A 72,089-nucleotide genomic window follows, 5' to 3' on the forward strand; every position below is an offset into this window, starting at 1 on the left:
TAGGTTGATTTGAACCAGTGTAACATATATTAAAATCATGTTAGTAAACTTAAAAGCAAAACTGTAACAGCGTTGAGCTCTGCTGGTAACAATTACATAGGCTGCCTTCAAATTCATCTGTGGAGCAGGCCTCAAAAGGTCCTCTAGGAACTATATGTATTGGTCTTCAATGCTGTTTTCTGTTATGAATATCAGTATCTTGGCTTATATTCTTAAGTTAACATGATCCAGAATGTAAAATAAATGAATAATATACTCCAGTTTTAACTGTTACCTGTCATTAGACTCTAGCTTTAGACTCGAGTCCAATCCGTGAAGCATGCCATACTTAAATTTAATTGCACAAGAATGTGGCCTTGTCACAATCAACCTTCCAAACTATCTAAAAATGTGATACATTATTGAAAACAAATTTAAAAAATCCCCTTTGTTGGCCACTTCTGTTTTTCTTTTTCCCAAAATTGTCACTGTGCAATTCCTCCTATGGGAGGAAGGGGTGGGGATTCAGCATTCATCACGCTAGAATGATTCATGGGAGAGAAAAAGGAATGAACACAGGCAACTCTGACAGATCAGTTTGCACTAATCATCATGATTCAAGGACTTTCTGAATGGCTAGTTTCCAGAATAGAAGTAAGCAAAGAAATGCATATAAAAATTCTAATCAAAGTGATAAGTAAAGTACACATCAAAACAAGAGGCCAGATTAAAAAAAAGAGATAGTAATAAGATCACAACCTCAGTTTGCTGATTTTTCATTTGCTACCAGAAAGTTTTAAGTGAACTTGCATCTCACTGTACTCCTACAGATACTGGTCTCCTAAGTAAATAGTAGCAAAATTCAACATGCTTAATAAAACTTTGAGTAAAACAGCATTTGCTTTTTAAGGGGTTCAGGTCTTCCTCACTCCTCCAAAGATTTAGCTGCATTTTTTTTAAAAGCGGCGTTGTTGTTTCAAAAACATCACAAAGCACTTTCATCAGCCAGTGAGTATAAACAAGACCACTTCAAAAGAAGACAGGCAGAATCATAACTCCAGAAAGGTCAGTCAGTTTTCTGCATCAGTTCAGAGAATCAAATAACCCTCAGTACTTCTGGCAGCTACAATATTTGGAGCTGGTAAGTAGGTAGTTTTCTGAACAACTCAAGTGTGTGTGCACATGGGTGGGTGGGGCAATGCGTGGAAATCAATGTATTAGTATGATGTAATATAACTGCAGATTTTCATACCATGCAGTGCTCCTCTACCCTGCTGAGACCTCCCCTGGAAGTTCCACATCGGATGTGAGGCTAAGATAAAGCATTTCCTTTCTCATGATTTGCGCTATCTTCCTTCCTTGTGCTCCTCTTATCTTCATCTCTCTAAACCACAGATACTTGGTTTATCTCAAGTCTTTTCTTGCCCTTCCATTTTCATTGCATATTTCTTTTAGTTTTCATACAAATAACCTGCTAGAAGGATTCTGCCTAAGCTGCCTTGCATATTATTCTGAGACACTCTTTCTTAATGACAGATTTTCTTAATGACAGAAAACAGATTTGGATTATTTCATATCCCGTTCCTATGTTAGTCACTTCCTCACAGATCTGGGGGGGGGGGGGGGGGGGGGGGGGGGGAGAAAAAAAGAAAAAAGAAAAAAAAGAGTAGTGTTTTAGCAGTGAAGTCAAGTTATTTTACTTAGTAGCAAGCTCACTCCCATTCAGCTAAGGATGACAAGAATTACAAAAAACGAAGAATCCACTTAGCAGATAACAAGTACCATTTTGAACAACCTGAAACTTCAGCTCCTTACACGTTTTAATATTGAACTTTTTTCTTTTTAAGAGAATCATTTCACTGTACATATAATTTTAGTGGATGTTGACTGTTCACTTAAATGCACAGGATATACTAGCCAGCAGCTCATCTCCACTAGAATTTGAAAGAAACTGACATATTTGGGGCATGAACTCCAGACACGCCAAAACACAAACTTCCATATGAGGCCTTCAGAGGGAAATAACACAGGGGAGGTAAAAGAAGGAATAATTGATAGGGAAGCAGAATATTCCATTTTAAAAGGCACAGTGACTAAAGAATCAGAGACATATTGTAGACTGAATGCCAGTTTAAGAAAAAGGTAATAATGTCTTCAATTTGACCCACATTACTTCATATATTTTTAATTCAAAAAGCAGCATGGACACGATGGATACAAGAATAAGGATGATATAAAATTGTAAACATCTACAGAGTTTATTTTAACCTAAAAAGTAAACTAGACTTCAGTAGCACCTTGCCTTTTATACAGCATTCCAAATGTAGTTCACCGTTTCGCAAACATTCATTTTGTTCATGCTAGTGATTCTTCAGTGGTACGGTGGCTTCGAGTTTCAGAGAAACACCACTTGAATTTAGTACAAAATCCTGTAGTGAGCTCCACAGAGAAAATAGTTCAGGAACACCTTCAATTCACTTGGTTTGAGAAACATCTGCTAATACAGATGTTAATTGTACAAGGAAAGATGATAAGCAAACCTGCCATCTTCATAATGTAGGGTAATATATGCAAAATAAATTAGCAGAATCTTGAAACAACAGGAGTTTTTTATGCTAGCCAAATGTGACAGCCGATTTGGGTCTTTTGCTCTAATTAACATCGTGATTCAAAAAAACCTACAAATCTTTTGTAGTAGCAACCCTCTGTGATCCTGAACTCCAGAAATGCTGTTATCCTTTTGTTCTCCAACAGGCTTCTGGTTTTAAGAAAAAACCCTACTCAACTCATTCTCGTTTTCAGTTGTCTAGTATAGACAAAGTCACACTAATCCCTGCTAGAAGACTAATGTGAAAGCTATTTCTCATTCTCTCATCACAGAGAGAAGTAGTCTGATCCATAATTCAACTGAATTCTAATCCTGATAGAAGGAAAAAAAAAAAATCAAGAGCTGAGAATGTTGGATAAAACACTTAAAGAAAAGTGTTTGAGCTCTGCATGTTCAAATTGAGCCTTTTATTCTGCAAATACCCACTTTCACTCTTACTGGAACAAATCTGAAGTTTAATGTTGAGCTGTTGGTGGATTTTCATTAGCACAGAGCAAGCCAAAGTCAAGTATTATCATAACACTTAGTAGTATGTTATGCCTAGATCAATTTCTTCAACATAAACCTGTTGAATACTTGAGCTTTTCAAAAAGCAGTTATAAGCTAAATGACTTAAAACCCACTGATGCACAAAGTATTACAAGCTCAAGGTTTTAGTGTTTCACCATTTAAAAAGATGCTTGATAAAGACTTGATAAATGTTGGGGGTTTTTTTTAAATAAGTTTCTGTACTCATTTCCTTGAAACTTCCTAGAAATGCTGAGTCAACAGAACTCTGTATAGAAACAATAAGAGACAGTAATCTGGAAAATTTACACTAATTTAGCTGCATAAATCAGTATATGATCTTCCAGCTGAATTTAGGTTTCCATTCCGTTCAGGAATAGTGTTGGGTGCTTCTTTATGCTTGACCACAAACAATACAAATTCATGGGCTTATCCTGCAGTCTTAGGATTAGCTGAAAGCAATAGCTTCTCTTGTATTTTATATGATTAACATTTGTCTAAAATTTATTAATATTAATACCTGCCATTAATATTAATACATGCCATTGACAAGGTCAGTATGTCATTAAAATGACAAAGCAGCATGTCCTATGTTAATATTGTGTATTTCAGAAAAACGTTTAGCTGCTCTGATTTTTTACAGAAGATGTAACTGGTCCCTGTAAATGTACTTTCTGCTCAAGAAAATCCAAGTAGAATGCTAGCCCTTACAACTGGCTTGCACACCTCAAATTACCTACTCTGCTTCCTCCCCAGTTACCAGAATTATTGCAAGATTTTTTTTCTTTTTGTATCCTGAGACCACTGAAGGCAATTGATGAAATTTATCAGTCCAGTAGGACGTCAGTGTTTTACCACATAGGTGATCTTAATCTTTCAGAAGCTTTGTAAAACACTTGGAAGAGATTTCGATTTGTGCCTGTCTGTTGCCCAGGCGTCAGCCTTTTGACCCTATGAGTATTAACACATTATAGTTTACCAAGGCAGTGACAACTTCAGGTGAAAAAAAAATAGCTGTAACAAAGAGATTCAGAATTAAAAACCAGAATAGTTTACCACAAATACTTTTAATACCATTTCCAGCATTCTTTACTAAACGTTGTTTCTGCCTTTGATATAATCTCAATTTGTTCTAAACACTACTTCTAAGAACATCAGCAAACATCTACGGACACAAAACCAGAGTGCTTAATGTTTCACAAGGTACATCCCTTTATTATTGTAATCACAAAACCATGATTTTGTACAGGAATGTTTAAGTGAACATTAATCGATGCAATTAAATTTGTTTCATAAAGATTAGGTAAACGTACTACAGAACATTGTATTGTAAAGAACAAAAATATCAGCTTTCTGGCCTTGCAGTGCACATTGTAGTGCAAGTATTAAGACACAATAGTGTTCAATTCAGCAATGTATTGCAGAACATCATGCCACAGTCCACTTCAAAGAGGGGCAGGACATGCAGCTTGTTAATAAAATGCTGTAGTATATAAAAAAAGCCACATGTTAATTCATAAAATATATAGTGGTTTATTTGGATGATTTAGAGTGATTTCATTGTGGAATTTAGTTTTATCCAGGAAAAACATCCATAGTGTCTTGTCATTTGGAATATTCTTCTTTTAGGCGATGGCTTTGGCTTCAGGTAGGAATGCCTCCCAGTATTTTATCAGCTTGAAGAGAAGGGAAAAAACACTCACTGTTAAGTACTAAATGCTGGAAAAGAAAACACATATAGCTTCCTCCCGTTGTGGTAAACTTGTCTCCACTGGACAAAGTAAGAACATAGGTGCTTCATATTACCCATTCACATTATTATATAATGCAAGAAAAAATACAAGTAATATATACACAAATCTGCTCATAGCAGCAAGTTGTTATGAGCACACTGTGTTACCACATATTGAACACAATGCTATAGGATACAGTTATACAGCATTTGTTTGCAAGCTCAGTTTGCTATTCTTATCTCTAAAGGTACCACTTTTTTGTTTTTGGTTTTTTTTTTAAATTAAATAAAGCCAGAGAATTATAGTCCCAGAATGAACAAAGGAAAGACTCCAGACACTCTTTTGAGAACAATGTCTACTTTTGAGTCACTGGAAACAGTTTTACTGCTTTACAATATTCAGTAATATTTTGTGCTTTTTAAAAAGACCAATAATAAGTATTCATGTGTCTTCAGTGAGTCTAAGTAGATATTCATTACAATTTGCTCCTTTTTATAAGTGAAAGTATTACTTCAGTTTCAGAAGGAGAATACAAGACCCTGCACTTGCCCATATCTCTAAGGGAGGGCTTCTCTCTTGCTTCCCTCAGTTAGAGCTCCGCAAGGGAGCATAGCAATAGCTAGGAAACTGTTATGCTCCAATACAGAACAGACTAGAAGTAGTCCTTCATGTTTTAGAAACTGCTATACTTAAAGCCTGTCTTTTTTAACTAACCTAATACAGAATGTATTAAATATTAACTTGTACAAAACTTAAAATTTATCTTACCTGCTGTTGTGTTTGCACTAACGACTCTAAGTACTTGATAATAACAGTTTTAAAGTCTTTCACTCGTTCCTTCTGTTAATAAATAAATTATGGCATATTAACCTCTTAACCAATTTTACTTGGAATGTCAGTATTATCTAAAGTAAAACTGTCATTTACTTGGACAAAATTATACGTGCCTCAAATCTTCCCACTTCCTTGCGAATGGTTTTGGAGATCTGTTCAAAATCTTTTTCCCCTTGCTGAACTTTTGACTCCCACTGGCAAAGGAAAGACATGCAGAGATAAGGCTTTATGTTGTCCATTCAGTCTATCAGTATCTGAACTTTTTTTACTATATTAGTGACAGTCACTCAAGAGCTGAAAAGGACCTATTTCTGACCTATTTCGTTTTTTTGGCATGCTTAAGAGAAAGTCTAATAATTTCAAAATAACAACTTCTATAATAGGATGTCATCGGATCAGTTAAAACAATGGTATTTCTTAGGTAATGCTATCTGAGGATGAAGTGTAAGAATATCTTAGTATTGCTACTAAGGAACACTTAATAACATTTTTTTAAGATTATTTAGAAAAAGGATCTCTAAGCTTTAGATGGTATTCTGTTTACAAACACTGCTATAAAAGGAATCTAAACCTGTAAGCTTTCTGTGACTATCTGTCCAATCAAGTGTGGAAGAGTCTCAAAAGTTAGTTCCCTGTACTTTCCTAATCCCAGAAGAGATGATTAAATCTTCATCTTGACCTATGGTCAAGTATATTGATTATCTCCATCATATTTCTGTTGCACATGACAGGCTATTGAGGACGTTTATTGGATTTCCAGTCAGAACACATGTTGCTTAGGCAAGCCGTAGCACATGCTTTCTTGTTCACTGGGAACTGTTTTCATAGTAAGCAGGAGTAGAAAAGTTACGCAGGTAAGAGCATGAAAGGAACATTCAGAGGAAGTGGTGGTGTTTCTGGGGTTTTGCCATATTGGGAGTGTGGCACTCATGTAACAATACATGACACTATGTTATGTTTCTCCTTAGTTTATGGGAAAGACACCCAGGTACACAAGAAGAGATGATCATCATCTACATTACCTTATAACTGCTTTTACACACTTCTTATGTTGTTAAATTTAAGCTAGCTTTTTTCCACGGTGTATCTACACAGCTATCAGCCTTGCACTTCAGACACATGCAGGCTAACAGATATTTAAAATGCAACTATCTGTTCATCTCAACATATATACACATAACTAAGTCACGGGAGCCAATATATCCAGTAACACTTGTCTTCCTCAGAAAAAGGCAGCAGGGAAGCAACCTACCTCAATATAGCATATTCCTGTTAGCACTCCAGTGGTGCTATTTAGTCACAAAAGCATTTTGTGGTGCAACGTCAAGTTACTATCATCTATGTTCCAATAAATATCTACATATTTATATTTTTATTTATATTTATCCAGAGTCCCCTTATTGCCTTTTCAGATACACATTATGAAGCTATGCAATAAGTCATAACATGATGCTCTTCACAGAAGAACAGCCTGAAGAGTTATCTAATAACTGAAACAATACAAAACTCAGCCAAGGGAGAAGTAGATGAAGACTGCCTGTGTCTTCCTACCACAGCACCTAGTGGTGCCTGAGACTTCAGTGAAAGCCTCTACAGGCCTAATGGATCCCACATCCCAGTTTCATCATGCCCAAGTCCCAGGTTCTATACAAATTATCACTGGATAATAGAATCTTAGAGTTTCTGACAAGAAGAAGTTTCTCCTTATTCACTAAGGTATTTCTAGGACTGTTCTTTGGCCTTTTATCTGCAAAAAGCAACTGAGTCATGGATGAAGCTGAAGCTGCGTAGGCTTCCACTTTGCAATTTCTCTGCCAGAAGGACTACTACTACTACAGAATTCAGCAACTCTGAACATATTCCAATGGCAGCAATAACTTTCGATCAGCACATTCAAATTGTGAGTTTACTAACAACCTTCTCTAATCACCGAATAAAGTAGGAAAAATAAATCGTTCAGGAACAACCTAACTAATTCTTTTAATAGTAGGACTGAGTAAGGATAACTGAGTATTTCCTACTACTTTCAATACTCAGGACGTATTTTTGACAAGAAGTTCCAGCTCACTTGTACTGTGGATGGATGGGTGACTTGAATCAAGAGAGGCAACCAGCAAGAATGTGGTCACAAAAGAGTGACACTAAGTTTTCCCAGTAAACATAGGCCTTTTTTTAAGAAAAAGAAAGCCAAGTAAATGAGTAACTTCAACACCATATGCAAAATATATTGAAGGGCAGAAAGAACAAAGCAGCATGTGGTTAGTGACCAATGAGGAAGCCAAACAAAGTAACTGCGTAAGAGAGCTTGAAATCTGCAATGATGTTCTCCCATTATTTAATAGGAGAATACTGGTGCATAATTAGAATGCATTAATGTTAAATAATTAAGTTGTCCTACCTCTTCAATTTCCTTAGTGAAGCATGATAGAAAAAGTGTATAAATTATGACACTTCAACATGTTAGATTTATTTTTACTGAAATTACACCATATATACATACTTTTATATATATATGGGTAGATATGCTGCATAATTAAGCAAAACATGGGAACAGTTCTCGATTAGTTGCCTTAGCTGAATTTTAGCTTTAGAAGCCAAGAGATGCTCCTGTGCCTACTCAAGTGATCTGTTAACAGTTAAAAGCATTATTTAACTTGTCCATGTTCCCCTCCTCCCATCTCCCAGACTCTGTAGAGACAGCATCAACTGCCTTACAGATCTTACAACACGTAACAATTGTGCACATTTAATATTTTATATAAATTCCTTTTAACAATTTCAGTAAATATGAAAAACAGCAAATGAGTAAGTGATTTGTAAATCAAAATGGTATAAAGTAGTGCATTAATGCAGAATGAATGAGTTAATGCAGAAAGTCTGACCTCCAAAACAATGTTTGATAACATTACCTCTTTTATCTCATCTTTAGCTTGCTGCAATTTATCAGGTTTGTTGGCAAGTTGGAGCTTTGCTTCAGCTTCACGTTTTTTTTGTAAAGTGACCTGAGCATCTTGCCACTTCTGCCAGCATTTCATTCGATGATCAAACACACCCTGTAAGGAAAGACAAATTTATTAAACAACTGGAATTGCTAGAGCTATCTAAATTCCTAATAGGAAAAGGTGATTCTGGATAAAACTGGAACAAGTATACTCAAAGAAACTTCACTGCCTCTACCACACGTCTTCTTGCATTTAATCTGACAGCATGCTTGCAAGCCCAATACCTTCCACAAATAACAGGGTATTCAAGAAGCGTTTTCAGAGCAGACACCTTAGTACCTGAAACCATTTTATTTTCCTCATTCCATCAAAACACAACTGAAACAACTGCTACAAAGTGTTTTATTAGGAAAATACTTATTTAAAAAGAGATTCTAGTGAACTTTCCATGCATATGGATTACATGTATATTCAGCTATACATTTTTGTTAGCAACGGACTAAGGTAACAGAATTAAAGTATAGATATTAATAAAAATTCTCATCAAAAACAAAACACCAAAACCATATACTCCCAACAACCTGTCTAGTTCAAAGACTTTTCCTGGCTAAAATTTGTAGACACGCTTCCCAAGTCAAAACTTAATTATGCTGTGCAGCATGACTGACACCAAAATTTAATATTTTCTTTAATGAGATGTAGGTCAACAAATTGTACTTGCTTCTTATTTACAGAAACTATTTGGTATCTACCAAATATGGCCAAATTATGTTCTCAAAAATTTATGAGCATACTGTAAAAATAAGTAACCTGAAAGAAACAAGTACAGTATGCTTAGACACAGTAGCATATGGTGTCCCCAAATACTGTGCAGAATTAGTACTGCTCAAAGTAGATGATGTTCACCATTTACATTTTGTCTGGATCTTATTAATCCACTCCCATTTTTGATCACAACCATTTTTATCATTGGAATAACTGATCATGGATGCATTCACTTTACCCAGCTAGAACTTCAGGCAAAAACTTAGTCATAACTGTGTTATGACATGTGCAAATGCACACATTCATTTACCCTAAATCTACAAGTTGAGGAATGTGACTTTACACACCAATATCAGTATTTTTCCCAGTAGTACTCACTTTTACTGCAGCAATGAGACGAATGTAATCACCAAGCAGTTCTGAGAACACGTAGAAATCAGCGAAAGCTTGTTCTTGATGCAATTGATCTATCTTCTCCTCAACCTCTGCAAGCTGAGACAAAGCTCTAGAAAGAGCAGTGTGGTCCTCAGAGTTACCTAACATGGCAGCACTTTTAGCAAAGGCAGCTGTGTTGGCTGAAAGCTCTGAAATACAGGAGTAATGTTCAGTACAACGTAGTTAATTGGTTATATTACTCTGCGGCATAGATCAGTGGAGCAAAGAACTCTGCCCTCTTTCAACCCTGACTTCGCCAACTGAAAATATTTAAGTTGTATTTCCTAAAGCTCATAATAAAATACACAAGGAGAAACACTCCTGCATAAAACACTCTCCATCAGTAAATGTTTTGCTGAGCCTGCTAATGTCATGCCTACTCTGTCTAGCAAAAGACATGGAAAAAAACTGTCACTTTGGTATTATCCAACTGCCTAGTTCACAGAAAATGCAAGCCCACAAAACAAAAGCCAAATCACCTACAGGGTAAATTCAAAACAATTTTAAGAGGTCTATAGCACAGTTGTTCCATGCAGTTCAGAGTGGGAAAAATGCCAACTATTGCACAAAACCACCACCCCCATGAGTGGAATTTATTTCTCTTGGACTATTTTATTGGCTACAGTACCTTTGACTGAGCATACTGCAGTGTATTACCTTAAAAGAGCATGCTTTAAAAGAAAAAAAAAACCCCACACCAACAAACATACCCCCAAACCACATACCAGCATGGCTGGCATCTATGAAGATAAAGTTTTGAGCTTATTCATTAACAAATACTGGGGCAATTATCTCATCAAATCCCATGTAAGTCATCCTGTACAAAGTTAAGTCCTGTGAAGGACCTTTGAACAAATGTTTAATCCAAATTACTTCAGGATTAAAAGTGCAGGTTTGTTTGCAACTGTGCTGCTTCTGCAGAATCATCAGAACACTAGAAATGTTTGTACAAGCAAAATGTCTTCAGATATTTAAAAACCTTACAATTTAAACGCAACTCTTTAAAAAAACCCCAACAAATCTTCAAATCTATGAGCAGGTGTCAAATCAACAGTAAACAACCACTTTGATTTTCCATTACTTAAAGTACTCTTTAGTCTTGAGAACATCTGGCCAAATATTTTTTTACTACAGAGAGTAATTCCTGAGAGAGTTATGAGAAAGCAACTTATGACATTTTCACGTACTTTTGAAAGCGTAGAGCTGAAATGCGACCCTGTATTTTAACCTAATACCGTAGTGTCAGAAGGCACATTTATGGTCTTCCTTGAAGTACAAATCAAAGTTTTGGTGCTTTGGCTTTTTAAAAACCATCTGATGGAATGCAATCTTTGACAAAACAGCAGCACATGTGATTAAAACATAAACTTACAGGCTTTGCTTCTCTAAAATAAGTTTACCAAAAGCTGATATTCTGAGACTACTTATCTTTCCAGAAGAGTTTACCGTAACTGTAGCTTGATGATGTATCATTATGTGGACCAAATTAAGAATAGTAAATTCCTGTTTAAGAGCTTAAACTCAGTTAACAGAGCAATACTGAATCAAAAGATGTTTAAATGGATTATGCAGCCACTTTTTGTTCAGAAGGAAATGACTCTTGCCATAAGACCTAGAGATACATTTATGGATGCCTACTGTAGTAGAATCACTTGCTAGGTATGGTATTGAACCTCTGCAAGAAAAAAATTTATGGTAAATCAATATAGTAATTTTAGGAATGACAGATATTCTGGTTAAAATTAAGATTAGAAACAGGTATAAAAAACGCTACAGCACTTTAAAAGGTACAATTAGAAGATTTTTGCATTAAAATATACTGTATAACTCTACTAATTAGTTAAGAGCTCTGACATACTAAGCTCTGGTTTCATCACAATTTCCTAACATTCTAAGCACTTCAGCTCATGCAGCCACATAAAAGTAAAGTTACCTTTTCTGTGGCAGACTAATGCTTCGACACTGGCATGAAGTTTCCTAAGTTGCTGATCCAGATTCTCAAATTGCTGCTGTTTTTCTTCAAACCACTGACAAAAGATGAAAGAGTCAGGCATTACAAATTAGATTACCAACAACATTTCTGGTTTTAAAGAAGCAAATTATCCACGTACTGCCAGGGTGGTCAACTGATACAGCTAAAAATTCAAGCCAATAAGCAAATTAATAACCCATTTTCTACTTCTACAGCTTTAAAATGCAATTGTTGAGGCTCATTAATTTGTCTCATTATTCAAGCCGAAAAATCAGCTCTTACTGCATCCGATTCATTCATCTTGATTGTCATTTTGTTGACAGCGTCGGCAGCCTTGTTCACCATCCTCAATATTCCTGCTCCGCTCAGAGCCTGGGTGTTAACCGCTCTCGGCAGCTGGAATTGAATGACAAATAAGGGCAAACAGACTGGTTAAAAGGATGGAGGTTTAACTGGGCACAAGGGGGAAAGAAAAGGATATAGTGTTTTCTTTATTCCTATGTGTTTCAATATAGTGGAATCTAATTTCTCAGATTTACTACTTTTACGTTCTCAAGAGGAAAACTTAAAAATATAGACTATTTACTTTTCTTCTACATCTTTACATTTAAATGGAACAAACAACTCACTTGTCCACAGTTATTATGAACTAGCCAAAGGTCCTAACTAGCCACCTATACACTACAGAGAACAAACTGTCACTACAGGAACAGAAAAGCTTAGATTTACAACAAATTAGATAAAAGAAATTCTGTAAAATATTAATTGTAATGCAAGATTTGCACTGGCTGCTGATTATAAAAGGTTGATGTCTTCTTGCTTTTCAGTATAGGCCAGATGTCAAAACCTACCTCATGCATATCAAGAGAACTGTGTATTTGCTTAGGTACTTACTCAGGGGTAAGTTAACTTCAAATTTAATTGATAATATTATTCAGGCTGGTCTGAATATGCCATACAAGGTGGCCTCTATGTCAGACCATTTACCCTTCATGTGATGTTTTGTCTGTCAGTAGCATTGACAAATCCACTAAGTTATCTATCAATGAAGCTTTTGTCAGTAGTGAGGTCTCTGTGACTTATTAGTATAACTAAGAAATTGACATTGGCCAAAAGACAGTTCAGTGTTAACAGTGAATCCACTATGAACACTTATAAATAGATATTATGTATCTTTAACAATATATTTAATAATTAATAATTATTTAATTGATTGCATGGGTGACTGAAGTCCTCTGTTCACAAAACATCTAGCCTGGGCAGCAGCATTGCTACTGCTTTCACATTATCTTACCAATACACCTCAAGCTGGACTCCCAGAGGCAAGAGAGCTGCTCCCAAGCCAGTTTAATTCTTGATCTTACTTAACAATCAGTAACATCAATTACGGATTTTCACCACGTATGAAAAGCTTCACTCAGAACTAGACAGACTAACTTGCTTGAGAAGTCACTGAACAGCAAATAGCTTTTGGTCACTACTACTCTTAAGTTCTACCAGAGGCAGAGACATACCATTACCTAAGTAGCTTCTGCGCTTCTGTCCCATGAAGGGTACAATCCAATTTAATTTGATACGAATTTAGGGGATCAGGTCTCAATACTAAGAGACTATTTTGCTTTTTACGTTACGGTATCTAGAAACAAATAGGAGAACTTAAAAGAACTTAAATACCTCAGAACTTTCCAAGAACTGTCTTAAATCTGGATCCTGTAACAAGGTTGGGTGTTTTACTGTTCGCTGTAGATACCTATGATTTTAAAAATTAAAATATTAGATAATAAAACAGATTTAAAGTGCCTGACAGCATTGGAAAGTGTCCTTCATCTAAAGAAGAGGTACAATGCAGCACACAACCTCCCTCATTATCTAATCGGGCTTGAAAACTCTTAAAAAGTCACCTTTAAAGGGTCAGATGACAGTTCAGTCTCCACGCCCTTTGAATCCTTTGCCTCTCTGCTTACTCTTCAAACTGTATTTATGCTTTCTGTCACCTTCCTCCAACAAACACTAAGACTAAGCCCTACACAGAGTTACAAGCTAGGACCACTAAGCTGTTGAAACTTTTACTGAAGTCTTACTCCAGTAAGGCTGTCGCAAAACCTGGAACTTCTGACTGAAAGTAATGCAGCCCCATGCACTTCGTACCACAACACAACACACCAAAGGTGTGGGCAGTGGTTTCTAACATAGTTTGTTTACACCAGAAACTCCTTAAGGAGTTACCATAACTGTATGTTGCACAGTGGTAAAGTATTATACTTCATATTGTCAGCAGCTGAGTGAAGTCCTCCTTCTCTAATAACAGCTAATTTATGCCAGAAAAAATAGATGAGTTTGTTTAAACATTCTTGTACAGTGCAGCGGTCAGGCTTTTTGATACAGATACTTATGGCTGACTTATTTTAGAATTAAAGGAAATCCTGGAGAACTGAGCTGATTACGTTCTAGGTACGAACTACTGATTTGCTGGCTAGGCTAAAGTCTGCAACCCATATTAGTTCTAAAAGACTCATCCACCCCAAAAAATAAAAAAAAAAAAAAAAAAAAATCAATGCAACGCCTTCCCTTTGCATTTTTTTGCATTTCTGCTTAGATCTAAAAACTGTTGACTGAACAAATACGGGTTGAAGAGAGAATGTTCAACAGTATCCTTCCCCTAAAAACTGCTGGAAGTTTGACTTCCACTCAAGACTGCTGCCAAGTTTGTCGTAACTGATTTTAACATTACATATTAATAGAAAGTGTCTGATGTTTACATGAATGCTTTATAGAAATCTAGTACCTCAAAGATCACGGGAATATAAGAAAGTATGTATTATTGCCAATTAAGATGCAGTGACATAATACTATCAACAGTACACTATTTTTTGCAAAGCTTTAGTTTTGCGCAAGCCTCACCTGTGAAGTACAAGACCAGCCCTGTTACATTCACAGATTGCTTAGAAACTGTCCTAGAAAGTGATGTGGGCTGGGATTTTTAACTGAAAGCCTGAGTGTATTGATATTGTAAATGTATTTTTTGCCATACTCCATTAGGCATGGCCACCAGATCCTTATTTTTCTTCCTAAAGAATCTAAGGATTCCAATGAAACTATTTTATACATTAGACTGTTCAACTTTTCTATGCTTGTTCTATACTCAGTAGCAAGTACAAGTTAAAGTTAACATGGCAGGCACTCAAAGAGATTTTTCTTTAGAAATATGCTCCTGGAAAATAGCCTTTATTCTGAGGGAGACTTCTAACATTTTCACTAGAGACAACCAGCAACATGCTTGAGGACATCTGTCAGGCAGACTTGTACTGTGTAAGTTCACTATTCTAGGGCATAAATTTTAGTGAACTCAACTAACAAGGTACATTACTTTCCTGCCCACTTTCTCCATAGTTCTTGGTTCAAAAAGAGCAAATTGAAGCAGATTTCTTTGGTCTGACTTTCTGGGGAACATTACTATGTTCTTCTCAGGTTTAGGCAACAGCAATAGAACCCTGCCTCTAAGTATCATTGGTAGGTAGGTAATTTTTTGATTCTGAAAGGAAGAGACAGCTAAAGTTGGCACGATGAAGAAGTTGCTCCTTGCTAGATAAGATATTCATAGTCTTTCTGAAAACAAACAAACAAACGGAATATACTGTGAAGCCTTCCCAACATTGTCAAAAGTCCTGAGGAGTCCATTCCCCAGCATGGGAGGAGCGCCCAGCATCCACTAGAAGTGGTACACTAGTGTAACTCCTTTTAACAAATAAATGAAAAAGCATCATGAACACAAGCTTGTCAGTTACACTTTATCTAGTACTAGTTCTGTTGTTCAAGTAAGCCACCAAGGGGGAAAACAGTAATCTCTATTACAGAGACCTAAAGTTGGGCTTAGATAACTGAGAAGATACTTTCACACAATTACTCTAATCCCAGCTGTTATTCCAAGTTTTCATATCTCACAGCACCACTCCTTTAGCAATAAACTTGTTGCATAACCAGAACATGTTTCACAGTTCTGCTCCAAAGGACAGAATAACTTCAGTAACTTCTGGGTGCAAATGTTAAGCTCTATGCCAATCTTCAGTAACAGGTAACTAAGACGGAACAACCTATCAGTATTTTGAGGTTCAGCATCATTTCAGATGTTCTTCTGTTACTTAGGAAATGGAAAGATATTAGCAAATGAAGAGATACTTTTTGTTTAAGATTGGCTCAGGAACTCCAGAAGTTCAAGAGCTTCATGCATCATATGTTAGATAGGTCTTCCAACATACTATCTAAAACCTTTGAGTTTTGTTAATTTTCTAGTTTAACTGAAACTGTTATATGGTGTATTGCTCTCATATGATGCAACTGAATCACAGCAATGAACATAATATAAAATCATATCAAAATTAAGGTTGTATACTTGTGTAAGTTGTACCAGTTACTTTCTAAAGTCTTCCTTAGCCATGTCAGTAGGGGAAAATCATGCAGTATGTAAGTGACAGTACCCTTCCATGGCAAAGATACTTGAACAATATTAGTTATATACCAGTGTGGAGTGACAGAGATCCAATACCTCTTATGCTAAAATTCAGCTAGTCGCATCAATGTACTACAAGTCTTCAGGAGGCCATTTTACTTTCAAGCGGCTGAAGGTCTGCCTGCCCAACAGCTGATTTTCTATGGAACAGATATACTGCTGAAGTACCTGAATTCCTTCAACCTAAAATGCTTAAGTAAGCTGCCAAAGAAAGTTTTACTTACTGCAATTTCAAGTACCAACCAGTTTGAAAAGAGTTAGCTATCATCCTCTCTATGAATAAGGCCCCATTATTTATGGGAATTATTCAATTTCTACACAAAAATTTGGCAGCTGCATAAAGCCTCCAAAATCCATCTAACTACAGATAGCCCAGACCCCAATTACAGAGCCCATGCAGTATATTACAAGTCATTCTGAGACTAAACAAGTTTTAGTTAGATACATTACCTTTCTAGAGCTGCTCTCCTTTTCTCTACAAATTCAGTAGATGAAGAATCTTCTTTGCCTACTTTAACCTTGGTCATGCCTTTGAAGAAAATGGCATTATATTGATTCTATTTTATCATAAAGAAATCATTAATATAATTGAAGCTATTACAAGATAAAGCTCACCTAAGCTTACGTATTTAAGTCAAATTACAATGAAAAACACTACACGGGAACAGAAAAAACATCAACGCTGCATGCTGCATGGTTTTGTTGAAGCAGCTCTGAAATACACAATTTCCTGACTAAAAGTTATACAAAACTAGTTTAATTTGCATTTACGAAGACAATCCAAATGAAGATCAGAGTCTTACTGGTCATTCATGCTCAGAAGAAGAAAACAGTTACCCAAATAGAAATAGGAAAACAGGATAATAATCATTGCGTTATTTTTTTAAGTTCTAAAACTAAGAGTTTTTTAGTCAACTAAGGTAAACTAACCAGCTCTGAAAATTCTGAAGCATACGAAAAAGTACAATCTGAATGGAGAATAAAATTAGCAGAATAAAATGCATGCAGCTTTACATTGCTTCCTCCGCCTAAGTCAGGAGTGGCCAAAAAAACTATGATAGGGGAGCTATTGATGTATCATGGTCTGAGAAATACGTTCAACATCAGCAACAGAAGAACGCTAAAACTGTCAGACTGAGGTCAATATTTTTCATTCTAAAGACCCAAGTGCAGACAGTTTAGGAACCTGAGTCCTATCAAAACCACCATGAAACACTGAACATCCATAATCATTCTTACTTCCTAAAACACAGGAGAGGTACGTTATGATACAGTCTAAACATCTTCTACCTATAGTGTACTCCTGCTCTGTTAGTTCTGTGCTTCACCAGCTACAAGTTCTAAGTCTGGGATTCTGAACAGGTACTCTGTGACCTGCCAGGTCAACAGTTCCCAAGGTTGTTCCTCACCCGATCTCCCTTCTGGCTTTAGAAGTTTCACACAGTAACCCACGGAGGGGACAAACAGCATCCTTACAGGAACAAGGACAAACCCTTAACCTCTCAGTGAAGCCTTAGTGTTTTCCCTTCTCTGTAACATGATGAAAACAAATCCGATCGGCATTTTCTTTCAGAGGTATACTACACAGTGTAGTGTAACTGTAAATCCACAAATTTATCTGTAAAATCAAATATGTCTAAGTACAAGGATTAAAGTATTCAAAGGTGAGGTAATTCACATGCTTCATCTTTTTTGCATTAACAGTATTACTATTCATAGTATACACAAAGCATGAAATGCTGCAGTTTAATACAAAAGGTCCTTCACATTTGATAGCAACAGAAGTTCATAGGGAAAAACCTGAATGTGTAATCAAATGACCAATATGAGGAACTCCTAACTTGTGATACTGACAGTTATTTCTAGATACCATGTCAGGTTTCTTTCTCTGGTAATATAAGCATATTTAAATACAAGTGAAAAAGCAGTTTCTGTAGCCCAAGAACTCTAATCCTTCACAGGAAAGGATCCATGACTTAATAGATTATTTTCTTAAAACCAGAAAATGTGATTTTCCAACACACATATGTAATTAGTGAGGCAGTTTGGATGAATGTTCACCACTAGTTCACCACTGACTCAGTTTTATCCTGTTGTTATACAGTCAGCAATTGACCACCTGAATTTGTAGCTAAGGTCTGAAATGCCAGCCTCTCCCACCCATCACCAAAATACAGTTGGAGCTTACACCTCCAGGCATTACCAACAGTGTAACAGAATGAACAGACTAAGGACTTTAGTACAACACACACTGCATAACACTGAATGTATCTTTTGTATTGAGACTTTAAAAATAAACACGTGCAATATAAACACAGTATGTCATCTTACTTTCAGCTGTTTCGCCAGCTCTGCGCTTCAAGATGCCTCATTTTAAATCAATCCAGAATCTCTTCTTTTCTCCAGAATTAGAAATGTACAGACTACATAGTTTTGGATAGAACTAAATACCACCTGTGCACTAAAGTTTAAGTTTAAAGTGGGAATTTCGTGTTCTTTGGAACATGTCCTACAGAGTCTGAGAGTTTTCCCAACTTATCTGTAGCTTAACAAAGTCTCTATACAAGGATCTGAAGGGACAGCCAGTGCTTGCTTACACTGCAATAAGTCCCACCATTTCACACACTTCCAGGTGTATCAGTATTTATGCTGGTTTTGTTCAAGTGGTACCTCAAATACAGTTCAAGCTTCGTCTTACAGATGAATTTGACTGTGATGCAAGTACTACATTTCCATGTAATTGTACACTGTCATAAATGCCTTAAATGTTGTATCACCCAACGGACATGACTGGAAGCCTCATTTTATCTTTATAAATCCTGTTAGCCTTTCTTATCAAACTTATTTTTGTAACATGAAAAACTGGTTATTACAGAATCATACAAAATTCTGCCAAAAATTCAAATCAAATTTTCAGTCGTACAGACTGAAAAATGCAGTGCTTTTCCATAGAATTAAAAGCATGATTTTCACTAGCTTTTTCCTGCCTATCTCTACTCAGTCTGCCTATTTCTACTTATATGAAAAGCTGGTGCTTTCATATTGATTAGCTTTACAGACTAAAGCTTTACTTTAACTACTAAAAAAAAAAAAAATTCCTGTCATTTCCTACATATCAAACAGCATTCTAGAGTCCAATCACTTATTTATATGGGTAAGCTGAAATATTTCAACAGGTTTTACTGTTTCAAATGTCCAGTTATTTTGAAAGAACCTCTACTACTTTGAGCTCATAAAACTGAAGTTGCTTCAATGCATCAGGCATGCTTTTTAGTTCATGGAGAAAGGATCTGATCCTTCAAGACATTCATGAAGACTAGCATCACTCAAAAATGTTTTCTGAATTAGAACTTAGAAGAATTAACTAGAGATTTTAGCGTTCAACAAGACCAAAAGAAGCAGACTGAAGTATTAGAGAACTGGAGTATGTATGAAGCTCTGTATATTGCAGGCAACTGATAACAGCACAAGTTAAAAATAAACTTTCATTTAACATCTTTGTTTTGATAGACCAATCAGCTCTTGAAGGGTAACAGTGAAGAAAGAATGATAGATAAGAAACAGAAGGCCATGTATTAAAACAAACGTTCTTGTTATCAATGCTGGTCTGAGTTAGGAAGAGGACAGCACATGTCTTTACAATTTAACCTGAACTTTTTAAAAATACAGAACAGGGAGAATATTTAATAGTTTGGACCACCTGATAAGCAGTAAGTTATATTTGTGCAGAAAAGTGTTTATCTGAGAAGGCCAACAGTTATTAAAATATTTAATTTGTATTATGCTACTTAAATGACATGCTTAAATTTAAACTTACACTTACCTACAATACTTTTTTCTGGAGCTGGAGGCACAATGTAACCAATATGCATGTACTTTGTTGCTAATTTGCTGTGCAAGCCAAGAAAATCACTGAATCTTCTTTTAACAGAGAATTCATTTTTGTGGAACATGGAAAGTGATGTCTTAAAAACAAAATTGTTATGAATTACTGATCCATCTACGCAGTTATGATACGAAGTTATCCACAAACATTTGTTGCACTAGTTACCTTTGTTGTTACTCTGTATGCCATATAAGCATTCATGCCATCTCCTGTAAGAAAATTAAGATACTTATCCTAGGGCAAGTTATTTTAATCCCTCCACACGCTTTTTGTTCCAAAATATACATTGGATAACTTTCCGTTTAGATACTAAAAACTGTTAAGAGATAAATGAGTAAGAAATCATGCTAAAATCTCAGAATAGTCTTCAAGGGATAAGATGGACTTGCTAGCTTCAAGCAACTTACCAACTTTCTCTGGGTCTGATACATTGATTTCTATATCAAACAAATCTCCATTTGCTTCCTCTTCAATCTAGGAAAAAGATATACCATATTTAACAAGGTAATGTGAATTCATATTATGTACAGTTACAAGGATAACAGTATAGAGGAAGGAGGAGGAAAAGTCAGTATGTTTATATAATAATAAAACCCTTCCAGTTCCACAATCCAACGTTGAGTGAATACAGTTTCTAACACTGATTATCACTGCAACAAAGTTCATGTGGTGGACTTGGCAGTGTTAGGTTTACAGTTACACTTGATGATCATAAAGGTCTTTTCTAACCTAAATGATTCTATGATTCTAGGATTTTAGTTTTAAGCCTTCCTGCAAAAGCTTTCAGTATGACAGCCTTTTCTCAGGACATGTTGGTCTCAAAATTTTTAGTAAATATTTATCTTAGGGGTATGGTCATTGTATCCTCCTCTAATGCCAGCAGATACTGTGGTTCAAAACCTACCCTCATTTGAGATGTTTCTATACGCCTCTAACTAACAGACAGATATTCCTTTTTATTAATAGTATCTGCAGCAGGAGAGCTTGGGAAGGGAAAAGTAACAGATAGAGAATTTTCTGACACTTGCCTGAGCAATAATCATGTAGAATTTTGTAATCTTTCATGTAATATACATAAGTTTGATAAAAACCAGAGATCTTAAGAAACACCATGGCAGAATGGACAGTGTACCAAGGTGGAAGGCGGAGCAGGGGGGGAAATTAGAGAAAAATACCATCTTGTGGTATCTGGGGAAGCAGCCATCATCGATGCATAGCAGAGGCACTGCCTAATAAGAAAACACTCCAGAACGAATGGACTTTTGCAATGCCCAGGCTTTGAATGGAACACCAAATCTAAATGACAGTGTTAAAACTACCACTAGCCTCAGCTCTTTGTTAGCAGGCAGGATAATGCTAACAACTGCCTCCTCCATTTCCCCACTAACAACAGCTTAATAAATCCAAGCTGAAACCTGTAACATGCTAGTAAGAGGAGTTATACATCATTACCGTTTCTTCTCTATCAAGCTCATGGCTTTCTCCTACATACACTTTTACAATATCTATTCTGAAGTAATAGAGCCTCTTACTCCTCACACTACAGATCTCCAATATAATCACCTAAGTAATGTATTGTTACAGTATTTTCTTGAGTCAAATTCATACTAAACTTTATGTGCAAAATAAACAGAATAGGTTTTCTTTTACATACTTCCCCTTAGCAAAGGATGATCCCGAGTCAACATTTAGGAACTGTCATTTTAAAAAAAGAAAAAACTTCAAAAAACTAACAAGACATTTCCATAATTTACCAAATTGCGTACCTCTTCTCTGGATCTATCAAAAATCACAGGGGTTGTTACACTTTTTGATTCCATTCTGGGAGCTACTAATGTAGTAGGTGTTACAGGAGTGATTGCAGGAGTAGGTTCTGGCGAAAGTATCGGATCCCTCTCTGGACTGTCCAGTGAAACTTCTTCTGTTGCTTCTAGGTAAACATTTTAAGTTAGCAAAGAAATCTTTGTGCAACAGAGATGGATGTGCATCACAGAGATAAACATGCACACTGAAAAATGATGATACAGAAGTTTAATAAGATCATCTGTAAATAGCATCCATTTGTACCAGATAATTTCTATCAATACATAGCTAAAACTACATGTGACATTTGAGCTTCTAGAGTATAACGGGTTAAGATAAGATTAATACTGCATTTTTTTAATATACTGTTAGGTAAAGAGTCTTTTAAAGTAGTTACAAGTGATATGTCCTTTATTTCTGCATGACATACTGTGTAATGATTTTTTTTTTTTTAATACATAAACAGCCCTTTTTTCAGCACCTGTACCAATTTCAGTTTTTGCACTCTGAACAACAGCTGATTTAGTCATATAGGCTGATAAGTGAGCAGTCCAAGCCATGTGTTAAATGAAGTTACAATACCATAATACACCCCTGCCCCTGCCAAAAGCCCACAATGTGTAATACAGAAATATTAGCAGGTGAGACATTCTGACTAGTAAGACTAACTAGCTTTAGTCTCTATCTATCTTCAGTCTCTTTGGGGCTTAAAACAGTTCACCAGAAACTGAATACTTTCCTCAGACTGTAGACAGTTTATCTATTTTTAAAGAGGATGTAAATCTCTGCTCTACAAATCCTGCATGCTTTCCTCCGCTAACTGTTTTTGACCACAGGCAAACTACACACTTCCTGAGTATAGAGACGTTCCTGTTCTACTTTAAATAACTAATGCTGTGGTTCTTGCTAAATGTGCAATTTCAAGAATTCTAGTTCCTTAAAAGATAATATTGACCACAGAACAGTCATCTGATACCAAAATTGACTTCCCAACCCATCTCAAGTCTTGTTACAAACTAGACTTCCTGTGCCAAGTACTTTACAAAGCAGGTAAAAAGGCATTAAAACAGAGCCACTCCAAATTATACAAAGTTACAAAAAAGGTTTACTATGTAATTTGGAAGAGAGCTGTGCTTGCAACGTCTGTCTGTACGAACCACTCAATTTTAAAGCCTGGTGCATATAGTAAGTATAACTAGTCCTTACCCAATGGTTAAGAAAAGAGGAGTTTTAAAGATCAGATCTACTTTAAAATTTCTCAAATAGTTATATTACATGTAAAAAACATCTCATTTCTGTCCTGTGTAGGATTGTTTGCTTCTCCAGAGCAGCCTGTAATCTACTAGCAATGTAAAAATAGAACTGGAAATAGCATACAATGAACCATATAATTTACTATTGCTAAAAGTAATATTATGATCTTTCACAATCAATATATCAAAACCACTCAGCTTTATCCCTGCTGCCACTTAGAGATGTTCTGTTAGTAAATTCTTTTTCCCATTCTTCTGTAACACTTTTTTTGCCAATGAACAGAACCACACTTCTCTATTTCAGGGATAAAAATGACGGTGTGCTTAAATTTTTTTTGATACTGAAGCTCAAAATAAATTGAAAAAAACAAACCTCAAGGTCACTATGCCTTAACCTGGTTTGGAGCAGATGCTCACACTGGCTTGAGGCTGACAAAATTTGCTGTCATCACTTTGTTTTGGAGTATATCACAGAATTGCTGAGCTTGGAAATGACCTCTGCAGATCATCTAGTCTAACCTCTCTCCTCAAGCAGGGTCAGCTACAGCAGGCTGCTCTGGGCCACATCCAGATGGGTTTTGATCATCTCTAACGATGGAGAATCCACCTCCTCCTTGGACTACCTGTGCCAATGCCTGGCCACGCTCACCATTTAAAAAACCAAAACCACCAACCAAAAAACCCCCCACACCCCAACATTTTTTTTGTTACGTATTATCTGTATTTCAATTTGTGCCCACTGCCTCTTGTCCTGTCAGTAAGCACCACTGAGAAGCCTGGCTCCCTCTTCTCCATTCCGTCTCATTAGGCATTTATAAACATTGCAGGATTCCCCCCGAGACTGCTCTTTTCCAGGCTGAACAGCCCCAGCTCTCCCAGTCTCTACTCCTACATTGTATGCTTCTCGCCTTAATCGTCTTCACGGCCCTGCACTGGACTCACTCCAGTCTGTCCGTGTCTCTCTTGTATTGAGTAGCTCTGACCTGGACTCAGCACTCCAGGTATGGCCTCACCAGGGCTGAGCAGAGGGCAATGATCACGTCCTTCAAACTGCTGGCTGTTCCTAATTTCAAATTACAGATTTCCATAGTATTTTCAAACTAAATTTAAAAGCAAGCACCTTTTTATATTCTCCATTTTTAATATGAACAAAGATTATTTAAACAATTTCTTTGAAAACATTTATTTTCCTACCATTGCTTTATTCTCACTGCTAAGTCTTTCTGAAAAATCCTGCTGATGCTTCCCGCCCTAAAATGCCACAGGAAGGATACTGCATCTTAAACCAATAAAGAACTTTAATTCAAAACCTCAGATCAGGTGGGAAGTCATGCTTTTGCAACTGAAGCAGTTGAAAAAAAAACCTCAAAAACCTTTTAGATTGGTAGAACAACAACATTTAAACATAGAAAAGAGGTAGGTCTCTCCTTTGGTGGCAAACAGCATTCAACATGTAAGTTATATGTTACACAAATGACTGTTTCACAGAAACATTTCTCAGAAAAAAATATATATACATATGTAACATGTTATATACATAATATGAAATAATATAAAATATAAAAATTTTCTAAAATAAAGCCATTCCACTTCAATTCTTCCTTTGCCTATCAACAGCTATATTCCAGCATGTGTGTTTGGGAAACAAACCATTAATTGTCACTAGGTACTCCTCTGTACCTTCCAATTTTGGACAGGCTTATAAAACAAGTCATAAAACAATTCAAAGCACACAGATTTCTCACTTTCATCAGCTGCGCAAACATACCTGTTTACTGTAAAAGTATGACTTAATGAAAAAGTGTGAATTCAATGTAATGAAGCAGCACTGCTATCAGATGAAACAGAAGCGCTCCTTCCCAGCACTCGTTTTTCAGACTTGTATCCACGCACCCATTTGTATCATGAACTGATCTAGGTTGTGTATCCCATGAAGTCCAACCAGGATTTGCCCCCGCTACTGTTCCGCAGATAGCTGAAGCTGGTGCTAAGCTGGTGCATTATTTCTGCAAAGCAGCAGGAACAAGCAGTGCAAAGACAAGGAGGTTTCCTTTCAGCAAGACCAGTAACATTAGACTTTGTTCACACCAGTATTTCTAAAGCTGTGCAACCCCAGATTAGTTGAGAATGAGCAAAATTTTAAAGCTGTTGCCTACTAGCCCTTCTTTTCTATTTTCCTGGAGGAACTTACCAAGAGAAAATAGTATCTGTTTGTTTGACAGCAGCAGGTCAGTTCCTTTAGGAAGAAGAAAGGAGAATTTATGCCATCCTCCCTCCTGTTACCTCTCACCCTGAAGTCTGCATGCATCCCAGACATTACATGAATCTAGAAGAGTGAAATGGAAAAGATAGTGGAAGAGGGTGACAGGGACAGAGTAGAAAAGGGAAGCAGGACAGAGACAAGGATGTTGCACTTTTTGTTTAAAACACAAGTATTAAAATATTCGGAAGGGAAAAAGAAGTATTAGCTCTACATAACAAGAGCAGACTCTTACTTTTCTAACTATTTTTCCCCTTCAGAAAGGGAGTCTTTGAGTAGTACATAAGCTGAAGGTCTGCTTCCTAAGAAACAGATTTATTCTGATAAACTCTGCTTCTTTTTCATGCTTCTTATATACATTCTTCCACTCTGAGAAATCTGATCAAATCTAGATTAAAAAGTTTTATTGACAATTCTGTTTGTTTTGTGGTAGTTTGGGGGGTGGGGTGGTGTTTGTGGCTTGTTTTGGTTTTTTCCCCCATGGAAAGATGAATTTGGTAGGTTTCAGAGTAGAAGCTATGGCACTTACAGAAACATCTGCTTGATTTATTAATTTTAGATTTTCCCCTGGAAACTTAGGTATTAAGTTGTGGTTTTGTGCTGGGTTTTTTGGTTTGTTTGTTTGGGTTCTTTTTAATATTCTGTATTAGTATTCTTATGAAAAATGAAATCTAGATGTTTTGCTTTCCTGGGAAGTTCTCAAAAGTGTAAGCTCTTCTGTCATGAAGAGAGGAAACTGCTCTGCCAAACTTTCAGGTGGAAAACATTGAGATCCAACACTCACATCAGCGATGGCAGTTATCAGTACATATTAAGCACTCCCACCAACCTAATGCTGTAAGACTTCTTGCACATGAATACCTACTTTACAATCTATAAACAGTCTTTGTTACGGATCACTGTCAAGATGCTTAGCTCCAAAGAACATGAAAACACCTCATCTTGCTGCAGAAGACAACTATTTATGCTTAATTAACATTCTACAGCCAACTACCCCAAGTTTCTTAAGCACTTAAGCATGGGACTCAATCTCAACATTGGACAGCTCTTGTTTCTTTACTTTTCACCACCAGTATTTGTCAAACATCATCTTGGAAAGTGCAAGTTTGCAGTTCCTCACTAGCAGCTCACTTCAGCTGAGTAAGTTATTTTTACTGGTCACACTTCTAAATTCTGACATGGCTCAAGTGTTTAAACTGGCTTATTATCTTTAAAAGTTTACTCAGGTGATCATATAAGCATGGAAGGAAACTGAAGTAGAAAGCGTTGTCCAGAACAGAGGACAAGTTATTAAAAAAGGCTTCTCCAGGTGTAGCAATATTTCAGAGACAGAAAACCTAACAGAACTGACTGTAAGAACTACTACACTTAAGTCATAGCCTATGACCCTTACTGTTTTACCAAGAGTACTAAGAATAATCTTAAAGAGAACAGAAATAGTTTTAACAGAACAGTCAGCCACTAATAAGGCCTTCTTCTGACTTGAAAACTGTAGGTTCACATGCTTTTGTGCATTCCTATTTTGCAGAAGAGACCTAGAACTGAACCACCAGCTTCTAAAAAGCAGTAAGGGATCTGCACTGAACTCTTCTGATCAGACACATCACATGGCAACAGTCTGGCAGACACCATCGGCTAGAAGCTTTTACTGTTCAGCTAGGCTTAAAGTACATGCCTTGTCAGGTCCACAGAATTAGCATCTCCTTTTCTTTATCAGGTCCCAGGGAAAAAGCCTAAGACAAATCTATCACGACTGAAAGAAAAACAAAACAAAAACCCAACAAAACCAAACATCACCCACTCCAACGCATTGACTTTCCCCTAGGACACAATAGCTAGATATGTGCATAAGATAAACACCTTTCAGAGCTGAAAAAAACAGAACATCAAAAGTTATCTAGACTTGCAGAGAGGAAAAATTGTAGTTTTCCATTTTCCGAATAAGTGACAGAGCACTGATGTAACTTCACAGCCCTGCCTTATAAGCAGTAGAGGCAGAAGGCACAGTCAACTATGTCCTGCACAAGCAGTCCATGGCACGCTTCTGCAGCTATATACAGAACTTTAGGCTGATATTTTGGCAGACTAATTCAGTATCTAGGTCTTCACTCTACAGCAGAAGCTTATGGACAGCCAGGTTTTAACACACACCCCAAAGCCCCTCAAGATACATACACTTAATACTACCTGATTTGGAGCACTGACCATTATGGTCTCCATATGTAAGAGCTATACAGGTAAGATAAAGTAATTCTTTCTTGGCCAAGTAATCAATACACTGACTTTTATTCTAAGGGTGGAAGTGCTTAAGTGGGTTTAGCAAGACAGTTTGTCTTTTTACAGAACCAAGAACCACAATACTAATGAACGCAGCTGCAAAATTTACCGGTCTCCAATGACAGATGGAAAACTCATTTTCTTCCACCTTTGAAACCCAGTTTTAATAGTTCAGCCAAAGCACTTATGAGTCACAAGAGACAAGGTAATGAATATCTAAAACATTTTATTGCATATACTATCCTGTTGCTGCCGCAGAAACACAATAGCAAAGAGGTTTTAAGCAGAATAGAAAAAGCCGAAGACACCCCCCCCCCCTCAGATTCTGAACTGCATTAGAACAGTACAGGAAATCATGTACTTTTTTCTCCCTCACATCTTTTTCTATTAGGTTGCATTATTAGATGGAATAATGAAAAATATTTATCAAGCCTACAATAGCTAGAGGGGCATACCATCATAATTTTTACAAGTAAGTCTGCAAAACTAGAATTGTTTATGCCCCCAAAGAGTCAGACTCTCTCCTTTCAGGAGCCATCCATAGGATTTCCTTGACCTGGATTTTATAGTGTTTAACAATTCAATATGAAATAACAACATAAGTTAGAAAGCTGTGGAACCTTATTCTCTTCCTCTCCAGCTAAGTGTTCCCATAAGCTGTGCAAAGATAGGTTTCTTTGGAATTTCAACACATTGGAAAAAAAACCCCAGTCACACTCACTTGTAAATTAAGTCCTGCTCTCACAAAAGCTAGGCTTATGCAATCATGCTGGACGCAAGAAAAAGACATCTCATGCTGCCTTCTTACATTGTTTCTATTCATTGTACATCGGTATCAGAAAGTTAATCAGATGGATTAACATCATTGTCTAGGAAAACAGCTCTAAGAAAGAAAAAATAGTTATACTTGTGAGTGCATAGCACTGGAACACAAATTAGACGTCATTTTTGAGAACACCTACGCTAACAGCGAAACAAAGACAGAAGTTCATCACTAGGGTAAAACTGTATTATGCAAACTTCCTGCTTAGAACAGGATACTGTGAAAGATGTCATATTCTGCCTTAGGCTCCATAAATCACTCTTGTTTCCCCCCCCCGCCCCCGTTGGAGAGTTTGTACTAGCCTCAGTCTGTATATAAATTCACCTTTTAAAGACCAGTCTTAGTTGTGTTAGACATGCAGTACGTATAGATGCTTGCAGTTCACCACTGCATGCATTTAACAGAATGTCCTCCATAGCAAAACTCAAACTCATTAAATCAGTTCTGTGTGTTTTCCTCACAGCATTCATTTCAGCTGAAACAATCTGGCTGCTAACATTTGTTCCTTCTGTCTCATTCCCCTCAATATTTACTCCAGCCACCTTTTTTCTTAATACTATCCAAAGGAGAACTGGCTTTCCTAAAATATCCATGCCAGATGGCTCTGTGGTTATAAAAAGCCAGCTTTATATACTGAAGCTAAATAATCAAATTACTATTACTAGAAAGCTTCGTTGCTACAGCGCTGCTGGTCTTTATAAGTCATGACATCAGGTAATATAAATACTAAAGTGTGTTGGGTTTGCGTGGCAAGGTTTTGGTAGCAGGGGGGCTACAGGGGTGGCTTCTGTGAGAAGCTGCTAGAAGCTCCCCCTGTGTCTGATAGAGCCAATGCCAGCCAGCTCTAAGACGGGCCTGCCGCTGGCCAAGGCCAAGCCAATCAGCGCCTCTGTGATAACATATTTAAGAAGAAGAAAAACACTTAGAGGGAGAGCTTTTGCAGCCAGAGAGAGGAGTGAGAAGATGTAAGAAACTCTGCAGACACCAAGCTCAGTGAGGAAGGAGGGGGAGGAGGTGCTCCAGGCACTGGAGCAGAGATCCCCCTGCAGCCCCTGGAGAAGACCATGGTGAGGCAGGCTGTCCCCCTGCAGCCCATGGAGGAAGGATGAGGGGGTGTAGAGATTCCACCTGCAGCCCGTGGAGGACCCCACGCTGGAGCAGGTGGAGGCACCTGAAGGAGGCTGCGGCCCATGGGAAGCCCACGCTGGAGCAAGTCCGGGCCAGACCGGTGGACCCGTGAAGAGGGGAGCCCACGCCAGGGCAGGTTTGCTGGCAGGACTTGTGACCCCGTGGGGGATCCCACGCTGGAGCAGTTTGCTCCTGAAGGTCTGCACCCCGTGAAAGGGACTCCATGCTGGAGCAGGGGAACGATGAGAGGAGTCCTCCCCCTGAGGATGAAGAGGCGGCAGAAACACCGTGAGATGAACCGACTGTAACCCCCATTCCTCATCCCCCTGTGCCACTGAGTGGGGAGGAGTTTGAAGCTGGGAGTGAAGTTGAGCCCGGGAAGATGGGAGGGGTGGGGGGAGGTGTTGTAAGAGTTGATTTCATTTCTCATTCCTCTACTCTGTTTTGCCTAGTAATAAATCAGATGAATTCCCTCTCTAAGTTCGGTCTGTTTTGCTCGTGACAACAATTAGTGAGTGATCTCTCCCTGTCCTTATCTCGACCTACAAGCATTTCGTTATGCCTTTTCTCCCGTTTGGTGAATGAGAGGAGTGAGAGAGCGGCTCTGGTGGGCACCTGGCCTCCAGCCAGGGTCAACCCACCACAGAAAGAAGTAGGATTACCCTCTATTCTTTTTTCTCTCTCTTAGAACACTTCCAGAGAGTCAGTCAATGCATTCCAATAGTGTCATGAGCAAAGTTCAAATATATGCAAATACAAATTTAGTAAGTTCAGAACAAAGGTAATGGGCATGTATATGCACCTATCTACATAAAATAGCCCAGAACTAAAGGCTATAAAGTTTCTTTCCAAATTATTACATCAGGGAATCAATGAAGATGAGATGAGGACTGTATTCAAAGCACACTGCCAGTTGACTCACTCAATACGTAGTAACAGGAAAAGTGTTAGTATTGAGAAGCAACATTCAGAACCACCATTTGATGTACATAAGATACTACAAATATTACACCTCCTTTTGTAAACAGTTAATGTTCCTACACCTGTAACTGACAGCACCCATAACCCACATTAGGATAGTTGAAAACCAACACCAAAGTACTGACTGATTAATGAAGCATTAGAAATGTGTTGTCTATTGACTGATTATTTACCAAAACTTTCACACATCTTTCTCCAAAATATGCAGTACTGTCAAGTAACAGAGACAGAAACATGCACTAGTGAAATGCTAGGACTAGTCCTAAATGCAGTTTGTTACCTTTTCATAGTAACAAAATAGTCATTAAAAAGCAAATAACCTCCAGCTTGCAATATGATCTGAATTATATTTCTTTCTAATTGGAAAAAACACTGGGACAGCTTATGTATGGTTATTAAGTAGAAATCTAGGATGTAATTTGTCATGTTTTTACACACAGATTTGAGTATTGTTAATTATATAAATACTCTTATCACTGTCAGCGTAACACATTACTAACCAGCTAACACTGCCACACTATGCACTGACAGTACACACAACTGAGAAACCTGTATTTAGTAAACAAACTTAACTAATGCTACAAAGTCCCACAAGAAAAAAATCCATACATCGTCAAACTATTTAAGAAATTTAAATTAAACTTTTCTATTAAGTAAGTTTCTCAAAGTGCCACTAATATATGAGACAGCAATAGTTACGCTACAAAAACATATAACCAAAAAAATTTAACAAAACTCATCTGGTCCTGAAAAGAAGTCACATACCACTTTGTTTTCACTACTAAGCAAGATTAAGTTTTCTACTTTGAGTTTCAAACTACACTTCAGTTTTACAACAATATACAATCAATAGCGAGATATGATAACAATGGTAAAACAACTTTGGGCAAAGAATAATCTCAGCTATTTTTCCTTTTTAGTATGTTACTTCTCCTACAAGTTCATAAATCTGACAAGCTACTGCAGATCATAGGACTTCAATTAAATACACAACTGTTGAACTCAGGAAAGAATGAGTAATGACGGTTAGAGGCACTAATTCATTACCTAGTGAATTTTCCAGAAAACATACCTTCAACAGGTTAAGCAACAGTTAAAATTTGCTACAATACTAAATTGCATAAAATTAAAACTGAAGTTTCCATTGCTAGGTTACAGTTTCATACGCCCTTACAAGCCAAGAAAATGACCTTTTACAGCATAAAAAGTTTTTAAGCCTCCTTCCCAGAAAAGCACATTCCTTTCAGTCCAAGAGCAAAAGAGTTTATGCAGACATATTAGAAGAAAAGAGCAATTACCAGCAAAGAGGTCTTCTCTGTCATCTTCTAGCATGATTTCTGCTGGCTTTGGACCATTGGAGTTTGTGCTGAGATCTTCTGCAGGAAGACTTGCTGGCTCTGGAGAGGAAGGACTTGACTGTTTAAAAAAAAAAAAGTGAAATACTTAGCAGAGAACCAGTTGCCATGTGTCAGTATATGAGAATTACTGCAACAAACATTCTTTCATTGCAAAGAAACAAGGCAAGATGTACAAAAAGGAAACCCTATCAGCTATTTCCATTTCCTACTCCTAGCATGGTAACAATGAACAAAGGATATGAGCTAGTCAACGGCTCTTTTCATTTGTCAGAGAGAAAAAAAAGTCACTCGTTTCCTTAAGTTTAATTAACATGAAACAAAAGCTGCTACAGAAATATCTAGAATAAGTTTATTAGTACTGCAGAATGTAATTTGATTTTTAAGTTCCTTTTGGAAAGGCTTGTATTTAGATTTGGATTTGTACATTAAAAAAAAAAAAAAAAAAGAAATCTCCAAAGGCTCTATACCAGTTTTTCAGAGATTAAGAGTGTGTTAATGCCATTCAAACAATTCAAGGCTGCTTGCAGCCGCAAGAAATTTTGAATTTGGGGATTATTTGCACAGAGGGTCACATTGTACTGACATGGAAGCGAGGCTTGCCACCAATACAGTTCTTTTCATATCTGAAGACTAGAACTTGCCCTGTGAAAAACAGAAATACTTGAAGACACTCAGGAAAATTAATGCAATACTGAAGCTGGGCTACCAAATGTATAGATTACTCAGAAAATAAATATACACCTAACTGAAGATCAGTGCTTCAGTTAGAAAATCCTTGTTGAATAAGTATCAACTATGGTTATTTCACTAGTTCTAGAACATTCACAAGACTCACTGCTCACAACTTCATCCAAGACAGCTAGCTAAGGAGTTTTCAACATCATCATATTTACTCATGAATGCATGCACTTTAAAAAAGGATATAAAAATTGTGTCACTACTTGCTTCCTAATTTTTGAAGAATTGTCATAATTTAAGTTCAGAAACAGAATTGAAAAGAGATAGTAAACATTTCAGGCTACACTTCAACAAACGCCACAGGCTACAAAAGATTTTTTAAAAGCCTGAAAAATACTGAAAAGCCACTGAAAAAATCTGTCCCGACTGTATTTTCACATTTATAAACGCAGCTGAGGCACCCTAAGGAAGAGATCTTCCTTATAGCTGCCTCTCCAAGAAGAGTGTATGTCCTGACATGGAGTATGGCACCGGTGCTTTACTTGAAGCAGCACAGTGCAAGATCCTGGCCCCCACATCTATCCAGACCTCAGTCACCTGAAATTCTGGTACAGAGGAAGTAAGCAAGAAACAGTAAAAATCCTGCCAGACAAATTCAGACACAGTACAAAATAGTATTTCAGAAGACATATAAAATCAAGACTCCCTTGACCTGGAAAGTGTTAGCCCAAAGTTTTCCCTGCAGAAGACAGAAGGAAGGTAAACACAAATACAAGAATACAAAAAAAAATTATATTCGTCTAAACCAGATCATGGTTGCATCAAGGAACTGCTCCATTCAAATGACAGAAGAGATTATATCCTCTTCCCTCTACCAAAGGCTGCCACTCTCTGAAAAGCCCACATATAATGTGGGGAAACCAATAAACAAACCAAAATGATAAGCAACGAAAGGAGCAGCCTCTCACACTGCTCATTGGACTTTGCCCTAGAGCCTGCAAAGAAAAGTCAAAGCAGAAACACATGGGAACTGTATGTAGGTAGTAGAGTTTATAACCTTACAACCAACCAATCCACCAGTCACATGTACACTTCTCATACTAAACCAATGCCAAAACGATCCCACAGCAAATAGAGTGCTCTGAGGTAATAAAGGTGTATTTGTTCCTTCTGTGAACCATGATCCTTCAATTGTGTCACAAGACTTGCAACTAATTCAGACGAAATGAACTAGGAAATTTAAGAAAACCTCATCACTTGACAGGCTTCATTATTCTACAAATGGTAGTATAGATAGCATGAGTCACATGTAACAGTCAACAGTTCTAAGTGATTTGAGAACTCAGACGTAGTATATTCCAGAAGAAATGGTTTGTTTCTCTAGGCAGTGCTGTGTAGAGCTGACAGTTCACGATCTCGTACTTCAGCTAGAACAGCAGAGCACAGAAATTCTTGATTTCCCTGCAAGGTTCAAGCAGTTTAAAAGTTTTATCAGCAAAAGCAATTCTTCACAAAAACTTTATAGATACTTATTCCAAACCACTTTTGCTGCTACTCAACTTTGAACAGCAAATCCACTTACATTTTGACAGATCTCAGGTTTGGGACATAGTGGTGACCCCACACTACCACAGATGCAGAACGACATGTAGTTCGTGCTTGCCAATTCACTGCCATGAAAAACAGCTGTAACACGGCCAGGCACAGGGAACAAAAGCCTTCCTGATCACTTGTTCCACACAGCAGATGGCTTTCAGCTTTATCCCTTAATTGTGCTCTTGATTAATCAGTGGTGGAAAAGAGCCCTCAGAGAATACTCACACCTTCAAGCTCTTCCCCCAGCCTACCTTCTCAATTTTATCCACAGTAGCTAATTTGGTTACTGATGATTACTTTTTGACCATACATGGTTTCTAATCACAAAAAACCCCTACCAGACAAAAGATTTGCCTTGAACACTTAAACCTGATCAATGTATGGCATAATATGAAAACTCCATTACTTATGTGCCTAAAGGAACAAGTTAACCAGAGGCAAATACAAAACCATTCTCGCTTTGAAGAAGTAACAGAGTCTTCCTAGAAATAGCCATAAGTACATGGAAAAATACCAAGGCCTGGTAGGGCTACGGATTTCTTTCTGTTACTGAGCAGGGAAAGATCCTACCCTTGGCACTATTCAAGAAAGCCAAGAATTCTGCACTGGATACCAGGCTTCACAGCTGTACTGAGTGTATCAGTTACAGAGGGCTTTCTCCAAATGCCACATACCTTGGTTTCCAGGAACCGCAGCTGAAGAATACTCACAAAAGGAGAGAACTCAAACAAACAGACCATGGGGGAACCTCAGAAAGTGCAAGATACAAAGCTTATTCGTGCCGCTTGTACTATCTGTATACAAGACACAAAGTCTAGAAGTGACTCCTACAGGGAGATTTCCACGGAAAAACAAGTTCTGCCTATGTGTTAGAATTATAGAATGGTTTGGGTTGGAAGGGACCTCAAAGAACACATAGTTCCAACTATATGTTATATATGCCATGGGCAAGGACACCCTCCACTAGAACAGGTTGCCCAAAGCCCCATCCAGCCAGGCCTTGAACACTTCCAGGGATGAGGCATCGACAATCTCTCTGGGTAACCTCTTCCAGTGCCTCATCATCCTCACAGTAAAGAATTTTTTTCTTATACCTAATCTAAGTCTACCCTCCTTCAGTTTAAAACCTTTGTCCTATCACTACACACCCTTGTAAACAGTCCCTCTCCAGCTTTCTGATAGGCCCCTTCAGGTACAGGAAGGCTGCTATAAGGTCTCCCTGAAGCTTTCTCTTCTCCAGGCTGAACAACCCCAACTCTCTCTGCCTGGCTTCATAAGAGAGTTGCTCCAGCCCTCTGATCATCATTTTGGCCCTCCTCTGGACCCATTCCAACAGCTCCATGTCCTTCTTGTACTGGGGCCCCCAGAGCTGGATGCAGTACTCCAGGTGGGATGTCACCTGAGCAGAGTAGAGGGGCAGGATCACCTCCCTTGACCTGCTGGTCACACCTCTTTTGATGCAGCCCAGGACACAGTTGGCTTTCTGGGCTGTGAGTGCACACTGCTGGGTAATGTTGAGCTTCTCATCCACCAGTACCCTCAAGTCCTCCACGGGCTGCTCTTTATTTTATAAATGGCTGTTATTTATTTTATAAATATACAATAAATTTTTATATTTGTTATAAATCTCAAGTTCTATTTTTAATAATAGTAGATATTAAAGTTTAGTTCAGTGAATGATTTACAGATAAAATGTCTTTCCTTCAAAATACCCTTTCAGCTGTGTACTGGTTTTGGCTGGGAAAGAGTTACTTTCCTTTGTAACAGCTTGTATAGTTCCATGGCTTGGATTTGTGACCAAAACAGTGTTGATCACATAGGGATATTTTAATTATTGCTCAACAGTGCTTACACAGCATGAAGGCCTTTTCTCTTTCTCACTGCTCTGCCAGTGAGGAGACTGGGGGTGCACAAGAAGTTGGGAGGTAACACAGCCAGGACGGCTGACCACGACTGACCGAAAGGACTTTCCCTACCACATGATGTCACGCTCAGCATTTAAAACTGGGGAAAGTAGAAGGAAGGGGAGGATGTTTGGAGTGATGGCGTTTGTCTTCCCAAGTAACCATTACACATTCTGGAGATGGCTGAACACCTGCCTGCCCATGGGAAGCGGGGAATGAATTCCTTGTTTTGATTTGATTGTGTGCATAGCATTTGCTTTAGTTATTAAATTGTCTTTATCTCAACCCACATGTTTTCTCACTTCTACCCTTCTAATTTTCTCCCCCATTCTGCTGGCAAGAATGAGCAAGTGGCTGTGTGGGGCGCAGCTGTGGGCTGGGGTTAAACCACAACAAGCTGACAGCTGAATAAGGTATTTCCTGGCCTATTAATCTTTCAGTGGCTCTTTGGTATTTTTAAACAGCTGTCATTCTCAGACAAGATAAATTAAGGATGGGGTTAAATATCTTCACAAACAGCTGGGACTTTACATGAAGAAGACAATGTGTAGAAACTTCTTAAAAATGATTCATGGTCTGAACACTTACTGTAACTTTGGACAAGGCATTAGCTTGTTTTTAAAAGTTTTCCAACAAAGTTTAGTGTGTTATCTACAAAAGTTATCTTCAAAACAGACATAGTTCTTAGGGAACTATGAAAACCCAGAAAGCCACAATCCTGAATGTATCAGAAATTGGAATCAATAATTCCTAATAATCTGATTATTTTACACAGTCAGTGGGTCACAGAGTGTTATTGAGCCTCTCAAAAAAAGCACCCATGCACTCAAACAACTCTTAACATATAAAGCTATTACAGTTGCACCCTACCACAGGTGCAAGCTAAAAGACAGAACCCCAACTTTGCTCTTTTATCTCTATGTACAGCTAAATGGCTGTTAGATGAGTTAGTAGTCAGTGCATTGAAAATCTGAGTATCAGACAAGAAACGGAAGATGAGACTAATGAGAAACCCCATGGCCTAGATACACAGACAGCATGGCTGTCTAGAAATTTTAAACTTATTTGATGCCAATGATTCACAAAATGTCACAAACATGTCAGTTTCCTGAAAAGTTCATGCCTGTGAAATTGATACCCAATGGCCAGGACATTCAGGATCCTGCTTGTTTTCTAGAAAACAAGTGTATGGTGAGAGGCTTACAGGCCCATTCCAATTTGCAATGGCAATAACAAGCTCAATATTCCCCTCTTTTATTGAGCATTATATTTGGTGGTAATAACTAAGTATTTTATAGCTTTGACTTATGAAAAAACAGGAATGAGTTCTCACATTTGCTGTTGGCCAAAATTACAGCCCTAGGTGTTTGGACATCCTCCCTTCTCTTAACAGTCATGTTCCCCCCAAACCAGTTCAACTACTTGTCTGAACCCCTCCTAGGCTCCTTCAGTCACAACACAGTAAGCTGACAAAAGTTGACCATCATACTATTCTAGTTGCTCAAGTTAACCAGGCTCATTGTCTGAAACAGGGTTACAGAAGCTCACAAATCACAGCATGGGCAGAGAGAATACTCAACAGTAGGAGAGTAACATTTTCAGCAGAAAGTAAGAGGACACAAGCAGTAACACGAGAACAAACGCCTACATACTTCCATTACAGCCTGGATTTAACACCAAGGAACAAGACAAACATTTCCAGTAGAATTACACCAATTAATCGTGGATACAGACTTAGTTTTCTGCAAAGGTATAGTACAGTGTTGAAGGACTCAATATTTTCCTCTCAGATATTCCAGTGGGGTCTTTACTGCTTCCTCTGTAATTGCCACTGCTAAATTCAATGGATATCATTGAAGACATCTGGACTTCTGTGCCTATCTAATGTTTTGCCTTCTGTGCAAAAGAAACCCAAAGGCACATTGCAGATCTTTGACTGATACACTGGCAATGAGATTATATACACACCCTGCCCTAAATGACAGTCCTTAATGGATTACCACATCTACTGCTTACTCATTGTTTTCAAGTGCCTCCATGTATTCTTACATTACAAAAAAACCCAACAAACCAGAATATAAATACCGTTTGAAATGAGTAGGTGGTAGCTTAGCTATATGTTCACATGGCATGTGCTTCACAAAAGACAGAGACAGCCAATACAGAAATGAGTGAGAAGATTAGGGAAAATGAAGTAAGAAGTAGCACAACAGATAAACAAGGAAGGTGGCAGAGAAACAGACTAAGGCAAGGAAGAAGGAGGAAATGATGAAATGAGAGTAATGCTAAACATACCATTTTTCAGAAAGTCTAACACACTTTTTTCATATATGTCATCAAAAGTGACTTTCATACAGTTATTTGCAGTCTCACCTAATAGTGACAGAGGTCACAGACAGCAAATTAGCAATTTGCTGATTGCAGACTTGTAACAGGGGATTAATCATCTCATAACACACAGATAACTTCCAGAACATCCTGTGCGTATCATGGACACATTTTTAAAACAAAACAAAAAATCACGTACTTGAAAATTTAGCAAGTAGATAAGTCCATGGAAGATTATTGATATTGTAATGTGAGCTAGGGCTCAGGAAGTCCTTGAGCTACAAAAAGGTGGTAGCTGGGAGAGCACTGCAGGTGACTACCTGCACATACATACAATCATCAGCAATGTTCTTTACACAGCATCCACCATTGAGTATCGCTGTAAACACAGTCTTGGCTTAGACCATTTGTCTGATTCAGTCTGGCTGTTCCCAATGATGAAAGCAACTCTGGCAGCTAGAGACCACTCACTGACCATGAATTTAACGGAAGCACTCCTCGAGACATTGCAATATGGTTGGCACAATGAAAATCAAATAATCATTCCACTATTCTTAGGCATTGTGGATATCTGACAAGGAAACAAGTACCCCACCAGCTAAGACAAGCCACTGCTCAGCCCACTGCCCAGAGTGCCCCATGTTCACAGAAAGGGAAGCATCTCATACCCTGCCACCCACCAAGTTTTCAAGTACGAGAACGTGCTCCTGCTGCACCGCAGAAATGCCAGATATTACAGCTCAGTGTGATCTTTTAACATTTTATATTTTAGAAATTGAGAGGGTTTAATTCAAGACATTAATTTTAGTATGTGGACAAAGTTATAGCTCCAGTTTTCTTTTTCTTCACACCTGAGAATTCAACTTGAAATAAACAATATTCTCCACTTGATTATACAGATAAGCCACTGAAGTCAGTAAGCCTTCCTGTATTTAAAATTTCATATTTACTGTTCATAATATACATTAAATTTATATTTTGTCAGAAGAAACTTAGACGAGTTAGCACGTGTTTTCCAAATGGAGACTTTGTTAACATGGAAGCTATCTGGAAGACCTACTAGAAATCTTACAGCTTCTCCACTGCAAAACCAAATCGTAGGTAAGAAAGGAACAGTATGCCTTTTGTAAGCTGCAAAGAGAAGGAAAGCAAGAAAAAGTAGGAGAGAGTCTGAAATTAATCACGCACAAAGCAAATGGACCACTCCAAGATAAACCAGTTGGGAACCCTTTCAAAGTACCATAGCCTTCATATAAGCTGGCTCTTAACCTCACCGTCCCTTGCCATGCTCTCTCCTCTGGTATCAGCAAACAAATACGTGATCAACTACGAAAAGCGTGACGCCATTCCATTGTTACTATCTAACTTCTATTGCCATTTAGAAACAGTTACTTCATTAATATTTACAGAATTAAAACAACACTCAAGACAGAAGTTTAATTAGGCCTACACCATGAGAAAATAATTCTCTGGACTAAAGTGCCCTATACACTTGAGTTAAATGATCTATGTTCAAGCTAGTGAGAAGTTCAAAGTCAATTTTCATGATCTCTTCCTTCCAAATCTACAGGAAAATGACAAGATTAAGGCTCCTTCCTAAATGCTGCAGCCGATTAGATGTTACAAAAAGCTTTACTGACAAAGCTTTTCAAAGCTTCCCTTTAAGCAAAGGGGTTTCCCCGTTCTACTTCACTACTGTCTTCCAAATAGACTGTCTACAAAAATAAAGCAGTATAACAGAGCTGTCAGCCAAACCAAACAGCATTTTTTGCCAGTTTTTGCAGTTAAAGGAGTTTTCAGTAACTATTTTTAATCATTAAGACAAGGACTTCTCACTGCAAGTGTGATTTAGACACTAAATCTATCATATCTCTTGCAGCTTTAATTATAGACCATATCAGTAAAGACATTATTTGTGTGATACTGCAGTCTTTCCCAGTGCACAGAACAAGACTCCAATAATACACATTGTATCACACACAGATGCACAGAAGTCTATTGATACAATTCTTGTCAACTGCAGGTTCACATCATTTGCTATTCCTTCACAGCATTTTTCCACAGATCTTTTTCTACCAATGCACAGATTACGCATCTATTAAAAAAAAAAGCAATCAAGTGACTTGAGAGAAGGCAAGTGACTTTAAAATACATTTAACAGCCTCTTTGTATAGTGGTGTTTTTTGTTAAGGACAGGCAACAGCCAGAGTAAAACAAAGAAACATGCACTGATCCTATTACTGTAAAGGTCAGGGACAGGAAACTCTTCAGGAAAGGAGGCACAGGAACAATTTTCTTTTTGAATAGGCAACTGTGTACAAGATGAATAAAGTTCTTCCAAAAGATACTGGCAAAACACACAGGTGAAACATGACAACAACTCAGCAAGAAAAGCTCCCACTATAGTGAGTGAACACACAAGCATTTTTCAGAATGAGGACCTATTTTCAGATTCAGGTGTTCGGATTTTTTTATTTTATTAGAGTCCTGACATGGAAAACAAGCACGGTTTAGAGATGTATTCACTGCAAGTTTTCCTGTCTTTCAGACTCCGATTTCCCTCAACAACCGCAGGTTTCACAATGCCTTGCACGGATGCCTGCTCCCATCGGTCGCCAGTACCTGCCCCTCCTGCTCGGAGGCGAGTGCCCCGGGCGGCAGACAGCGCTGGGCCGGCAGGGTCCAGCAGCCGCTCTGCGCCGGGACGCTGAGCCACCGCAGCCGAACACTGCGCCGCTCCGGCGGAAGAAGGCTTAAAGAGGAGTAAGTTTCTACAAGTTTTTGCAAACGGGAAGAGCATGAAACCTCGGAAAAAGGCCAAACAAAGAAAATGGGTTGTTATTAATCCCCGCAAAGTCGGGCGGGGGAGGGGGGAGGCGGGGGGACACGACACGACACCAGTGAAGCTGGCGTCGCGTGACAAGGAAAGGTGAAAATATTTACAATCCCGGCAATACAAGGAGGGGGTAAGACGAGGGAAAGCGGCGACCAGGCATAGCGGTCCTTGGATAAAGAGTTTTCTGTTTGTTTTGGCAGGAGAAGACCTGACGGGAACCACCGAGCCCCGGCGGGGCCGAGACCACTCGCCCGCCGGGATGGAAACGCCGAAGAGCCGCCACTCCCGGAAGAGAGGCAGGCGGCGGGGCCGTAGCTCGGGGCCGGGCCGGTAAAGGCCCGACGAGGAGTCGGGGGACCCGGTCAGGAGCGCGGCACTGGCGGCCTGCCGGGGAGGGGAGGGCCCGGCGGGTGCCTGCCCGGCCGTGGGGGTCGGGGCCCGAGATGGCGGGCGGAGTCTCACCTCCAGGGTGGACACGGTGCTGGTGAAGAGGTCCTCGCCGTCCTCCAGCTCCTCGAAGTCGGCGGGCCGCGCCTCCCCCAGCGGCGGGGGCTCCCTCTCCGCCGCCATCTTCCCCTCCAGCCCGGCCGCCAGCCCCGGCCCCCTGCGCTCACGTGACAATCGCACCGCCCCCCCTCCCGCCACGTGACTGGGGGGGACCGAGAGGGGGCGGAGGGAGCGCGCGCGCGGAGCCACCGTCGGATCGGGGGCGGCGGTGGGAGGGCGGGAGGTTCCCCGCCCCGGGGCAGGGCGGCGGGGCCAAGCCGGCAGCCTGGGCCAGTGTCGTTGTGAAGTGGTTTGCGGAACCTCTCAAAGTCTTCGTCCCACGAAGGCACCGTCCACGCGTGTCTGTGTTTTAGGCTACCCGCCCCGGCGTGTAAAACTGGCTGTCCCGGGGGTCTCCGTGCCTGCAGCGGGGTGGCGTGGGTGCAGCCGTAGGAGGATGTGAGCCTGCGTGTGCGATGTGAAGTGTCTGCTGGGAATGAAGCCGGGGAAGGCTCCCGCTGGAGGAGAAGCGCCTTTCGCACCCCACTCCTCACCCTCTCATTCCCAGTTCCTTTCCTCTGAAACATCGCGGGGCGTTTTACGTTGTCTTGCTTGCGCGAGGAGTCAGTACTGCGAGGCTGACACTTGCACCATTACAACCCCCCGCCGTGTGCCTTGCACCATAGAGTTGGAACCAAGTTCGAGAAATTTTCTTTTCCGTTTCGTTAGCCATCGAATTAAGAACTGTTTGGGGTTTTTTTTTTTTTAATATGAGGAAACTCCACTTGTTACACTGTTTAAAATGAGATCTTCCTTAGGGCGTGAGGATCAGAAGTCTCGTGCCCCGCTGTTCCAGAGCAGTTGTTTAGTTGGGTGCAGTAGTATTCACAACCACTAAAGTAACATCTCTCGTGCAAATGAGTATTTACAGGTGCATTCCCTAAGTTACTATTTCTGAACTGCTTTTCTTCCCCCCCCCCTCCATTTGTGAGTTAGGTCACAAATGACATAAATTCTTTCAAAATTTTAAGTTTTAATGCTCATGTTAAAAAAGATGAAGTCAGATGTCAACAGTGTCTATATAGTAAGCATTACTGAGGTACTTACACTTGATTTAACCTGTTATAGTTGTTTCTGCTATATTTAAAAAAAAAAAGCTTTAAAAAGTACCATTATTTTCCATATTGATAAAGTACAGTTTTCATCCACTCAGTGCGCTCGTGCTTTGTGAGAACTTCCATTAATATTTGCTGTGTTGAAGTTAATTTCTAAACTGTGTCCAATGGAGACAGCATTCTCCACATGGGAAGAATGAGCCTGTTTCTACAGACTATAAGCAGTTTGGGGGAAGGGTGGCCTCTCTCTAGTGTTTGCAGAGTGCCTAGGAAAGACTAGCTGCTGCTGATGGCTCTGATGGGCATACTCTTCACTGGGTGAAAAACCGGCTGGATGGCCATGCCCAAAGAGTTGTGGTGAATGGACTTAAATCCAGTTGGCGGCCTGACACAAGTGGTGTTCCCCAGGGCTCAATACTGGGGCCAGTTCTGTTTAATGTCTTTATCAATGATCTGGACAAGGGTATCAAGTGCACCCTCAGTAAGTTTGCAGATGACACCAAGTTAGGTGGGAGTGTCAATCTGCTTGAGGGTAGGAAGGCTCTGCAGAGGGGTCTGGACAGGCTGGTTCAATGGACCAAGGCCAACTGTATGAGGTTCAACAAGGCTCAGTGTCAGGTCCTGCACTTGGGTCACAACAACCCCAGGCAATGCTACAGGCTTGGGGAAGAGTGGCTGGAAAGCTGCCCGGTAGAAAAGGACCTGTGGGTGTTGGTCAACAGCTAGCTGAATATAAGCCAGCAGCGTGCCCAGGTGGCCAAGAAGGCCAACAGCATCCTGGCTTGTATCAGGAATAGTGTGGCCAGCAGGACTAGGGAAGTGATCGTCCCCCTGTACTCAGCACTGGTGAGGCCGCACCTCCAAGTACTGTGTTCAGTTTTGGGCCCCTAACTACGAGAAAGACATTGAGGTGCTGGAGCGTCCCCAAAGAAGCTGGTGAAGGGTCTAGAGCACAAGTCTGATGAGGAGTGGCTGAGGGAACTGGGGTTGTTTAGCCTGGAGAAGAGGAGGCTGAGGGGAGACCTGATTGCTCTTTACAACTACCTGACAGGAGGTTGTAGCCAGGTGGGTGTTGGTCTCTTCTCCCAAGTAACAAGGAATAGGACAAGAGGAAACGGCCTCAAGTTGCACCAGGGGAGGTTTAGATTGGATGTTAGAAAACATTCTTGTTGTCAAGCACTGGAAGAGGCTGCCCAGGGAAGTGGTTGAGTCACCATCCCTGTAGGTATTTAAAAGACGTGTAGATGTGGTGCTTGGGGACGTGGTTTATTGGTTGGACTTCGCAGTCTTAGGTTAACGGTTGGACTTGGTGATCTTAAACGTCTTTTCCAACCAAAATGATTCTATGATTCTATGACTAAATGGAAAGAATAGTCTTGCATATTGTTTTCCTTCAGCCTCTTTGCAATCACATCATGAGAAAGTTGTAAATATGTAAACAGAAATCCATGTTATCTTGGAAACATGTAAGTGCCATGCATAATTTTATCTGTACTGCTCACCTCAAGATGTGAGAAGTTTTGGAGAGCTCTCTCCTCAGAGGTGTGGACTGCTCAGTTAAGACAGAATGTCCCTCATCCCTGCCAACATCTGAGGACATTTCATGCCTCAGTCCTTTGAGTGTGACCTGGTAAATCTCCCACGCAGGAGAGCTAAATTTGTGTTGAAGCTAGGGAATTCCAAGTTTCCAACTGCAAATGACAAAAAGGGTATCAAATAGAAGAGATTTATGAACAAAAGTTCTGATGAAAGTGACAATATCTCTCCTTAGATGTATAGAAGTAGATGGAAGAGGAACAGCCAAGCTTTCCCATATTTCCTCAGGTCAGAAAAAGTTGTCTGCTACTCTAGTAGAAGATGTATTTTGAGACAAACATAGCTACAACATGACCGTTTCTAGAAGCTGTAAAAACTTGCTTATCATTTACCAAGTTGGACAGCGCTTTTAAGTTTCATGGGAATGGGATATTTTCCAGCATATCCATGTTTCCATTTTCTGTACAAAACAAGAATAATAGTGATGCTTAGGTTGTTTCCAGTGACTATGAGATGTAATATGCTCTATTCACATTTTTACTCTATTCCTAAACTCAGCCTATTGCTGCTCAGTATATCTCTAAGTAACATTCAAAAGTCTTCTTAAGGTTTAAAAATGCAGAGCAAGAAACTGAAAAAAAAAACCAAACCCCAAACCTATTCAAAATATACAAACATCTTCTTTTCAGAAGTACAGTTCTCTGACATCTACATTTTTGTGGATGGCACTATCATTACATCCTTAACTGCCTTTCCAATTTCTTGCGGTATTCCTGTTCTGCTGTGCTGTTCCTGGAAGCTTTTCAAATATCTGGCATGTGTAAGCTTTATCTAGAAATTAGGATTCTATCCCATCAGTAATAAATCTGTGTACTTTGACATTGTATGTTAAGATGTCTCACCATAATTTTATTTGCTGTGATTGGAAGATCATATGATAGGTATTTTTTTTAGATTTCTAGCAAGTGCTTTAATCTAGCATAGTACTTAGGTGTTTAATAGTTTTCCACTAGACTGACTAGTTTTCTGACTTCATCAAGATTCACACCCATGCTTTTAACACTCATGTGGCTAGACTGTAAATCACCTCTCTGAAATACCTTGAAGTAGTCATCTATCTTACCAACTGAGTATGCTACAGAAGCAGAATAAAACAAAGAGCAAACAAGATGTCAGTTGTGGTATGTTTTTTTGTCACTCTTTAACAAAGGTATGTAAGGAGTTTAGCTTCTCTGATTCAAAGTAATACTGTATATATAGGTTGAAGGGTTTTTTACTTACTTTTCCAGTGCTTCTGAGATCTGTGGCCACAGAAATCTATTACAGATATTTTTGTGGCAGAGGGGACAAGGAGTAATACAAAGGTAACTACAGGACCTGGATTTTTAGCTAATTGAGATTTCAGTTTGAAAAACTGTGGATTAGTAAATCGGGGTGGAAAAATAATCCAAAATAGAGAAAACCAATCAAGGAAATAAATTGGAAAACCATGAGTGCTGCAGGAAAACTTAGGATGATTGCAAAAAGCCTATCACATAAGAGATTGTGATATATTACTGCAAAAAACCAAAACCTCAATTTAAAGACAAGCCTCAACCCTGTCAGTGTGGGCATTTATTAATACATGTGTCATTCAACCAATATGTAACAGCTGTCAACTCTATCTCATGCACTAAGTCAGAATCTAAGGGAGAGGAGAGGAAGCTACCCACGTATCCTAATGGAAACTGCAGCCACCCCTTCCCTTGCAGCCAATGTATCCACCTCTGTAATGCTACGTGAGAAGGATATTAAGGTTGCAAAGTCAAGAACCTGAACAGTAGAAATGTCAGGACTAAGTTTACACATGGAACTTGTTTCAGCCTTTTGTGTGTAGGTACTGTGCCTGCTTTAATTCACAGATTCACAGAATCGCAGAATGGTAGGATTTGGAAGGGACCTCTGGAGATCATCTAGTCCAACACCCCTGACATGTCTCCTCATGAGCTTTTCTCTGAGGCTCGTCACTTTCAAACCTAAGCATTTCACAGGCACTGAGGAATTTTATCTTCAGAGTATTCCTGTGGGAGTATGTTGCCCATTACACAGGCAGTGAGCAGAGACTGAAAACTTAAAACTTAAAGTGTTTACTAATGCGGATGCCCAACCTGAGGCAGCTAGGATTTGTTTTTTTCTAGAATACCTAACATTTCAAGTTTCTTCACCTAGGCAGTAAGCCTCAATATCACATTATTAGCCTTACCCACACCCATTTTTAGCGGTGGACTTTTATTTTTTTCTGTCTCTATTCTGTCCCTTCCTTTCCTTTTGTCAGCCCTTGCCAGGTCCCATACTTTCTAGATTAGTCTTGAGATGAGTTGAGAACCCTCCAAAAATGGTCATTTCTGGTTTTGGCCCACCAGCCAGCAATTCCTCCAAGTCAATACAACTGCTGCACAAAACTGAAATGTTGAAATTGTTACAAGAAGTTATTTGGCTATGGGCAGTATACCATTTATTACTTTGCTTGGATATACTTCTGTCCATCTGTCCAAAAATAATTAAATTAGAAGCAAAATAAAGATGATTAAGTTCTAAGCAATGTCAAACAAGGTTTTGTAATCAAATATGTCAGATTTTTGTAACTTCTTTGTCGTGGTTTAGCCCCAGCTGGCAACTAAGCCCCATGCAGCTGCTCGCTCGCTCCCCACCACCGGGATGGGGGAGAGAATTGGAAGAGTGAAAGTGAGAAAACTCATGGATTGAGATAAAAACAGCTTAATAGGACAAACAAAAAAAAAAGGAAGATAACAACAACAACCACAACCACCACCACCACCGCCACCACCACAACAATAATAATAATAATAAACAAAACAAGTGATGAACAGCACAATTTCCTACCACTTGAAGTCAATGCTGTGCAAGACCCCAGGTGCTGTGCAAGACGCCCCCCAGCCCACACACACAAGCAAAGCAAGCCAAACAATTCATTCCCCGCTTCCCATGGGCAGGCAGGTGTTCAGCCATCTCCAGGAAAGCAGGGCTCCAGCACATGTGATGGTGACTCAGGAAGACAAACGCCATCACTCTGAAAGCCACTGCACAAGGTCCCCAGCTGCCATGCCAGACCCCCACCTGCCAACGGGACATAATGTTGTATGGTGTGGAAGAGCTCTTTAGTCAGTTTGGGTCAGCTGTCCTGGCTGTGTCCCCTCCCAGCTTCTTGCGTGCCCCCCCCGCCTTCTCGTTGTCAGGGCAGTATGAGAAGCTGAAAAGTCCTTGACTGCTTGGCAACAACTAAAACCATCAGTGTGTTATCAACATTATTCTCATCCTAAATCCAAAACACAGCACTGTACCAGCTGCCAGGGAAAAAAAACAAAAAACACCTCTATCCCTGCCAAAACCAGGACACTTCCTACATGTGTCAGACTTCACCAACTCTATCTTATTGTACTAATGTAATAGCCACTGCAATATTGTGTCATTTTAACAACTGAAATATCGATGAAACTGAAAGAAGCACAAGACTAAGATAAAGCTATTTTGGAGGAGGGAATGATAGTGAGTTATGCAAGCTCAAGGTCAGCCCCTCTCGTTTGGGTCTTTAGGGAGCCACAGGAAGTTATCTAGTCCCTTTGTTGGAAAATGTTTGTCAAACCTTTTCTCAAAAATCTCCAGTGATGAAGACCCCAAAACCTCTGCAGAGAAGCTGCTTTAGTGCTCTGCTATCTAGCACCAGAAAAGATATTCCTCATGCCTAACCTAAAATTCTATCACTACCCTGCCAGTTATACATCCTCTTATGGAGTATGATTTTGTAGCAGCATGGCGCTGTTGGGGCTCATGCAATTTGTCATCATATTCAGAATTAGTACTGGCCTTATTTTTATCTGTGAAGTGGTTTAGTCAGATTTTGGAGTATACTCCCACATTCACCACTGAGTTTTCTCTTTCTTTTTACTAATGTTTACTCCAATCTGTTTTGACCATTTTGAATTCTCTTGCTATGCTATAGCTGTTTAGTATCACTCGCAAATATAATATGCATTCTCCCTTTTCCATCACTGATGAGAATGTTAAATCATATCAGACCTACAGCACACCACGTCATCTTTCATTCAATTCATTCTTCCATAAAAATGGTAATCACTGAAAAATAGTCTTTGACTTTGCTTTCTAACCAGTTTTGTACCTACTCTATATTAGATTAACATATAATGTTTCATTAGCTTACTTATGAAAATGTCATAAAAGATAAATGTTCAAGAAGTACTGAAGGAATATTTCCTCAATAAGAGATATTGTAAGAAGATGGCTAAGTGCAGTGAAGGAACAACAACCACCAGAGTGCTTAGAATTAAAGTAGATAAGTTTTGGAGATTTGATTTTTCCCATTTATAAAATATTTAAAAAAAAGGAATAATGTGCTATTGTATAGATCCTGCACTTACACACAAAAGTAAAGCTCTGCAGTGAGTCAACCTTCCTAAGAACAATTAAAAACCAGAAATATTTACAAAATCTGTGCATTTGACACATGTCCTTACTCATCCAGTCAGCCAAATGAACATTATACTTCAGATCATGAAGACTATTATTCTGTGAAATATATGCCATCTTTCCATCTGGGTATTTAATTGCATATTTTTTTAAAAAATTAATTTGTTCTGTCATCTTTGTTTTATTCTTTGTGAGTGAGTGGTCAGTGTTTTCGTTTATTAGAGAAACATAATTTTATATATGTGAAAGAGACTGGTTCTTTAACCAGTTAGATACTTCATTCACCTTTTGAGTAGCGACAGGTACTGCCCTCAATCAATTAATGGAACTGTTGCACAGTTCATCTAATGTTGCAGTATATTAAAATATAAAGCTCTGGTAGCGTTAGCTGGGTATGTTTACTCTGTTACAATAGTAAAATGATGTAGAAGAACAGTGATTTTTTTCCGTCTTCATAAGCACTAACAGCAAGTGAGAACTAAGCGAGAAACATTGGTTACTGTGATATGCATTTATCTGCTACTGGGATTGTCCTCCACTGCTTATGCTTTAATGGAGAGACAATGCCTTCCAGCAAAGCTTTGTTTTCAGTTTGGCTCTACTAGCCTTAAATCTAAATCAGGCTATTGCGACTTGATGAGAGACAGCACGTAAGGAGTTGTGTCCCAGTACAGGAGTTGTGCTGAAAACAACTATAAGGATGTTGTTAGCACGTGGCAGACCTGAGGCATCCCTTGATAAAGTAGAAGCCATGCGTCTGAAACCCCCCAGATTGGTTGGAGGTGAGACAATACTTGGAATATGCATCATATGCACTTGCCTGAACCTTACCCTTCTTCAAGCATCTGCCTACGGCCACAGAGAGAAGCATAGTCTTAATCACATTAGAGAGAGCTAAGGGTTCCTAAATGCTGGATAATTATTTGTTCAGCCACAGCCTGGTAAAATTTTGGGGTCATGTAACTGCAAGCCCATTGTCCATGACTAAGTCAATGTCATACATTTCTATAAATATAAAGCTGTCTTGTCCTGCTTTCCTACTTTTAGAGAACATAAGGAAATCATGTAAGGTCCATAGGTGGTCCCATATAAGGTATGAACATTCGTAGCACTTACTATTCAGTTTTAACTCATTTTATGAAGGATAAATTTTCACAAGAGTTTTGATGACAGATAACTAAAGTCAACATCCATTTTTTACTCTTCTCTAACTTGCTAGGACTTTCAGTTAGAGGTAGGAGCATTAGAAGCAGTCAGTCTGCTTAAAGATTCATATGCAATCTTAGCTGCTGTCTGAGTGATATTGGTCACAATTCATTTCAGTCCATGTTCTTTGACTCCTTTTTTAGAGCTATCTGCTAATATTGATGTTTTGAGTTGTCTTCATTCTTTCATCCAAAACTGGACAATACAAGGGTACCTAGAAAAATAGAACGGTGAGGGGAAGGAGGCTAGACCTTTGGCACAGTATCAGAGAGGAATAGGTGCACAGTCTCTGTTGGTGCCATCCATGTGTTGCACATCAAGAGTTACCATTTGAAAATCTCTCCAGTCAGAGAAAAGGTTTCATGTAGCTGTAACGCAATTTTTCTTTAACGGATTCCAAGTTTCTTCAACTGTGGACCATTTTCTTTTCCTTAGCTGGGAGACAGGGTCAGAGGTGATCCTCTTTTTCTGCAGCTAGTTTCAGGTACTGCATTAAGAACTGCTCAGAAATGCGCCCTAACTCTCACCATCACTGCTTCAACAGGGGAGAATTCAACATTACCATTTATTTTTATCTAATTTCTCCAGGGAAAATTGAATCTATTGAGAACATTAGGGTCAGAACGATAATGAAAACAGTTTCAGAGAAAAAAAAACCAATCCATTTCCAAGTATCTTTTTTTAGAAGAAAAAAAAAAAAATCACCTGCTGAAAGCACACAGTGTTAAAAAAATCCTGTAACCAGAGCTGCATCTTAGTCAGAAGTACTATCCCCACCTAGTGTAGGACTTTGTAAGATGAGAGATCAAAATAGTTTTGTGTTATCACTTGGTAGGTGAAGAAAGTTTATATCATCTTTCACTTTTAAAGAGTTACAATTCTCGAGCTAATCTTAGTTTAGAAGATTTGAGGAGAATGTAGGGGAACCTTACAGACAACCTTGGCAAAAGCCTGAGGGTAGAGAAGATGGCAACATGGAAGAAGATGAATGACATGAAGCAAAAATCGGTGTAATCGCCTCTCCAGTTCACCACCATGAACATAAACCTTGGGAGCACTGTCTTTTTCTGTGAAATCTTGAGCCTGTGCGATGGACGCTTATTTTTCTGGTGACTTGGCACAAAGCAGAGGCTGTGCTACTCACGTACAGCAGCCTACTCCCATCCTGTGGGATCCCACTGATGGGTAAGGTGGCTGAGAGTTTTCAGTTGTTACCATAGGAACAAAAGCAGGTTTTACTGATCACAGGATTTTTCTCAAAGAAGATCTGCATTCTTAAAACATAGTGCTGGCTAATTTATCTAGCTATAAAATGTGCATAAAAGGCAAGGGTGACATTGCAACTAGTTCTTTGGGATAGATAAGGAACAATATATGTTATTTATATTCCATACACTGGAGACAATGTATTTTGTATGTTCTCGTGACTTTGAAGCCATTGCTAAGGAGTTGCCAAGAGAGTCTTCTGAGAGCTTGTGGAGGGTCAGGATTTCAGGTTCCAGTCGTTCCTCTGCTGCAACTGCGCATGTGCAAATGGAGGGGGGTGTTGCATCTGCTCTTATATAGATGTTCAGTACTTTAAAATAATTTGCCCCTCTCAGCTTGCTGTGTGTGATTGATTTGAAGTAATTCAATTTTAAAGCAAAAAGTAAGAGAACAGAAATCTGCTCTCTGAGACCACTGTTGGAATTTTAAGAACGTGCATATCCAACAGATAGCTCCAAAACCCTGCACTTCAGTTCCCCCTTAGCATTTTCATATTCATTTTGGGTACAGTTTACTCCTCATAACTTTAGCTAGCTAAAAGGCCGGAATCTAGTCTAAGCTATTCAGCTCAATTTGTAGGCTACAGAAGCATACAGTCAAAGGAAAAGATGACTTATCTAGAATCCTACCTGTCTTTAACTCTTAAGCTGGGATGGATTGCCTATTTCCATTGCCTAGAAAGGATGCTTACACAAATACACAGACAGATCTTTGACTTTAGGACAACTGTGGTTAGGTGAGAAAATCTTATTCAGCAACGCATATGCATATATCCTAAATCATAAACTCTCTAAGATGATATTGAGCCTTAATCTTAAATGTGGCTTGTTGGCTGATTATGATATTTGTCATCATAAAAATTATAAAGTGGCTGTAGAATTAACTGGAGTCAAAATACTATTAATAATACTCAATCCAAAATTAGTCTGAGAAAAAATTACTTCCCTCCCCTCCAGACACGCTGGCTCATGTACTGCTGTTGCTTTAAAAAAAAGAGCCCTGAAATTAAAGAAAACAAAGAACACACTCAAAAATATCTCTCAAAATGTTTGCATTTGCATGGATTAAGAGAACTAGGCGCCAGAAAAAGTTGTTTCAAATGTCTCCAGTAATTTTTTTCAGAGAATAATCTACAATCCACTGAGATTTTTTTCCCCACTTTGTGAACATATGAGATAAGAGCATGTGAAAGCAATTTTTCATTGAAAATTGCACAGTGAGTATGCATGAACCAGTATGTGCTTTATTTCAAAGTTCCACAGCCCAAATGCAGCTGTAATTTGCATCATTTACAATTTTGCTGTAAACTGACTAAGGCCATCTGTCTACATTATAGCCAGACCAGGCAAAAGATAAGTAGGAAGAATGAAAAACTTCTAACATTAATTGATTTCCACCAAATAGCACTGTCTCTGGCTGTTATAACAATTAGTTTATCAATTTAATGTTGATTATGGCTTTCCCAATAAGTAACAGGAAAGCTTGCAAACATCCACCCAACAGCAGTGCAAAAGAAGAGTCTGGCACTATTGCCACTAGAGTTAATACAGTATCTAGTACATATATTTGTATATCTAATACATATATTTGATGTTCTCTAAGGTATTTTCAGACATGCTAAGCCAAAATCTGGCTTTACAACATTGTCCTTTGACAAATTTTATTTCACTATACTCCAGCTAAATTTATCCTGTGGAGGCATAAGTTTGGGCTTGAAAAAATCTATTTCCTTCAAGTTGTGCTTCAAGTGAAAACAGATGCTAAACAGAGTATGAAAAAAGATTAATCTCTCAAGAGCATTGAGAAAGCAATCAACATATTGTCTAAATAAGTTAATAATCACATTTTCAAATTTCTTCTTAAGAAAACAATTTCAAGAGCTCAGGGAAGTCCTTAGAGGAGTACGCAGTCCTAAGATAGTGAGGAATCCATTGATAAGAAATGGGAACTTCAGAAACAAACCACTGAGATTCACTTGATGTCTTAGAAGGTATTTTGTAAGTGCTTGACCTGCATAAACCAGAAATTTAGCTACAGAACAGTATATGCGGTTTTCTAATAACCTATTTATCTAGTTTATGTTGTATCCTAAAATATACTTTCTTTGCTTTGATTAACCTAGTGTTGTGAACGTCAAAAAATAGGGTATCAAGCATCTCATTTCAGTACTATAGGTTACAAGTATGATTCTACCACTAAGTCAATTAATGAAATCACTGAACCTGTTCAGGATGAATTTAGTATGAGGTTAAAGTGATGCTAATTAAATTCTTCATGAGCATTCCAGAGTGGCACATGGTGGGATTGTCTTAACTTCACCTAACCAGTCCTCCTCAAAAACACTAGCGCTACCATAAGGAGGGACTTTCTATCCTAGGCACATTTTCCCCTTCAGATAAAGGCAGTTTGTAAAGAGCTTTGTCTTACCTAATTTTAAGAATGATATTAAGTTGTCTGTTATGTGAGCATTCTCTTTTCTGTCTTCCCTGTTTAGCTGGCAGGAGATGCACACCTTCAGAGAGCAATTCCAACTTATTCTAGATCACCCCCACTTATCTCCCTTATCTGTTTCTGTTGACCATGCAGGAAACCTATAGCAAGTCTTGCCTTACCTTTGGCCCTTACCTTGGGCAACTCAGGTGGATGTCCTCTTTGATACAAGCTATCTTTTAGCTATGTTAGCTTTGATCTTTTAGATACAAAATATGGAGATCCACATGGAAAAAGCCATTATAAAACAATACACAGAAAGTGGATGGGTGGGGAGATAGAATATATATATCAGTGTATAGAGATAATTTATGTAGAGTGTAGAGTATATATACAGTCTCTATATACTATATATGAACTATATATCTATATATACTGAAGTATAAATATATATAAATATATTTATTATATATTATTATATATCTAATATAAATATAAATCTGTCTATAAATACTCTCTCTATATACTCTCTCTGTATATAGACTATGTATGTGTGTGTGTATATATATATATATATATATCAGTCAAAAGTTTGGGAAGCAAATTTTTTAGTATATAACAAAAAAAGTTTGTTTATCCTGGAGATCACTAAGTTCTCTTCCTATGGCTGCTGGTATACTGGCCCATTAATACAAGGATAGTGGACTGATATCTCAGTTCCTCCTTCTTGTTTGCAATTCTACAGATTAAAATGGAAGAAGGAAAAACAGCCTCCCACTTCCTGCCTGATACTAGGAATATAGATCATAAACAGCTGACAAACTGATTTATCCAGAATAACAAGCACAACTGGTCAATCAAATTAATGATTTCAAGATATTTGAGCTCTTTGAATTATTTTGAATGATTTCCTCCAACAAACATACACACCTTCCTCTTCATAGACCGATTCAGTTTCTACAAAATATGTGCTATTTTGAAGCATTCATTTTCAAAAGATGTTCAGATTTATGGTGTTTCAAAGCTACGTTTTCCCAGCTGCTCACCTGTCTGCCCACAGTCGGTGACTGCTTGGTGCAGCAGACCTGCCTGTGGTGCAGGTGGGAGTGATAGCTGTTGGAAGCCATCAGGTCAACGGCCAAACTGGTAAGATGAACCTTCTTGGAACAGCTTGGTAGCAATGGGCAGTTCATGGTGCGGGTTGGGAGCAGCGCTGCTCTGTGCAGATGGGTCACCTGGCTCTGCCCAAAAGTTGATCCCCATTCCCTCTGTGTTAGCAGAGGGTGCAATTGTGGTCTGTTTTTTGTTGCCCTGTCTTATGGGAGGTTATTGCTGTGTTGATCCTCCAACTGACCAGCTGAGATGAGCAGTCAGAAGTGATTTTGCCAGCCCAGGCAGGATCTGGCTGGGTTTGCAGTCTGAATGAGCCTGGCTGATTTTGTCCCAGGTGGCCTGGAAACAGCTCCAACGTACTTGGCGATAGAAACCCAGGACTAAAAATATTAAATAAGTCTTGCATGGCAAATAAGTAATGAATAGCACATATGAGAAGTGGTGAAGAAGACATGGGTTTGGAACAATAGTTAAGAAGTAAGTTTCATGTTTAGAGAATATTTGTTTTGTCATATCCAATGATTGAACTATTATTCAGCTGCGGTACTTTTTGATCCATAAAAATCAAATAAATCTGGTTCAGTACTAAAATCTGAATGTAGACATGGTAGTTGAAACCTTGAGAAAGGCTTAGACATTCATATGGCATAGTGTCACCCATAGTCTTGTGGTTTTACCCCAGCTGGCAGCTCAGCCCCACGCAGCTGCTCGCTCACTCCCCCCACGCCAGATGGGTAAAATTGGACAGGTAAAAGTGAGAAGACTCGTGGGTTGAGATAAAGGCAGTTTAACAGGTAAAGCAAAAGACATGTGCGCAAGCAAAGCAAGACAAGGAATTCATTCACTGCTTCCCATGGGCAGGCAGGTGTTCAGCCATCTCCAGGAAAGCAGGGCTCCAGCACATGTAATGGTGACTTGGGAAGACAAAAGCCATCACTCCAAATGTCCCCCCCCCAACCTTCCCCCCTCCTTCCTTTCCCCCCAGAACCTTATATTCTGAGCATGATGCCATATGGTATGGAATATCCCTTTGGTCAGTTGGGGTCAGCTGTCCCGGCTGTGTCCCCTCCCAACTCCTTTTGCACCTCCAGCCATTCCACTGGCAGGGCAGTGCAAGAAGCAGAAAAGGCCTTGGCTCTGTGTAAGCACTGGTCAACAATAACAAAAACATCTCCATTTTATCAACACTGTTTTCCACACAAATCCAAAATATAGCCCCATACTAGCTATTATGGAGAACTCTATCTCATCTGAAACCAGGACACGTAGTTAAACTAAGTTAAATATTTATAAGGTTAATTAGCCTTAATGTTTTGAAATAGAGATTATCTGCTTCTTGACATTTGGAACATTTACCCCATATTAATTTTATTATGTATGAGGAGAATTTTTTTATTGGTTGCGATAGGACTGTAGTTCTGCTTTGTTGTGGTGATTCCTCTGTTCCTACATGTGACTAAGTTTTGTCAGCAGCATAGATAAAAAGGTAATGCATACAACTCGGATTTGCACAGGCATGCAGTGAGACTGGCAACCGCCTGCATGCTTTCAGTTATCTAAAAATTTACCTCACATCCCCAAGATCATTCAGGTACCTGTTTCCTAATGAGATCAAAAGGGTTGGACACTTGCACACCTGTGTGGATTGGGCTTTAGTTATTCTTCGGCTTTTACCTAAACACTCCAGAGATTTCCTAAAAGTGCACGCTGCCATGCTAGCAATAGGCATCTGCTGGGAAGGTGCCTGCCTCCATCAAGGAAAAAATCCACTTGGGCCTCAGTGCAGTAGGAGCCATCGTTGGAATAAGCAGCTGCCTCATCTATGCTGTCCAGAGCAGAGATGTCCAGTCCCCTCCCGAGATGACAGAGCTGGTAACGTGAAGCAGGAAAGGACGGAGCACAGCCCATGCACTGCCATGACACAGTCTGCCAATGCGGGACTGTGCATCATCTCCCCTGTATTTGTGGCATATTGAGGATACAGCTGGGGCATTCAGGAGGTAACTTGAAAGCTGGCAATGAGAACATAAGCAGGTATGTAAAGATATGGCCATTTGCTTAGTTTTTCTGTATGGCCTGAAATGTGGGAGTCAGGGTAGAATTAAAAGTATTCAATATATCTTTGTCTTTCAGTATGATCTAAGCAATTTATGCATGAGTTCAGATTACGATTAGTGTAACCCATTTGAATAGGATAAATTCCTTTAAATTTTTTTCAGGGGCTTATATATTTTTACATAAGCCTTTAAAACAAAGGAAATTAAAGTCTTCTCTGAGGTTCTAATGAATGAAAAACTTAAATGCTGACATTGTACTTCTTATTAGATCCAAGCATTAGAATATCCAAATTAAATCAAATGGAAAACATTAGTGGATTTGTAATTGACTTCAGTATGATGGGAATGCATTGTGGGTTTTCTGGTTTAGAGAGCAAATATTATTTAGAAGCCACTTGTCTTAAAAATCATGAACACAAACCATCAGCCTTAGGAAATTCCTACACAGTTATTTAACAAGAAGTATATATACATATATTAAAAAAAAAAAAAGGCAAATGCTATTTTGGACCAGTGAGCTTTTTGTTCTCTAAGCTATTGCCAAGAATATATTTCTTTTTACTAAGTCAGTATGTTGACATGGAACCTATTATTTTAGATGAGCATGTTACTTTTGGAAAAATTCATTGGTCTCAGTCAAAGGATTTTGTATTTTTTCTTCCTAAAAGAAAAACAATGCATTGGATTTCATTTTTCCCCAGACATTTATGTCAAAGCTGGCATAAAGAGCATGTTACTTTATGAATTCAGTAAATTAAGAGACTTCCTTTTCTAACACAGATGTTTAAACTACACTCAGAAACAGTTTATACCCAGAGCATACTTCAAGGTTGTCACTTATGTCCTCATTTCCATATTCTCAGACTTTCTTTTAAAATGTACGGTCTAAACCAGTCCTTTTCTTGTGAGATCACAGGTATGTTGTTACGTTTGGTGCTAGGTAGACTCCCTCTAGTGGCTAACTTCAAACCTCGGCTGTCCGGGGACTATCATTTCTCCAGGTTAAGTAGCTGCATTGGTAGACAGCTATATCCACCAAAACTTACTGTGAAAGCAATGCGAGTGGAGTCTATCTTCATGCTTCTTTACAAAGCAGATACCAAATTCAGTCACAAAAGTCACAGAGATCTGCACCAGAAAAGCATCATAAAACCTGTGCACCAGTTAGCCGGATAAAAAAATGCTTTACACATTGTTCATCCAAGAAGCTGAGGAATATATGAATGAACAAAGGAATAAGAAATGGCTTGCAATATTGAAAAATGCTAATCTACCGAATGAAAACCATTTTGCACATCACTGACTGGCAACCCTAAGTAGTTTGTTGTCTTCAGAAAAAACGTTTTACTTGATAGCTTTGAGTAATTACTGTAATATGCATTGTCAAAGACACATCTGCTTCCCAGAGAAGCTATCTGAAGCTGATGGGAAACGGCAGTAAGTTGTTGTCTCATCCATGTACCACAACAGGCAGTCAACAAGCCATATCAAGAAGGAATAGTCAACGCTTCACAGCCAAAAAGCAAAGACGTTGTAAGCTGATACCACAGGTATCTATCCTGGGTCACTTCTTCAATAGTGATATAGTTGATGAAACAGATTCAGACTTAAAAAAAATTGTAGATGTTTTATAGATAAGTGAGATTAGCTGAAAGAGGATTAAATTCTGAAATTAAAGAACTTAAGAAGTGTCTGTTAGAATTAAAAAAAAAAAAGTTATCACATTCAGGAAGCAAATATGAAATACACAAACCAAGAATTAACTGGTGAGGAAACAAAACTGCATCAGGAAATTGGGAGTGTAGAGCAGACCACAAGTTGATCCTGAGGGCATCACCTGCAAAACAGGTGATATTAATTCTGGGAACATTCACAAGAGCATTGTATATAAGGAATGAGAGACAGGTTGGGTTTTTTTTTTACTCAACTCAATGCTCAGACCCGAGGCCAAGAACACTGTGTCTGCAGAACACAGTAAGAAAAAAGTAGACAGACTAAAAGGACTTCAAGGGACAGCAACAAGAAGGATTAGAGGTTAGAAAACATGATCTGTGAGGAAAAGCTGAGAAAACAATGAGGGACGTGATACTAATCTAATACACGAGAAGTTGTAAAGAATGGTGTAAAGAAAAGTGATGGTGAACCATTCTGCATTTCCCTCATCATATGGCAAGAAGTAAAAGCTTATTTGCATTTGGGAAAGTTTTGGGCGGATAATAAGAAAACTCAGCTGCAGAGCTGATCATCTCTTTCATGAGACACTACAAAGTAGTCTGAACAATGTCTTTCAAGAGTGGTCTATGTTTATGTGATATTAGTCAGAATAGGAAGCAGATTGGGTCACTTTCTCTCTTCTAGGTCACAGGGCAGCATCTGTTACCTCTGGACCTACACAGCAGACTGATTCTTTTGGCTCAGTTGTAGACTGTAGCCATAAATGCAAGAACAAGCACTGGATTCTTTCATTGCAGTGGAGATACCCATGTTGTATGGATTGTTGAAAAGGGCTTATCAAGAGGCGTAGAATTAAACTCTCATTTTTTCTTGCCTCAGAGTTTTCTTGAAAAAGGTGACTAGTGTGTAAAGCTTGTTGTAAAACTTATTTGTTATGTTTGGCATCTGCTGCCACTGAATGGTACCAGGGAGTCTGGATCTGTTGTTTTTCCTCCTTCATCCACACTTCACATATTTTTTTCAACTTTATTTATATCTGAAAAAGAAGCCACAGGGGATTTTTTAAAGGGAAGCATCCAACACAAACAAGTGTTCCAATTCACGTGAAGCAAGATAGTAATCCTGAAACATAAACCAAAATCACTTAGATCATTCTGCCACAATATAAATCCTGTATACAGTATTTTCTTAAGAATTCTTTTAAAAAAAAAGATCTTGTCTCTCACATTTGTTCAACCCGATCAGTTATTTTTGTCAGTTATGTATCTGTCTGTGATAACTTTCTGCCTTATCATGGGATCGTAGGAGATGGATTTGGAATAGACCTCAAAAAATTTGTGGTTCATCCCACTGCCTTATGGTCATCTGTCTCCTGACAAAATGCACAGGTCCATTTTTAGAACATACAATCTTTTGGTTTTCATTCTAATTTTTGGAACAAACTGAGATGAAAATTTCAAGGTAGAGGGAAAAATACTGCATGCCTAAACAGAACCTGGGACAATGTCATGATCATCCCCGCCTGCTGTCCAACATTTTGCTCTGTTAACTGCATGTTTTGTATTTATTTTCCTGCCTCCTTATGCTATTTTACAGCTTATTTTTCTAGAATTGTTCCTTTCTAGCTTCTGTCTTTCCTTTGCCCTTATTTCTTCTGTTATCTTCACAGATTATGGTGCAAAGAGAACTGAATGAAATGATTTGCTATAGAAGAGCCATCAGCAGCATGGTATCTTTCCACTGAAGAAAATGGAAATGCAATAAGCACAGAAATGAGGCTGGTAATTGTTGATAATCATCTCAAGATTTTCCCAGTCCATTTTTCCTTACTCTGATTACATTTATGTTGTGGTCTGGACATGCCACATAAGGACACAATGATTACTCTGTGTTGCATCCAAACAGCTCTTTCCCGCCCTCGGTTCTCTGGCAGTTGCTTGTTGTTTCCCCTGGACATCAAATTCCCTTCTCCTCTCTTTCAGCATGGACCTGATGCCAGCAGCATGACTGAAAACCAGGCCAAAAGTGATGGCTGACCTCCCACGTGGGTACTTGTTATGGGAATCTGATCTTCTGGAGAAAACCTCCCAGTGAAAAATGCAGCCTGTTTCTTGGAAGGTGCTCACACACCTAATGTAAACCTGAAGACAGGAAATAACACTGTAAAACAGAATAGTTTTTAAAATTAATGAAAACTGCCTGGAGAATAGCATCCTGTTTTTCTAAACTCCATGATGATACAGTACAGGCTACTCATGTGTTACCAAAACTGTTTAGATATGCGAAAGTTGGATTTCAATATTGTAAATTCTTGCAGAGTTTTTTGTGATCAATTTTCAACCTCCTTTGTGTAATTTTCTTCACTCTTAGTCTCTTCCAGTAACTCGCTACATCTGCATTGTTCTGCAGCTTGTGCCATTGTCAGGTTAGGGACCAGCTGGAAGAAACGATGACAGCCTCTGCTCCAGATGACCTGCTGTCCTTTCCATTGCTGTTCTGGAATGGATCCCCAAGGCTAGCAGCTGGATTGCAAACCTCTAGTTTATAAATCATGATTTAAAATGGAAAATAAGAAAAAAAAAGTCTATGCACAAAGAAGAAACATCAAGCACTGGGTTATTTATGACATGACTCATCAGGCTTGGATTTTTATGTTTAATTTTGTACTCTATTTGCAAGAAAAAGAATTAAAATAGCTGAAAAACATTTTGTATTTCTGAATGTCTGATAGCAAAAATTCATTTGCCCTGAAAATAGGGGACAAGAGAGAGCTTAGTACACATATAGTAACTTGCAATGTGGCGTTTGCTTGTGTAAATGGAAGATCTGCTCTGACCAGTTGTCTGGGTGACACCCATGCATTTCAGTGAAGATCTTGGGAAATCCCCCCAAAATATTAGAACTTATGCAAGGTACCTTTCTTTTCTGTAAGCAAGGAAAGTGAGCTGTAGTAACAAGGAACTCCCAATAGTTACTAGAAAGAAGACAAATTTAAAAAAAAAGTGTAGTTCTCTGATTTAAAAAATTCACAGGAATTCTCTTTATATGTAGAGGCTCCCATCATTCCTAGGAGGTGGATCTGTTTCAGAGCTTTTAGCCTGCTTTGATGCCAGAAAAGGATTCTCACCAGTCTTATACTGTCTCCACAATTTCCATCCCAAAACATCTATTAATACACATGCTAAAAGAGACATGAAGATGAGAGGAGTCTAAGGCTCCACTGATGAAAATAATGAGCTATTTCATCAGGGAGCAGCTAGAAATACAATTTTTAGTGAATTTTTCTCTAAGAAGCACTGTGAGTTGACATGGAGTGTACTCAGGACAATTATACCAGCAGTGCCTGTGAACCAGGATTTAGTTCATTGACATTAGAAGTAAAGTTCAGTTAGGAGAATGGCTCCATCATCCTCTCATTGGACACCATGGGAAAGTAGATAAACTTGATATATTTTATGTTATACAAATAGTAACAATCTCCAAGAATTCATTAATTGATGGCCTAAAGTCTATGAAGAAAAACATTACATTATAATTCCCAGAGCAACAGCTGAGGTTATGATTGTGTAAAAAATAAATTCAATGAAGTCCAAAACTAACCTCAGATTTGGCTTTCATGAGCTGATTTTCCCCAGCCACATTCTTACATCAGTTTAGGTTTATTTTTCCAACTCTTTCAGCATGACGTCTCTTTGCGTGGCTTTAAGTGTTACAAAACACAGGAGGGACCTATAGACTGCGTTCTGCCACATCCACCATGTGGTATCTGGGAGATCTCTTTCTTAAACTGGTTGTATCCCAGCTCCCTAGGAAATTCAGATGTGCCTGGATGATCCTAGTAGTATTGAAGCTAGTCTCCTTTCATTCTTGCAAGACCATCATAAGGTGAAATAATCAGTTGCTTCATGTTACCATTTAACAGCATTCCAAGTGCCTGGGAGTAAAGGTTGTGAAGACTGGGGGCATACACAACTTTTTTCTTACCTTATTTGCTTTTGCCTTATGTGGCTTTGTCCATGACTCATAGTATTCTCTGTAAGCTTTTTTCATCAGAGGGAATCCTAAATCTAAACTAAAGTTGCCAGAGGAGGGGAAGTCCTACCAGTTTGATGCCAGAAATATAAGCCCAGAGCTGGGACAAGGATCAGCAGGAGAACACCTGAAGTGCAGCACAAAGGAATGCCAGCCAGCCAGCCAGCTTCACTGAGGGCCCAACTTAAATGCCTCTATGCAAATGCACATAGCATGGGGAATGAACAAGAGGTGTTGGAGACATGCATTCAAGGGCTACGATCTCATTGGCATCACGAAGATGTGGTGAGATGGCCTCTATGACTAGAGTGTTGGAATGGAAGGATATAGGCCTTTTAGGAAGGACAGGCAGGACAGATGAGGAGGGGGTGTCGCCCTCTGTGTCAATGACCAGATGGAGTTCATGGAGCTCTGCCTGGGGCTGGATGACGAGACGACCAAGAGCTTATGGGTCAGGATTATAGGGAGGACAGGGGCAGGGGGCACTATAGTGGAGGTCTGCTACAGGCTACCTGATCAGAAAAATCGAGTGGATGAGGCCCTCTGTAGACAGATAGGAGCAGCCTCATGTTCACAAGCCCTGGTCCTCACTGGGGACTTCAACCTTCCCACTATCTGAGTGCACCCTCAGCAAGTTTGCCAATGACACCAAGCTGTGTGGTGCAGTCAACACATCGGAGGTAAGGGATGCCATCCAGAGGGACTTTGACAGGCTGGAGAGGTGGGCCCCTGCAATCCGCAAGACGTTCAACAAGGCCAAGTGTCAGGTCCGGCACATGAGTCAGGGAAATCCCAAGCACAGCTACAGGCTGGGTGGAGAATGGATTGAGAGCAGCCCTGAGGAGAAGGACTTGGGGGTGTTGGTTGGTGAAAAGCTCAACGTGAGCTGGCAGTGTGCGCTTGCAGCCCAGAAAGCCAACCTTATCCTGTGCTGCATCAAAAGAAGTGTGGCCAGCAGGTCAAGGGAGGTGTTTCTCCCCTTTTACCCTGCTCTTCTGAGATCCCAGCTGGATTATTGTGTTCCGCTCTAGGGTTCCCAACATGAGAAGGACATGGAGCTGTTGGAGCGAGTCCAGAGAAGGGCCATGAAGTTGATCAGAGGGCTGGAGCACCTCTCCTATGAAGACAGGCTGAGAGAGTTGGGGTTGTTCAGCCTGGAGAAGAGAAGGTTCTGGGGAGATCTTACAGCAAACTTCCAGTACCAGAAGGGGGCCTACAGAAAAGATGGAGAGGGCATGTAGTGATAGGACAAGGGGTAATGGCCTTAAGCTGAAGGAGGAAACATTTAGATTAGATGTTAGAAAGAAATTCTTTACTGTGACGGTGGAGAGACACTGCAACAAGGTGTGGATGCCCCATCCCTGGAAGCGTTCAAGGCCAAGTTGGATGGGGCTTTGAGAAATCTGGTCCAGTGGAGTGTGTTCCTGCCAATGGCAGGGGAGTTGGAACTAGATGATCTTTGAGGTCCCTTCCAACCCAAGCTATTCTATGATTCTAGAAAACTACAGGCCAGTCAGCCTTACCTCCATCCCTGGAAAGGTCATGGAACAGCTTATTCTGGGGCTCACCAATAAGCATGTGGAGAAGAAGGTTATTGGGAGTGGTCAGCATGGATTCACCAAGAGGAATCATGCCTGACTAATATGATAGCCTTCTATGATGGCATGGCTGGCTGGGTGGATGAAGGAAGAGCAGTGCACGTTGTCTACCTTGACTTCACCAAGGCTTTTGACACTGTCTGTTATAACATCCTCATAAGCAAGCTTAGGAAGTGTGGGTTTGGTGAGTGGACAGTGAAGTGGGTTGAGAACTGGCTTAATGGTAGGGCCCAGAGGGTTGTGATAAGTGGCACAGAGTCTAGTTGGAGGCCTGTAGCTAGTGGTGCGCCCAAAGGGTCAGTACTGGGTCTGGTCTTATTCAACATGTTCATCAGTGACCTGGATGAGGGGACAGAATGTACCCTCAGCAAGTTTGCTGACGATACAAAACTGGGAGGAGTGGCTGGTACACCAGAAAGCTGCACTGCCATTCAGTGAGACCTGGACAGGCTGGAGAGTTGGGCGGGCAGGAACCAAATTAAATTCAACACAGACAAGTGAGGGTCCTGCACCTAGGCAGGAATAATACCAAGCACCCGTACAGGTTAGGGGCTGACCTGCTGGGAAGCAGCACTGCGGAGAAGGACTTGGGAGTCCTAATGGAAAACAAGTTACCCATGAGCCAGCAATGTGCCCTTGTGGCCAGGAAGGCCAATGGTATCCTGGGGTGCATTCAGAAGAGCGTGGCCAGCAGGTCAAGGGAAGTTATCCTCCCCCTCTACTCTGCCCTGGTGAGGCCACATCTGGAGTACTGTGTCAGTTCTGGACTCCCCAGTTCAAGAAAGACAGGGAACTGCTGGAGAGAGTCTAGCAGAGGGCTATGAGGAAGATTAGGGGACTGGAGCATCTCTTGTACGAGGGAAGGCTGAGAGAGCTGAGTCTGTTTAGCCTGGAGGAGAGAAGACTGAGAGGAGATCTTGTCAAGGCTCATAAATATCTAAAGGGCAGATGTCAAGACGATGGGGCCAGACTCTTTTCAGTGGTGCCCAGTGACAGGACAAGGGGCAACGGGCACAAACTGGAACACAGAAAGTTCCACCTCAATATGAGGAAAAACTTCTTCACTTTGAGGGTGCCAGAGCACTGGAACAGGCTGCCCAGAGAGGTTGTGGAGTCTCCTTCTCTGGAGACATTCAAAACCTTCCTGGACATGATTCTGTGCAACCTGCTCTAGGTGATCTTGCTTTGGCAAGGGGGTTGGACTAGATGATCTCCAGAGGTCCCTTCCAAGCCCTACTGTTCTGTGATTCTGTGAAATCCTTCACTTTTACTATTTCATTTGTGAAAGCACTACAGAGCTGAATATTTTGCTTTCGTTTTATTTATGAGGAAAAAGACTTGGACTGCATTTTGTACTATGAAATTCTGTGACCTCAGATCAAGAGAGCAGGCAAACACATGCAAATCATATTAATGCCCTGCAAAAAACAAAGAGAAAAAAGTACCTAAACAAATAGGGAAGATATATTCAGGCAAAATGAAATAATGCAGTGCTTTCCAGGGAGAATAATAGTAAACATTGTCTGAATATTAATTAGCAGAACTAAAGCAAAAAAATTACAGTATAGCTGGAACAAAGGGATATTTGCCACAGGAGTACTGCAGGGCCTGCTGAATGAATACACATACAGTGCTTTCTGATCCTACGCTGCTATGTGCGTTAAGAGTTAGTGATGTTCTGCAAGTAAGCCCATTAAGTAAATAAATCTATATTTACTACCTATAGCATATATATTTCATAAGAATAGATCTCTGAACTGTCCTATCTATGCAACCTGCCCTGTGGATTATAAAAAGGCAGTGCATACATGGTTGTTTATGGCACTTGGCATGAAAGCAGCCCATTTGTCATGTCACTAGATGGTCACCTGCCAAAACTTGCCCACAACCTGTTATCTGCTTATGTGTCGATAATATACTTATCCTGGTTGTCTACAGTTAAATGAAGTCAGTCAAGTTTCCAGGGAGTATAGCACTGTTTGTATGCTATGAAAGGGAATTTGGGTGCAGTGAAAGGAGGTGAATGTATAGTTTAAACTTTCTAAGTCATTCAAGACTTCAAGCCTAATAATGTCAACAAAACACTCTAATTATTTAAACAAAAGGACCTGCAGATAAGAGAGGAGCTCAAACACTAGGCAGCATCTAAAACATGGAGCTGCCTAACAAGATTAGTGTTTTTATACATTTTTCATCTTACTCTGTTTAAATATCTTATACGAGGTAATGTTGTTTGCCACAAAAGAAATGAACCTGTTAAAGCTCAAGAAAATCACCTGATGCCTGGAAATGCACAGACAGATTTAATAAGGCTGTAGATTTCAGTAGTGAGAAACTCAGAGTGATATCCAAAGATGTTCCTCAGATGGTATTATCTGAAAAAAACTCAACACTGTTTTTCTGGCAGTCCAAGATGGTGTCAGGATGCACCATGCAAGGACAAGGCCCATTTGCAATGGCTGTGGGAGGAGTCCTGGTGGTCTCCCCTCCTGCTCTGCGCAAGCACGGGCAAGGTCAGCAAGGCAGGGACCCTGCGGTATCTGGAGACCACCGAGATACTGGATAGTGCTCTGGACAGATTTGGCAGTGAGCAGTTGAGCTGGGTCAGTGTAAACACCTGCACTGTATCTGAACTGCTAACTTCTAAAGAGGAATTTCTCCTAATTGGTCTGTGTAAAGAAAATGAATGTTAGGTGGGGAAAAAAAGCATATATTGGCCAGAGAGTGGATAAGAACCTCAGCCTGACCCAGCTGTGTCTTGTCTGTGACAAAGAAAAGTGAAATAAATTGCAAGGTCATTGCACCCTGCCTGTATCAGACTGTCTTTCATATTCAATAAATGATGTGCGATTACAGTAAGCAGCTAGCTTTGAGGGAGTATATTTTGGCAAGGCCTCTCCCCTCTCTCTTCAGCACTGGTGCTATGGCTTTGTGCCACGGTATCCTCCTACCTGTCATAATACTTCAGGCTGAATGCACTGACTGCTACCGAGTGAGGAGTAATCCTGGTGTTAGGCAGCCGCCTCTGGAATGTGTCTCACTGGGGTGAAGTTGCTGGGCAGAGAGGTCGCTCCCCCCATACCCTCAAGGGTCGTTCTGAACATCAACAGCACTTTCCTCTCCAGACCAGAGAGAGGTGGTTTTAGGAGTGAACAGGCCTTTTTTTTGTCTAGGTCTGTTTGTGGACAATACAGCAAAGAGATTGTCTCCTTCATCTATTTTTCCCTTTTTCCCTCTCCAAAATGACTCTGTCAAGATGTGGTGGGATTTTTTCTTGTTTTGTTTTGGTTTGGATTTTTTTTATACTTAAAGGTTTTTTTTTCTCATTGCTTTGTCTCAAGAGCTCAACCTTTGAATTTGTTTCTTTTATGGGTAGCATAAACTGAAGATAGATTTTGTTTGCTTCCTTTTCCTGAACTTCTCTTGTTAAAAATGACTGATGCTTGTTTATCCCCTCTTTTGTGCTTCGAACAGATATCAAATCCCATGCTTTGAGAAAGGAATATAGAAGGGGATCATGGATTCATCATCATTCATCGTGCACTTCAATGTGTATGTGTGTGCCTGCACTGCAAGCTGAGACTGCAGATAAATTCATTTGTCCGCTTGCAGTGAGCTGTAATTAGACTTCTGACTAGCTGAAAAGTGACTATTCATTACACCACAACACTACAGAGCTAGGTTAACTTTTTTTGAGGCTTTTCAAAAGCACCATTTGCACTTTCTGGCATCCACTGAATAATAATAATGAAACCAAATAGCTTCTTAGTATTTTGTAATGCATTAGCATACATGAGTCCACGTCATCAACTGGGAGCCCACTGGGTTAGGTCCTGTACAAACACCATGCATCTTGGCTCCATGCAAAAGGTCTTACAGTGTAGGTGAGAGAGGGCTTTTTTTGAGGCCATCAATTTCCCACATAACTCTACATACACCTTGTGGGACTTGCTGCATAACTCTGTCCCAGAACGTAAGCAGTGTTTGAGACTACAAGTCTCATTTCTCCTTTACAGTAGTTGTCTTTATTTCTCTGCTCCCAGTGCAGATGGCTTCCTAAAGGCACAATTGTCTGTCATGAGTTGAGTGCCTCCGTGTAAGCACCATCTGGCAGCACAGAGCAAGCAGAGACACTCTGGTGTCAGCCTCTGGCTGGCTGATGGAACACAAGGATGGTCACTGTTTGTGCCCACAATCTTTGGCTACGGTTTTCATCCCTTAGGTCTGCTAAGAGCTAATTTAGCTTCAAAATATACCAGGAGAAAAGGCTGTTAGGTGCCTGGTCTAAAATGTGAAAGTGTAGAGGCCACCTTAATGAAGCCACGAGCTCCTTTGAACCAGTGAGTATGTTCTTCAGCCACAGTCAAGGATTTAGACTTGACTGTCTAGTCCTTGAAATGAGGTAGGTAAACTTCCAAGCCTGTGCTGTACATAACAGACACAAATATGTATTCCCCTATCTGCAAACAACTTGGAGCAGGAATTCTTCTAAGACAAATAAATTCCTTAGTAGCCTTAAATTGGAGGGATATTTTCCTCTGTAACAATATCAAATTCTTATATTTTAGGCTAAAATATGCTGTTCTCTTATGAAATCAGTTTTTCTTCTAAATTTGAGCAAAACCAATGTATGTACTTTTGAGAAAAATAAAACAAAATTGTATTTCATGGAATCATAGAATGGTTCGGGCTGGAAGGGACCTTAAAGACCATCTAGTTCCCATCCCCCTGCTGTGGGCAGGGACACCCTCCACTAGACCCAGGTTGCCCAAAGCCTCATCCAGCCTGGCCTTGAACACTTCCAGGGATGGGGCATCCACAACCTCTCTGGGCAACCTGTTCCAGTACCTCACCACCCTCACAGTAAAGAATTTCTTTCTAACATCTAATATAAATCTACCTTCTTTCAGTTTAAAGCCATTACCCTTTGTCCTATGACTACATGCCCTTGTAAACAGTCCCTCTCCATCTTTCCTGTAGGCCCCCTTCTGGTACTGGAAGTTTGCTGTAAGATCTCCCCAGAACCTTCTCTTCTCCAGGCTGAACAACCCCAACTCTCTCAGCCTGTCTTCATAGGAGAGGTGCTCCAGCCCTCTGATCAACTTCATGGCCCTTCTCTGGACTCGCTCCAACAGCTCCATGTCCTTCTCATGTTGGGAACCCTAGAGCGGAACACAATAATCCAGCTGGGATCTCAGAAGAGCAGGGTAAAAGGGGAGAAACACCTCCCTTGACCTGCTGGCCACACTTCTTTTGATGCAGCACAGGATAAGGTTGGCTTTCTGGGCTGCAAGCGCACACTGCCAGCTCACGTTGAGCTTTTCACCAACCAACACCCCCAAGTCCTTCTCCTCAGGGCTGCTCTCAATCCATTCTCCACCCAGCCTGTAGCTGTGCTTGGGATTTCCCTGACTCATGTGCCGGACCTGACACTTGGCCTTGTTGAACGTCTTGCGGATTGCAGGGGCCCACCTCTCCAGCCTGTCAAAGTCCCTCTGGATGGCATCCCTTACCTCCGATGTGTTGACTGCACCACACAGCTTGGTGTCATTGGCAAACTTGCTGAGGGTGCACTCAGATAGTGGGAAGGTTGAAGTCCCCAGTGAGGACCAGGGCTTGTGAACATGAGGCTGCTCCTATCTGTCTACAGAGGGCCTCATCCACTCGATTTTTCTGATCAGGTAGCCTGTAGCAGACCTCCACTATAGTGCCCCCTGCCCCTGTCCTCCCTATAATCCTGACCCATAAGCTCTTGGTCGTCTCGTCATCCAGCCCCAGGCAGAGCTCCATGAACTCCATCTGGTCATTGACACAGAGGGCGACACCCCCTCCTCATCTGTCCTGCCTGTCCTTCCTAAAAGGCCTATATCCTTCCATTCCAACACTCTAGTCATAGAGGCCATCTCACCACATCTTCGTGATGCCAATGAGATCGTAGCCCTGCAGGTGCATGCACATGTCTCCAACACCTCTTGTTCATTCCCCATGCTATGTGCATTTGCATAGAGGCATTTAAGTTGGGCCCTCAGTGAAGCTGACTGACTGGCTGGAGTGGCTGAAATTCCTTTGTGCTGCACTTCACCGGTTTCTCCCTGTTGGCTATTACCTCAGCAGCCCCTGGGTGCTACTTTCTGCTGCTGCTGTAGAAAAAACACTTGAGTGTTCTTTCTTACCAGCTTTAACACTGAAGCCTAAGAAGTCAGAAAATGTATGTATGTCTGGCATAGGAGCATCTTTTAAGCCACAGTAATCTCTTTCACTGCACAGATAAAATTTTATTTTGATAAGTAGACCTATCATGTTAAAAAAAATCTGTGTATATGTGAAACACAACTGTTAGGGACTACTATTTAATTCTGATTTCCTAATGGTGCTTGTTTGTATAGATACATTGCATGACTTTTGAATCATACTAGAAATCAATACAGGGAAGTTTTGGTTCACAGTGTGTAAGAATTTGTGTCTGTGTGTGCATGATAAAAGGGATGTAGAGAACAAATCAGGTTTCCTAACAGAAATGAGGCTGGAGAGTGTAGCTATAGTACCTTAAATGAAGCCTCAGGTTTAGTAAAGCCTACTCTGCCTCAAAGCTGACCCTTTAGCATTTTTTTAGCCAGCAACTATGTATACTGCAACACTAGTCCCTTGACAGTATCCACAGGATTTTTGATGTCACAAAGACCTTCAGAAAAACAGGTTTTTAATATTTCTATCTCTGTTTTAATGTTTTATGTCTATGAAGTTTACAGTGCCATTTAAATAGCCTTTTCTATTTGTTTCAACTACCCATTTTTTCTTGTCTTAAACTATAAATGTGGCAGTGGATGTCTTTCTGTGCTGTATGTACTCATCCAATGCCAAAAGATCTGTGCCTTGTTATCTATGACTGGGCACCCAAAGTCCTATAAGATACCTTTGTGTAAGATTTGCTGTGACTTGGATAGAAGATACCTGGTTGTTACAGAACATTATGGTAATGACTCCTTCTGTCCTGAAATATAGTAAAAGGACAATCAAAACTAATCTACTGCCGACTTTAGGATTTGAAAAATGAGCTTGAAACCCAGCAAGAAAACCTTTACAGATGCTGTGATTTCTACTGGAGGAACAGAACTTACCATGCTATGCTTGCATTTTTTTGCAGCCAGAGAGAGGAGTGAGAAGATGAGAGAAACAGCCCTGCAGACACCAAGGTCAGTGCAGAAGAAGGGGGAGGAGGTGCTCCAGGCATCAGAGCAGAGATCCCCCTGCAGCCTGTGGAGAAGACCATGGTGAAGCAGGCTGTCCCCCTGCAGTGCATGGAGGAAGGATGAGGGGGTGTAGAGATTCCCCTGCATCTTGTGGAGGACCCCACACCGGAGCAGGTGGAGGCACCTGAAGGAGGCTGTGCCCCCGTGGGAAGCCCATGCTGGAGCAAGCTCCTGGCAGGACCTGTGGCCCCATGGAGAGAGGAGCCCACACAGGAGCAGGTTTGCTGGCAGGACTTGTGACCCCATGGGGGACCCACATTGGAGCAGTCTGCTCCTGAAGGTCTGCACCCTGTGGGAGGGACCCACGCTGGAGCAGTTGGTGAAGAACTGCAGCCCGTGGGAAGGACTCACGTTGGAGAAGTTGGTGGAGGACTGTCTCCCGTGGGAGGGACCCCACGCTGGAGCAGGGGCAGAATGTGAGGAGTCCTCTCCCTGAGGAGGAAGGAGC

At 39.8% G+C, this 72,089-nt stretch overlaps 1 protein-coding gene across 3 annotated transcripts; it reads right to left on the minus strand.

The window, feature by feature from the left end:
* Window positions 1-4,282: 4,282 nt before the first annotated feature.
* SNX2 (sorting nexin 2) lies at window positions 4,283-42,012 on the minus strand. Of its 3 annotated transcripts, XM_054809478.1 has the most exons (16): window positions 41,856-42,012; window positions 31,992-32,109; window positions 25,416-25,460; window positions 21,935-22,098; window positions 20,576-20,642; window positions 20,334-20,377; window positions 20,106-20,247; window positions 16,733-16,811; window positions 13,450-13,525; window positions 12,058-12,171; window positions 11,737-11,830; window positions 9,747-9,952; window positions 8,571-8,714; window positions 5,775-5,855; window positions 5,596-5,667; window positions 4,283-4,770 (listed from the first exon to the last, which is right to left on the minus strand). In XM_054809478.1, exons 1-16 carry the CDS (start codon window positions 41,961-41,963, stop codon window positions 4,720-4,722), a joined length of 1,605 nt encoding a protein of 534 aa, XP_054665453.1. In that variant the 5' UTR covers window positions 41,964-42,012; the 3' UTR covers window positions 4,283-4,719. The 3 variants fall into 3 exon arrangements, with proteins under 3 accessions (XP_054665453.1, XP_054665455.1, XP_054665454.1); XM_054809480.1 differs by lacking the exon at window positions 25,416-25,460 and having other exon boundaries at window positions 21,935-22,095; XM_054809479.1 differs by lacking the exon at window positions 25,416-25,460.
* Window positions 42,013-72,089: the final 30,077 nt, after the last annotated feature.

Source organism: Grus americana, chromosome Z, assembly GCF_028858705.1.
Source record: "Grus americana isolate bGruAme1 chromosome Z, bGruAme1.mat, whole genome shotgun sequence".
In the NCBI taxonomy this organism is placed as follows: domain Eukaryota; kingdom Metazoa; phylum Chordata; class Aves; order Gruiformes; family Gruidae; genus Grus; species Grus americana.

Bases quoted from the DNA above. Each gene is read 5' to 3' on its own strand.
- SNX2 (XM_054809478.1), bottom strand. From the start codon at position 41,963: ATGGCGGCGGAGAGGGAGCCCCCGCCGCTGGGGGAGGCGCGGCCCGCC. The intron at 32,110-41,855 runs GTGAGACTCCGC...TTTTTTAAACAG, and splicing joins GCACCGTGTCCACCCTGGAG to TCAAGTCCTTCCTCTCCAGA. The intron at 16,812-20,105 runs GTAAGTGTAAGT...TTTTCTTCAAAG, and splicing joins TCCAGAAAAAAGTATTGTAG to GCATGACCAAGGTTAAAGTA.